Source organism: Canis aureus, chromosome 31 (genome assembly GCF_053574225.1).
Source record: "Canis aureus isolate CA01 chromosome 31, VMU_Caureus_v.1.0, whole genome shotgun sequence".
NCBI lineage: Eukaryota > Metazoa > Chordata > Mammalia > Carnivora > Canidae > Canis > Canis aureus.
In genome coordinates this window covers 33,974,409-34,035,356 of record NC_135641.1, presented here as the reverse complement: position 1 = coordinate 34,035,356, position 60,948 = coordinate 33,974,409, and the positions used below count along the sequence as shown (strand labels likewise).

Here is a 60,948-nt window from a genome sequence, read left to right as displayed (position 1 = left end):
CAGAAATGCCACAAATAAATGTTAACAGAACCATTTAACCCACAGAGGAAAAAAGAGTGAAATTTCTTTCATTAAAATGCTTTTTAAAAAAATATTTTTGATGATTGTTCTGTGCTCATTCTTTTAATTTGCAAATTCCTAATACATATATAATGAAGATCTTTTCACATGTTTATTTGTCACCTATATATTCTAATAGATGAGTTGCACAGGTTTCTTATCCATTTTTAAATATAGTTATTTTCTCATCATTGATTTTTAATAGTTTTTGCATATTTTGGATAACAGTTCTTTATCCAATAACATGTTTTGCAAATATTTTTCCCAATCTGTGGCTTGTGTCTTGACACAGTCTTTTCCGAGCAGAAGTTTTTAATTTAATTTTTATTTATTTTATTATTTTTTAAAGACTTAATTGTTTGTTCATGAGAAGCACACAGAGAGGCAGAGACAGAGATAGAGGGAGAAGCAGGCTCCTTGCAAGAAGCCTGATGCGGGACTTGATCCTAGGAATGTGGGATTACACCCTGAGCTGACACTCAACAGCTGAGCCACCCAGGCATCCCTACATTTTAATTTTAATGAAGTCCAGTTTATCAATTCTTTATTTCACAGATCATGCCTTTGGTATTGCCTCTAAAAAGGCACCACCATGCCCAAGGACATCTAGATTTTATTCTGTGTTGTCTTCTAGGAGTTTTATAGTTTTGTGCTTTTTATTCAGGTTTATGAGCCATTTGGAGAGAATTGTTATAAACGGTGTAAAGCTGTGTCTTGATTTGCTCTTTTGCATGCATGTTTTGTTCTAGCAAAATTTATTGAAAAGAATACCTCTGTTCCTTTGCTCCTTTGTCCAAAGATCATGGACTATATTTATGTAGGTTTATTTCTGGTCTCTATTCTGTTTCATTGATATTTCCCTCTATTCTTTTGACAATTCCACAATGTTTTGATTCCTGTGGCTTTATAGATATTAGGGGACCTTTGGAGGTGATTGATTAGGTCATTATGATGCAGCTCTCATAAATGGGATTAGTGCCCTTAAAAAGAGGCTAGAGTCCTAGTCCTTTCCACCATGTGAGGGCACAGCAAAAAGTTGACCATCTGCAATACAGAAGAGGGCCTTCACTAGAAGAACCTGGTTGTGCTAGCATCCTGACCTCAGACATCAATCCTCTAGAATGGTGAGGAAAAATTTCCATTTATATAAGCCACCCAGTCTGTGGTATTTTGTTACAGCAGCCAAAACTGACTAAGATAGAGATATAATGAATTCTCTCCTTTGTAAGAATGATGTAATAATGAATGTACCTAGTTCAGTTCTGTGCTTCTTAAGGACACACCTGCCTACAAAGAACAAGTTTTCTTCTTAATCTTCTCTGTGTTGTAAAGTGTGCAAAGGTTCTGATTCAACTCTGTATGAGCTGGGCTGGGTATATCTGTCTAAATCTAGAATTCTGTTAGACAATTTGGCTCTTGCACTAAGTAACATCCTCCAACTTAGCTTTAACTGGTAATAAGGGCAGCAATTTTATTCTTTATATTTACTCTGTTTTAAATTAATTTAGGTGGATATCACTGTATGTGTCTAGTGGCTACTGTAATTAGATAGCACATGTGTAAGGCTCTTGTATAAGTTATATAGAAGAGGTAAAAACGAGCCTGCTTTTCTGTTTTATTATCTCAAGGAGGAAAGCTTTCAATAATTCATGATTGAATCTGATGTTTGCTCTAAGTTTTTAATAGGTATCATTTATCTGATTAACATAATTCCCTATAATTAATAATTACTTAGAGCAGGGTCAGTAAACTATGGTCTGTTTTCATAAATAAATTTGTACTGAATATAACAGTGACTATTTGTATGTTTTCTGAGCTACTTTATTCTACAATCTCAGTATTGAGTAGTTGTGACTGAGACTATGTGGCCTACAAAACAAAAATATTTATATTTTGTCCCTCAAGAAAGAATTTGCTGGGGATCCCTGGGTAGCTCAGAGGTTCAGCACCTGCCTTGGCCCAGGGCGTGATCCTGGAGTCCCAGGATCCAGTCCCGCATCAGGCTTCCTGAATGGAGCCTGCTTCTCCCTCTGCCTGTGTCTCTGCTTCTCTCTCTCTCTCTCTCTCTCTCTCACATGAATAAATAATTTTTAAAAAACTTTAAAAAAAGAAAGAATTTGCTGATCTTCAATGTAGAGTTTGTATTATAAATAAATGTTAAATTTTTTCAAACTATTTATACAATAGGAATTTATCTGGGAACTTATTTCCTCTAATTTTTCAAATGAATTGGCAACAAATTTGTTCAAAACATCCTCTTATAACTCTGTTTATTCTTATTAGGAACTGTAAGTGATGTCCTTTGAAAAAACAATAATAATATTGACAGTGTGGATATTCTCTATTTTCTCTCTCTCTCTCTTTTTTTTCTAAATCAGTTCTGCTAGGTCTTTATTAAAAGTATTAATGTTTTCAAAGAACCAGAATTGATTTTCTTCATTCTCTTTATTGTCCTTTCCTTGATTTCATCATTTCTGTTTTTAACATATATTTTTGCTATTTTCTCAGATTTTTTTTTGTCCTGAAATGTCTTTATTATGCCTTCAATTTGAATTATATTCTCACCAGGTATCTGATTTTTCTTCTCTACTTCCTGCATTTGTCTTAATTCTTTGCTCTCTTGGTAGTTCTCTGGTTATCTCCAAGATGTTGTTTTCTTTGTATTTATCCTGCCTGAATTTTGTTTCTTAGCTCTGAGACTTAATGTTTTAATTGACTTGGAAAACTGTTATCCATTATCATTTCATGTATTGCTTTTGTATATTTTTCAATCTTCCTTTCTTTTGGATCTTCAGTGAAATTATGTGAGATGTTTTATAGCTGAGTAATATTTCATTGTATAAAACATCCTATATATAATCTGCTGCTTTCCCCCACTTTCTCTCCCTCTCTGTTTCTATTTAATATATTCTAATGATTTACTGTTACTTTACTAATCCTCTTCTCTACCATGTCTAACCTGTTGTTAAAACCATATTTTGAATTCTTAATTTTAGTAATTTTATTTTTCAGTTTTACCATTTCTATTTGATTTTTTAAAAATACTACATTCTTCTCTTAAAATTCTCTAGATTGTTTTCAATTATTCCTGAATAACACCAACATTTGGATTGCTTATGAGATTATTGTCTTTTTTCCCCATCTCTCAATTTTGGTAATTTGGTCCTGTTTTCTATTTTTTAAGTTATTTTTGGTTAAATGTTAGGCATAGAACCTGAAAAATTATAGAGATAATTTGAGGATTCTGAAAGGAAAATTTACTTTTGCTTCTGGAAAGCAATTAGGACAGTTAGTGGGAATTTAGGAGGGCCTGCTATGGTAGTGAATTTATAGAAAGATTTTGGTCAATATAGCTATGACAGGACATCACAGTGTGATGTCTATTGTTCTCTAACATCTTCCTAGTGAGTGTTACCTAATAGCATTTGTGGTGAAACGGCTGTTATTGGACTGATAAAGGAACAGCACTCTGCAATCCCTTTGAGAAAGATGGGCAAATTTACATAACCACATCTGGAAACTCTTACCTACAAAATCCTCTACTGTGATATCTGAATCAGTATTTACGAAAAGAGGATGAAAATCTGAAATTTACTAAAGAATGGCTTCTATTCACCACCCTGTTTATTGAGAACATATGATACACAGAAAAATAATTTCTGTTGTTATAAAACAGAAAATAATACTACAACTTTTAATTGATGTATAGTGTGTCAGACATTAATATCTATGCTATATCTATGTGGTGTTATAAAGGTCTGTAAGTGTTTTGATAGAATTAAATGAAAGCCAAACATATGTTTTGTTGTTTTCAAATAACTGCCTTGTGTATTTTGTCCAGACTATGTAATTGTCATGAACAGATGGATTAGTATGGAAATAGGTTAATCTGTCTTTACCGGAACTATTTTATCAATATTCTTAAAAGACAATTTCACAAACTATCAAAATTAGGAGGCCAGACTATTGAAAACATGCCAGGCTCTTCCATACCCCCTTTGTTGTTATTGAGAAATTAGTTGTGAATCTATTGGAATTATTTGTAAGTAGTCTGTTTTTCCTTTTGTCTTCCTTTTTAAGAGGTTTTCTTTGGCTTTTGTGTTATTCATTTTCACTATTATATAACTGACTTTTTTTTTTTTTTTCAGATGGGCTTTTCAGAATTGAGTTTTCTCCAGCAATTCTGGGGAAAAAATCTCAATTATTATGGCTTTGACTATTTTAACTTTCGTAATTTAACATGACAGCCCATCTGAAGACTAAAAAAATGAAAGTTATATATTTTTATTCTAATTGCTATATGTCTTAACCTTTTGTATTTCCTATGTCTTTGTTTATCTGAATTAAATTCCGGGTAATTGATTCATATCTGATATATAACCTCTATATACTAGACCTCTTCATTTTGGTCTAATGTGTAGTTTAATTCATTCATTTAAATTTTAATTTCAGTAATTTCTATGTTCTAAAATTTCTAATCTTTAAAAAATTCTTAATTATTTTTATTGACCTCTATTCCTTTCGCATATATTCAATTTTGTTACTTATTTCCTGTAACAAATGATATAACACTTTTGGGTATGAGAGTACCACTACTGGGAGTATTTTTAGCTCTTATTCTGGTCACAATTGTTTCTTTTGGCTCAGTCTCACGATGCTTCTTTCTTTACGGTGTTGTGACTTTTCATTGAATTATTAATTCATGGAAATGTTTACAGCTGAGTTAAATTTTATCACTCCAAAACGTTTGCCTTTGCCTCTGCCAGACAGATGGAAACAGAAACTACTATAGACCATGGTATATTAAAGTTATCTGCTTGGATTTCCTATCTCATCACCTCTGTGGTGAAACTTGTGTGAGGGCCAGTTTATGATCATGGATTCTTAGTGGAGAATCATCTCCCTCAAGCCAATATTAAGGTCAAGGTAAGCAAGTTTCTTGCTGACGCCTTCTTTTCACCTATAAAATTAAGGTATATCATTTTTGGAGTTTTTGCATTTTTGGAGTTTCTGCGGAGTTTCTGGGGTGTCCTATTAGCCCTCTCACATGGGCTAGATACCAGACTTTTTATTATATGTCACCTATAAATCCATTTCTTCAATATACTTAAGATTCATCAATGTTGTCAGGGTGGAACAGGCATTTACATTTCACCAATTCTCAAGCCTTTCACTTTCATCTCATTTGGGCTCTTATTTTCTGAGTGTATAGATGATTTAAAATATTTTAAGACTTTATTTATTTATTCATGAGAGACACACACACACAGAGAGAGGCACAGACACAGGCAGAGGGAGAAGCAGGCTCCATGCAGGGAGCCTGACATGGAACTCGATCTCAGGTCTCCAGGATCAGGCCCTAGGCTGAAGGCAGCGCTAAACCACTGAGCCACCCGGGCTGCCCTGATTTAAATTTTTTTTAAATCCATGCTGCATTTAAATTTCAATTGGCAGGTATGTTCTGAGCATCTAGTATGCCACACAACGGGAGATAAAAATATTCTTTTCAATCCCTCTTCTTTTGTAGCTCAAATGGTTATACAAAGGACATGTAAAACTCATGTATGTTTGAGGATATATGTATGTATATATGTATGTATGTACACACACATATTAAGAACTTATTTTAACTAGGTCACACAGAGGAGTCAATATAAAAATATATTGTTTCTCATTACAATTTACAAATGTATGTCAAAATTAAATACATAAGAATATGAATGATGAATAATACTTCAGAGGGAACAAGTATTTGACTGGTGTTTCAACATTTCAAAGGAGATAGCATGTCCAACATGCTATGAGAAATATAAACATTTTCTACAAACCATCAAGCACAAGCTGTTTTGTACTATGCTGAATATTTATTAAATTTTGAATCAAATAGTCTTCACTCTGTATATCAATAGAATGAAACTCGACCTGCTTTTATAATACCCAAAAGACTTACCTTGTATGAAAAAGTTTATGTCCTCATAACCATATAACTACAAAAGAAAAGTAAATTAGACCCAACAGAAAGCTCATGAAACAAGTGATTATTTTGATAAAAATATGTCCACATGGAATAGAGATGAAAATCTAGACCAATAACTATAGAAACTATTCATTCTATTATGCAAATATTAAATGTGAACAGCTGGTGGAGTGATGAAATTGCCATGCTTGATACTTAATAGTCAAGTTGTTATATAAACACCTTTCTTAATGTGGGAAAGTAATTTTCTTAAACCAAATGCTTCAATCAACCTTCATAAGATTGTGTCATGTTTCTACAAGCAAAGAGACTATTGTTTTCCTCCATTTCCTATTTAGACCAAAAGATAATTAAATCTGCTCCCATAAATATTAAAAAAAAGTTTTCTAGTCATTATGAAAAGCATGATATTATAATGATACTTAGAAAATATATCACTGATAAGAAAATAGTCTTGTAAAAAATATAATATTTTAATTTAGAGGCACGAAAGCAACATTAATGCAATTAACATGACACTTGGAGATTTGTGAAAAGGAGAAAAGGGGGAAATTGTCATTTATTGATTGTCTATAAAGTGCTATACTCTGTGGTAGAGATTTTAGATACATCACCTAGTTGAACTAGCTCAGTAGCACTGGAAGTAGATATTGTTATTTTTGTTATATATGAGGAAAGCTAGCCTCAAAATATAAATGGCCTGCATAGGGATCCCTGGGTGGCGCAGCGGTTTGGCGCCTGCCTTTGGCCCAGGGCGCGATCCTGGAGACCCGGGATCGAATCCCACGTCGGGCTCCCGGTGCATGGAGCCTGCTTCTCCCTCTGCCTGTGTCTCTGCCTCTCTCTCTCTCTCTCTCTCTGTGACTATCATAAATAAATTAAAAAAAAAATAAATGGCCTGCATAAAACTATAGAGCTACACAGTGGCATCCCATGCTGCCAGCTGAAATCTCTCAACAAAGTTTTCAATCCTGATTGTTTCATCAATTGAATGATGAATTTATTTTGCAACATCATGAAAATCAAGTTATTATGAAAGTGTACTTTTAGAGACATATAACACTTTTTTTTTTTAAATTGTTATTTATTTATGATAGTCACAGAGAGAGAGAGAGGCAGAGACACAGGCAGAGGGAGAAGCAGGCTCCATGCACCGGGAGCCCGACGTGGGATTCGATCCCGGGTCTCCAGGATCGCGCCCTGGGCCAAAGGCAGGCGCCAAACCGCTGCGCCACCCAGGGATCCCTAACACTTTTTTTTAAGGTGATTACAGAAGTAATAAAAAAATACTGTTTCTGAATAAAATAGAGGCAGTAAACCATTTAATTTTCCAATAAATAGATCACAATTTGACTCTTGCCATGTTTCAAAATTAACGATTTTTACATAAACTTTAACTTAACAGTTGCAATGCTGGTGTTTGATTAATGATATTCTTGGTGGCATTCCCTAACGTGTAAAAACCAAAATTTGTTTTAATAAATGCATTTTTATTTAAATGCATAAGTGAAAGCCTGAGAATGCAGGTTCAAGGCGGCAAAAAACACACAATTTAGCTTCCATATTTTAGTAAATAACAATGAGGACTTCAAGAAGGCAAAATGAAGAAGAAAAACAGGAAAAAAATGAGGCAAGTGGAGCCAGAGAGAGTGGGAAATGGACAAAGGGAAGGAGAAGAGGTAAGAGAAGTGGCGGAGCCCAGCTAATGTAAATCACTTAGATCGACAGAAAACCTTTCAGTAGCATTCTGAAAAAAAGACAGAAGTCCAAAAGTGGAATTTGATCCAATCAGTGACAAATCCTGTCTACTTTTCAAAGGAACACTCTGAATATTGTATCATGAATAGACTGTGAGCATAAATAGCAGATAAATGGCAGCAAGAGCATTCAGAAAGCTTTTACAATAATTGAGGCTGGAGAGAAATTAATAGATGTGGAGGTGATCTATGTCAGAAATGGATGGACTCTGAACACATTTTGAAAATGGAATTAACAGGATTGGTTGATGGATTCCATGTGTGATATTAAAAAAAGAAAGTATTGAAGATGACTTCAAAGATTTTGATCTGAGCAAATTAGTGATAATCTTGAAAATATAGGGAATACAATCAACAAGAAAATAAAAAGGCAATTAGATCTCTCAAATAGTATATATATTAGGCATATTGATCATATATAGTCATATTTTATATATTTTTCAGGTAGCTATAGTCTAATAAGAAAACACAGTAAAAATTGGCATGATCTTGAATAAAACTTGTAGCAAAAAAAGACATTTTTGACCTAACAAGTATAAAATGTATTTTAAAATAGAAATATATATATTGAAAAATATATTTGAAAAATTGATATGTAGTACCTACACATATATGCATACTAATGAAGTGGTACATGCCAATTATCAAACTATAGATGTAATAATGAATAATAACTTGTGGTTGTAGAAGATAATTTGCATTTTGCTCAATTTATTATGTTTGAAATGTTGCCTCATAATAGGTTACCTTTAACAAAAAATATAAATGTAATTACAGGAGAGTTTAAGAGGCATAAGAGGATTTCATGTGGAAAAAGTCAAAGGTCTAAATCAAAGTTATAACCATAAGAGAGAAAACTGAAAACAAGTAACAATAAAGTAAACAAATTGGACTCAATCAAAATTAAAAACTACTGTGCCTCAACAGAGATGATCAAGAAAGTGAAAAGACTATCCACAAACTGGGAGAAAAGAACTATTACAACTCAACAATGAAAATCTAAATAACACAATTAATGGATGGTTAAATTATCTTATGGTTAAAATATCTTAAAATTATGTATTATTAATACATATTTTTCCAAAAAAGATAGACATATAGCCAATAAGCACATGAAAATATATTCAATACCGTTACTCATTAGGGAAATGCACATCAAAACCACAACGATATACCACTTCTTATTCTTTGGCATGGATTTAGAAAAAGGCAATTTCAAGTGTTAGTGACAATAAGGAGAAATTGGAACACTCATACATTTCTGGTTAGGAATTAAAATGGGGGCAGCCTGGATGGCTCAGCGGTTTAGCGCCTGCTTTCAGTCTAGGGCCTGATCCCGGAGACCCAGGATCGAATCCCATATCGGGCTCCCTGCCTGGAGCCTGCTTCACCCTCCGCCTATGCCTCTGCCTCTCTCTCTCTCTCCCTGGGTCTCTCATGAATAAATAAAAAAAAAAAAAAAAAAAAAAAAAAACACAGCCCTGTATATACTACAACATGATTCAACCATACAAAGCAATGGAGTACCGCTACATGTTACAACATAGATGAAGATTTGAAAGAACTGTGAAAGAAGCCAAACACAAAAGGCCACATATTCATGATTTCATTTATATGAAATGTCAAGAATAGGCCAATGTAGGGAGAAAGAAAGAAAATTAGTGGCTTTCATAGATTGTAGGTGGAGGAAATAAAGAGTGGCTGCTAATGTCTACTGGCTTTGTTTTGTTTTGGATGATGAAAATATTATGAAATTATTTTGTGGGGTTGGTTGTACAATTCTGTGAATACACTGAAAACAACTACATTTTGTACCTTGAAATGATGAATTTTATGGCTTGCGAATTAGATCTCTATAAGGAAGAAAATTAAAATAGAAAATTAAAATCAATTATTTTAAATGTTGAAGTTTATATCTCATTTTACATCTCCAAATTCTAAAACTGAATGAACAGATGATGTATAAACTTGCATAAAAGAATAGAAAAGAGACAATTCTATAATTTAAAAAAGTGGATGTAACCAATAATTTTGTATTGAAAACTCAGGGGCCATTCTTAATGTATGACTCTGAGAAATTCTTTAAATTCTCTGGTTTAATTTGACCACCAAAGACACGAAACAATGCCACCAAAGACACGAAACAATGCCTTACTCACATGATGGTTATCAGCACTGAAAATTCAGGTATGATAAAGCTCTTCAAAAGGTATTTTGTCTGACTTATTATGGTTAATACGGGTTTAAAGTCATTTTAATACATAGCACATAGCATGATCAGACCATGCTAGTTTAGACACTCCTGGAGTCAAACTTTGAGAATCTCTAAATTTTCTTTTCACTTCAAAACTACTATGCTTTTTTACGAGTCCTTCACTTGAGTTCTAAAGATCATAAATAACTGGAGGCGCATCTTCTATCCTTCCTCCTCTGCACACTATTGCATTATGGTGTTTTCACACCACTCTACTATAAACTGCTTCTGGATGTCCATCTCCAAATGGACATCACTCCCTGCATTAACATTTTCCTCCACACTAAAGGGGATACAAGTTACATTCCCCTAGAAATTTCTCACCAGGTTCTTTTTTTTTTTTAAAATCATTTTACTGTTTATACACATTAAAATTGGCAGAACTCTCATGACAAGCAGGACAGAGACATGTCATGCAAGGAAAAATAGTGAGGGTTTCATAAAACTTGAGAGAAGCACCAGGGTTACACAGGGCAGCTGCAACAGGTTCTTCCCTAGTCACTAGAGTACCAGAGTAGGCCTGCAGATTTCTCAGCTTAACAAACATGTAGCTGTAATGCTAGTCTCTCTTTCTGGAACACATTGTCAGTCTCCTGGAGTTTACTTAGAGCCTCATTATTGTTCCAGTCTTGTTCCATTCTTTGCTTAATTTACTTTGATAAATGGAGATATTGGGAAAGCTAGGATGGTGCTCTTTGGTGGCAACATGACTTTTTAATTCCCCAAAAGTCGTGAACAGAGTAGTCCAAACAATTGAATTTCTCTTTTAACCTGGATATTTAGTGCCTCTTTGCTATTAACTATGAGTGATAATCACCAGTTAAAATCCTTTACATTATTATTGCAATTATTAATATATATAATGTGTATATATTATATAAATTAATTTTAATAAATTATAAACCCTCAATATATAATTATTATACAATTAAATTATTGTAATATTATTTCCTACACTGGTATGCATTTTTTTCTTCTCTATGTACCAAGTAGTTTCTTAACTTACCAGTTGGCAAGTCTGTTTTTGATATAAAAGAACAGAATTTATTGATATAAAAGACTTCCTACTTCAGAAAAGAGTGTTATTAATAAGCTTAGCTACTTGAACAAGCAGTCCATGAGAACCCACTTTCTACCACAGAATATGTGTATTCACAATGCACCCAGGAAACATCATACAGAGAACTAAATGTGGGACATATTTTGGTCAGGAAGTATCAAGAATTATTGGTTAGTTTTTTCATACAGGGACTTTATGATAGAAATAAAAGAAAATGACATTGTTAAAAGAAAGCACTTTTTAAAGCAATATCCAGGTTCTTGAGTGTGATTGCTTTTGAAATATGTTTTTGCCCAGATAAAACTTAATAATTTTAAAATTAAATGAAATTTAATAGAAGAAATACACTTACATGCCAAATATCCTTATTTTTTTCAAAGATTTTATTATTCATTCATGAGAGACACAGAGAGAGAGGCAGAGCCACAGAGAGAGAGAGATAAGCAGGCTCTCTGCAGGAAGCCCAATGTGGGACTCAGTCCCAAGACCCTGAGCAAAAGGCAGAGGCTCAACCACTGAGCCACCCAGGTGTCCCTATCCTTAATTTTTTTTTTTTAAAGGCAATTCAAAAATCATTCACCTGAGTATCAAGCATATGGTCACTTTAGAATCTTTTTTTCTGTTGTTGAACCTATATTGTAGCATGGCTTTTTTAGAACTCAGCTAGCAATTACTGATACTATTTCTTAATATAAATAACAGATATTCAATTACTAGGAGTATATATATTTATATAAACCACATATATTTATAATGTATTATTATAGGTAATATGTATATGTATTATATAATATATAATACATATTTTTGTAAATATTTTTGTTATATATGTGTTTCTTTGGTTATTTCTCAAAAACTAGACTGAACACATTCTTTCAGTAACTTTAAAAGTCACCTTGAGCAAGCTAAAAAGTAGAAAATTGAGTTGAAAACAAAACAATCTATATTGTTTTATTTATTAATTTTTTAAAGATTTATTTATTTACTGGGGGAGGGGCGGGCAGAGGGAGAGGGAGAGAGAAACCTAAGCAGGCTCCTCTAAACAGATTCCTCACTGAGCATGAAGCTAGACAGAGGACTCTATCTCACAACACTGAGGTCATGACCTGAACCAAAACGAGAGTCAGAGGCATAACTGTGCCACCAGGTGTCCCGACAATCTATTTTAGAAATGAATTACCTTGAAGTCTTCTGTTGACTGTGGACCTAAAAATTTGAATTCCACTTTTTTGTATTTATAAACATGTGCACACACACAAAAAAACACATGACTTTGGATAGCATATTTTATTTTGAATTCCTGAATAGTTTACATGCCAAATTGATTGGAAAAGATAAATGTACTATGATTTCAGAAAGAGAGAAAACACACTTATCTTGTAAATATTATGAAGTATCTAGAAATTTGCACTGATCACTATCTAAATTACTATCTACTATAATAAGCAGTGGATATATAAATCATAACTCATTTTATGTTAGAATAGCTTTTATATAATTCCACTCATTACAAAATGTTTGAGTTAATCATTAAAATAGATAGTATTCAAATAATAGATGCTATAGATAAATAGCTAACAGGGGTCACACTTTTCAGATAAAGCCTCAAAAATCCTTTTAATAGTGTATGTAAAACTCATGAAGTAACTGATATTTTTAACAATTTAAACACCATTAAGAAACATCAAATGTTAACATCAAATTTTATGCAAAATAAAGTTATTCTATAATATAAATCTGTAGATAATTGCAACTGTAAGTTAATATACTTACTAAAGCATATGTACATATGTCTGAATTAAAGCTAACTCTTTTTAAGAACAACACATAAGGATTTTTCAAATTGAAAAAAATCAAATAAGTACCTCTACAGAAATTATTTTACTTGGGTTCAGAAACATTACACTTAAATTATTTTGAAAAATTTACATCTTGCAAAAGTAAATCCTGAACTGCACTACAGCTACAATTCATATAGGGTAAGGGTTTTGACAATTCTAGGAGAATGAAATAAAGTTAGGTGAAGATTGATTACAGCATGAGCAAGAATTAAGGTACGGGCAGGTCAAGGTAAGAATGATTGCTGATTATGTATAAGCCTAACAGCATCTTAGGAATATAGACAAAATGTATTAAGAAAACAAGTTTTAGCTCAAGAATGACTAATATTTTTAGCCTTGAGAGTAAAGCTAATGTCTGAGTTAGAGACAGATTGTTAGTGCAGTTGTCAGCATAGTCATCCATCTGGAATTGTTTTTTCCCCTCTTGTTTTTCAGTTTTTCTATTAAAATAATTTTCTCTTTGTTGAACAAAATGAAAAGTAACATGCAATTAACATGAATATGCTCCCAGATTATTTTTTGGTATTAGAATTGTGTCTGACATTTAAGCAAATCACCCAATTAGTCCCTGTCTACATTCATCAACATGTGAAGCAGATTTTAAAGACTTTATATTCCTGATTAACAAAATTGGTAAATTTTAACGTGTTTAATGTTAAAATCATTTTTATAGTATATTATCTTTATAAAATGTGAGAATTCTTACTATTTTATTTTTATCAATTTAAAGAATGTTAATTGAAATATTTGAGTCATTCTGTTTGAGATCAACACAAAAAGGGATTTGGAAGTTATGAAGAGGAATACAAAGTGGAAAGCTTAGCCAGTCAAGAAGTTTTTGTAGGTTTGCCTTTGAAGAACAAAAGAAAAATAATGCGAAATAAACCAAAGCCTTAAAACTCCCCACTTCCTCTACCCCTCCTCAACCCCCTACTTGTGATCTCTCTTTCTCTAATAAATAAAACCTTAAAAAAAAAAAAAAAAAAGCCTTCTAGAAGGTCTGTGACTCCCAAGATGGAATGCAGAATGTGACAAAAGAATCTAACTGTAAGGGCACCTGGATGGCTCAGTTGGTTGTGTCGACTCTTGGCTTCAGCTCATGTTGTGATCTCTCAGTTGTGAGATTGAGCCCCATGTTGGGCTCTGTGTTCAGTGCAGTCTGCTTCAGATTCTCTCTACCTCTCCCTTTCCTTTTTGCTCTCGCTCTCTCTCTTTCAAATAAATAAATAAAATCTTTAAAAAATACTAACTGTATTCAAATGTGTAAAGAAGTCTCCCTAAAGGGAGAAGGAAAACAAGATGCCGACCTAAGTAATTTTGGAAATGAGTGAGTACTGTACTGTAGTTGATTAGTATTTCTCATGTGAGTAAAAGTTAAAGATTCTGAAATCACTATACATATGTTTTGGAATTGAGCAACAAAATAAATGGATGGCAGATGGTGGGAGTGCTTTCTCATAATCAAACTGGGGAGTTGTAGATCAGTTAGAGACCAAGGAAAAGAGGCTAGAATGATCCATGTGATTGTGGATTAGAGTTGGAGATACCAGTATATTTAGTATATTATAAATGTAGCTCATAACATACAGGGATATTTATAGGTATACATATATACACTGGCTATATATACACAGGTATTTTCCTTCTCTGTCCCCTAGAAGCAATCGCAGCATCAAAGAGCACACGTAGTGCCCAGATCTTGGTTTCTAATACCATTTTTTCAATAAAAGAAACCAGTGCTCCTTGGAAAGATTACTGATTCCACCTCTGAGTAAGAGGTAGATTCAATGAGTCTGGAGAATCTTGTAGTGAATGAAAGTAAAGTTCTCAAACAAACAGACAAACAGAAAAAAAAAAAAAAAAAAAAAAAGAAAAACCAAAACCTAAAACGAAACAAAACAAAACAAAAAGCTAAAAGCAAACAGATGGAGATATCAAGGACTTGAGAGATAAGTGAAGAGGCTCTCAACAGAGCAACAAAATAAAGTAGTACTGGATTATAATTCAAAATCCAAAATAAATTTCCATTAGCTCATATTGATATTAATATTTAAATAAATGAATAAAAGAAAAGAGTTACTATGTCAAATACTTCAAAAAATTATATAGATATTACACTCCCCAAAAAAAAGGAGCATAACTCCCTGCTCTTCAAATGTGGACTCCACATAATGACATCTCTCCAAAGAGTTGAGTAGGTACAAGGTGAACGGCAGAGTAAACATACAGTACCAAAGCTGAAAACCGCCACCTTAACCAAGTGATCAAGGTTAACAACAGCAGTAATGAGTGTCATTTGGTAATATAAATTATGTGACAAGAGATGCACTTGGTTTCTGTGGTCTTGTCTAAAACATATACTCAGGCTAATCACTGAAAAAGCAGGAGACAAATGTCAACTGAGAGATATTCCACAAAATACCTGAGTATATATTCCTCAAATACATCAAAACTGCCAAGGTCAGGGTCATCAATAACAAGGAATTTCTGAGAAATTATAAAAGCCAGATCCTAAGGAGATATGATAATGTAACGTCTCCTGGATGAAATGCTGCAACAGAAAAAATTAAAACTAAGGAAGTAAGAATAAAATGTGGATTTTGATTAATCATAATGTATCAATATCGGTTAATTAATTGTTAATATTAAATATTAACATAATATAAAATATTGAGAAATATATCTTACCACAGTATTATGTTAATCATATATGAAAATTGGGTGTGGGGTATGAGGGACCTCTCTGTACTATTCTTACAATTTTCCTGTAAACCTCAAATTATTCTAAAAGAAGAAAAATATTTTAAGGTACACTGGATTGAGGTGGAAGTGGAGAAGAATGGCATTGATATTTCCCAACAACATAAATATTATATCAGATAACCATTAATTGGGCAAAATAATTACAGCTCTTTCCTTTCATAGAGCCCGATATTGGACTTTAACATACACGCATGTCAGTTTCTATTTCAAGGATCAGGGTAATTAAAATATTCATGACACTGGTTACTTGAAACTGAATTAAAACTCATCTCCTTACTACCCACGACAAAACAAACAAACAAACAAACAAACAAAAAACCACAATAATACAGAAAGACCAAAAAAATAAAGTACTTTACGAGCCAGGTGGTATCCTATTAAAGAGCTCTCTGTATTAAATTTTTTTTTAATTCTCAATCTGTTCATCTTTTCCTGATAGAATGATGACTATTTTGTGTTTACTTTGGAAATGATTCTAGAAAGAGAGAAAGGAGCATTGCGGGTATGATATTCCATGAACTTAAAGAAATTACACGGCGGTGATGTGTTCTAAAACATATGTAATAACAAAGAAGTAAGAGCTGAGTTTAGGTAAAGATGAGGGCTTGTCATGTAAGCAAGCGATGAGTGTCCCATGGGTTTTTAGTAGGTTCTAAGTTAAGTAGTAGCTAAATTAATATATGGAATAATATAAAAAACCACAGAGATTTCCTGTTAAAGGTATCATGCAGTTTTCTGTTAATAGTGCTTAAATAAATAAGGAGAGTATATTCATTCTGAGGTGCTAGCAAAAGAACGTAGTAAGTGCTTATTTCTACTTGTAGAAGGAAGAGTCTTTGCACCTGGTGATATTCTTCTTTCCATCTGTCTGACTAGCCAATTGTTGAACTGGAGAGATTTACTCGGGGAGATCTAATCCCACAATTTATTTTTAAAGCACGGGGAACCAACTTCCCAGCAACTCATACATTTTGCTGCTGAAAATCTTCCCAAAGATGACCTGGTAGGTCAAACAGCAGAGTATCAAGTCGTATATTCTAGCCAGGTAAATTACTTTCTTTCCCTCAGACGAATATCCCTCTTAATCTTCCCATCACTCTGTATTTCTTTTCCCAAAACCTTAATTTATCTTGTTTAGATTATAATTTATATTTGAAAACCATTGTGAGTCAATGGTAATACAGGGCTAGCTAAAGCCGAACCACCATAGGTAGAAGATTTCTCTCCTTATTTTCAGATTTCAGGTTGAATCTTATCTTTATTTCTGCTAAACAAGTTTACGACCTCACATTAATAACTAGTCACTGTGTGCAGGGCTAACTTTGACATGGGTCTTTTTTTTTAGTTCAATAATTAAAGTCATTTAAAGTTTTAATTAGAAAGTACACTTTATGACCAGTAATAGAGAAAGGAAGATGCTGCTTCGAGAGAGATTCTTTTCTACAGCGCTCCTACTGTGTCAGAAAATTACAGTATGTCCATCTTTTAATTTGGCTCAGTAATGATAGATTTCCACTTACACATATAATGTTTTCCCAATTTTTTCAAAAGCCTGATGCTTCAAAGGAAATATGTGATATGCTGCTGTGATAGTGTTTTGCTATAAAATAGTATTAAGTTGGTATAGAGAAGCCCAAGAAATGTTAGAACAGGAGGAGGCCAGGAAACTGTCCACGAGTCTATTGTAGTTAAGATAGAGTCACAATTGTCTGGTGTCAGGGTTTGTCTTTTAACTGCAGTAGTTGGCTAATTGCTTATTGAGATCTGTTTACTCTAGTTTTTCTGAATGGGTAATTTAGTTTTCTATTAACTACTTAGAGAACTGCACAACTTTATTTTTTTTTAAATTGTGTCCTTCCCGAATTTCAAATTCTTAATGCTTCTTTGTAAGATTTTTTTTTATTTTTTTAAAAATATTTTATTTATTTATTCATGAGAGACACGAAAGAAAGAAAGAAAGAAAGAAAGAAAGAAAGAAAGAAAGAAAGAGAGAGGCAGAGACACAGGCAGAGGGAGAAGCAGGCTCCATGCAGGGAGCCCAACACGGGAGTCAATCCTGGGTCTCTAGGATCAAGCCCTGGGCCGAAGGCAGGTGCTAAACCACTGAGCCACCCAGGGATCCCATCTACTATTTCCACAGTAATCTAAGTCTCCCCCTACCCCCATCTATGCATAACATAGCTCTCAGATTAATCTATTCAAACTAAAACCCAGATGAAAGCTCTGCTTTTCTCAAAATTGTGTGGTGGTTCCCATTTATTCAGAGTGAAAATTGAAGTCCTCACAACTGGCCCCATGTCATTTAGTTCCCAGGTAGGCCCTCTTTATGCACAGGTATCTCCTACTATTTTCCTTATCCATTCCTCTCACCTCACATGGGTCTTCTCATTCTCTTTGTCAGTTCTCCTGAGAGTTTATTCCCTCTGCCTGCATCATTTTCTCCCCAGATATCTAAATCGCTACCTACACTGCCACCTTCAAGTCTCTGCTCAAATCTCTACCCTCTCTGGGTACCTAGGTGGTGCAGGGGGTTAGGCGGCAGACTCTTGGTTTAGGTTCAGGTCAGGATCTCAGGGTCCTGGAATCCAGCCCCCTCCGTCAGGCTCTGCATTGACCTGGGAATCTGCTTCTCTCCTACTCTCTCTACCCCTCCCCCTGCTCTCTCTCATAAAACAAACACAACAAACAAAAACGCCTTGACCTTATTAAAATGATCCTCATTGTTATTTAACACTCCCGCCACTCCTCATCCATCAGACAGCACTGCTAATTCCTCTTTTTCTGCTTCTTTTGCACTTATCTCCTTCTGGTGTATTCTTTTACTTACTTCTTTGCTGTGTTTATCAGCTCTTTGTTTATTATTTGTCACTGTGCCAGTATGTAACTCCACAAAGGAAGGACCCTTGATTTGTTTATCTCAAGGTTTGTCTCTGGTAAACTTATATAGAATTTTATAATTGATTTGTGATGATATTTCCAAAAGCTATATTATAAGTATTTATGCTAATAAGCCAGTAAATATTCAGTTCCTGGAAAGAAAGAAGGAAGCAAAAAGGAAGGAAGAAATGTGTTCAGTTTGCATTTTTTCAATACTGGTACAAACTCAACCTCATTTTTTATAATTTTGATCTTTATTTCCTTCCTAAGATTTGAGTATTTGTAAAACAATAGTAGGCAAAAAATGATTACCCCCCCAAAAGAATGTCCAAACAGGATAATATCAAGAGACCACATGCAATTAAGCTGTTGTTATGAAATTTTAGGAGGTTATCCATAATTTCCCTTTACCCAAATAATTTGCCCAATTGCTTTCTTTTCCTCATTGCGTTTTAATATTATCACAGTGAACTTAGTAATTTGGTTATAAATGATATGCTTTTTTTTTTTTTCCAGATAAAATCTCTCTGGGCCAACCTTTATGATAATTAGAACTATGGTGTTAGAGTTTAACCTTTATCAATATTGTACACATCTTCAATATCCTTAGAAAAATGTTTGGTTTTAAGTGACTGCTTTCATACTATTTTATTATTAGCCTTTCATTTTGTCTAAAACATCAAGAATGTCTGAATATGTATTAAATCTATAGGGGAGGTAACAGTTGAAACTAAGACTACATAATTATGCATACATAAACAACTTCATAACATGCACATTTAACGTATAAGGCAATATTGATTTCAAATGGCTTCAAAATTATAAATATTTTCCGATCCAGTCATGGAACTTTATTGACAAATGTGATTGATGGTGTCTTTACCTCTTCCTACTTAATGACTAGATGTATGGGCCATATATGAAATGAGGAATTGTTAACTGCTGGGATTTGTGAGAGAAGGTGGTTAAAAGCATATGTTATGATCAGAACATCAGTATAGATGAAAAACAAAACAGATATTCATAATATCCCCTGCCCGCTTTTTCTCATTTAACAAGTTACAAAGAAATATAAGAAACAGATGGAGTAAATGTATTAACAACCACTGAACCAAAACTTTCTTTTCTCACTTGCAACAGGCTGTTCGTATTTCTTTTACATAAGATCCTATTTTTAATCTAACTGTGTTTTTTAATAAAATTCTTATGTTTGTTAATATAATTAACATAATCACTTTACAATAAACGTGATCACTCATTTATTCTTAGAATAAATATTTACAAGTAGTATTTCTTTTTTAAAAAATTCAAATATCTTATTCTTTATACATAATATCAACATGCCCTCTAGAAAAAAATATTAATTTATAATTCTACCATTAGTATATCAGATGGCTTGAATCCTTAAATATGGACATTGAGTATTTTTAAATACTTTCTAAAGATAAAAATACCACACTTACTCTGCATTTCTATCTCTGTTAGTAAATGTGACCATCTTTTCATATATTTAACACAAATTTGTATTTATTTTGTCTCACAGCACCTTTCAATTTTTATCATGTGAGTAATCCGACTTTAGTGACATCATCAGTAAGTCATATCTATTGACATACGTGTGGGGGGACAGCCAGGAACCCTTGAAAAAACTACAGGTTTTATCTGTAAAAAACTACAGATATAGAACATTTCTAGGACCTCAGAATATTCTTTTTTAATATCTCCTCATGAATACATCCCTGAGGTTACCACTATTCTGATTTCTCTCACCATTAACTATTTTAACTCATTCTTGAATGTGGTAAAATGAGACTATACCTTTTACTACATATTAATTTGCATATGACTTCTTTTGTTCAACACAATGTTTCTTTTACTTGCTTTACAGTTGTGGAAGTTTCTATTTTCATATCCTCAAGTTTAGAGATTCTTAGCCATGTCTAGTCAACTAAGGAGTCCATCAAAGGCATTTATTTCTAGGTTAGAGTTTTTTGTTTTTTTTTAATCTCTAGCATTTCTTTTTTATTCCTTTTTAGAATTTCCATTTCTCTGCTTACATTTTCTATCTGTACTTGCATGTTAGTTGATTTAAATTCATGATCTGATAATTCTAACATCTCTGCCATATCTGAGTCTGGTTCGATGCTTGGCTACGTCTCTTTAAGCTGTGTTTTACTTTTTATTTTGCCTTCTAATATCCTGTTGAAACATTGATATGATACAGGTTAAAGGGAACTGTAGTAAATAGGCCTTTAATAATATAATGGTAGGGTTCGGGGGAGGGAATTGTTCTAAGGGGCTATGATTAGGTCTCAGTCTTGATGAACCTGTGCCTGAGACTGTGAACTTCGCTGGCACTTCTCAGCCTTCCTTCCCCCCACCCCGCCCCCTTCTCATTTTCTTCATCCCTTTAGGTGGGACAAGATGGTAGAGGATAGCCTGGAGTTGGCTATTTCCCTTCGCCCTGGCTGATTATGCTCTAATAAAACCTTAATAGAGTAGGCCATGATAAAATAGTTTTGCCTGGAGGGTAGGCCTTTTTAAGAATGGAATGCTCAAGCATATTTCATATTGGCTACTTTTCCCCAATCCTGGACAAAAGCTGGAGGCTTTTTTCCTTAATCTTCTCTGTGAAAACTCAGGACAGGTCCTGGAGATAAAACCCACAAAAGTGTGACAGCTCCTCTCTGGGTCCCACTAGAGTTTTGAACTCTCAGACTTGACTGCTGAGCTCCTAGAAAGTCTCAATTATAGGTCAGGTTTTCCTGCTTTGATGCTGATTCCTGTGGTGGTTTCTGCATGGAGATATGCCCTATGATTCTTTGCATCTGCCTGTCTCACTCCAGATCAGGGAGCAGTGTTTTGCTCTGTGACCTTAACTTTTCCAACAGATAGAAGAAGAGTTGTTGATTTTTCAGTTTGATTTTTTAGTTTAGCTCTATACTTGTCATGAAGACAGAGTGATGACTTCTAGGCCCCTGACATGACCATGGAAGAAACTGGAAAGCATCTGCAATACATTGTGGATCATCATAAAGAGCCCTGAGCAGTCCAAAAGACACATGGTTGCTACAACAATTCTAAAGCTCTAGTGTGGTAAGAGTTGGCCTTAAGCACGGTGCCACCAACAGCCAAAGATCGTTCTGTTGGCTCTAGTTTATGCTTGCAGTGTACATTCAGCTAAGTAAAAAGCTGAAAAGATACATTTTAACTGCACTTCAGCGCCTTCAACTAAAAAACATCAGAATAGTAATTGATCTGAAGATATTACTTATAGCTCCAAATAATCCACCATTTTCTAAATCTATTAAATACTTGAGTGGCTAGATTGAGTGGCTAGACCTATATGGAAGGGAAGGAATTATTTTACTGAAACGGCAATAGACACATATGTCTTTTGCATCAGCTTTCTGGCAATTTTATGCCAATCACCTGCTTTTCTTTGAAACACAGCCGAGATTTTCAGAGGTGGCTTCCTGTGATTCTGGTCTTTCATGATTTCCTGAAGGATCAGTTTCTCTTTGACACATTCTAATGGTGTTGTAAGCAACTAATTTGTGATACTGAATCATTTCCTGCTGAAATATGTGATTTATACGTATGTGATGAAGCAGTAACTGATACTCTTTTAGCATGCTACAGAACAGGAGATGCCCACAGAAATGCTAATCTGAGCAGTATGAAAGATCCAATCATCGTGCAGTTATCACATACTGAGGGAAGAAAATTCTGAAAGCCACTTTCTCTCTTTTCCATTTTGCATTCCAGAACCTAATAAATCAGAGAGCTGAAAGACTAACAACATGACAAGAAAAGGTTGAGAGTGAGAAATTGAGAGAAAAAGATTTTTCAAAGGCCAAGGAGAGAGGAGGACACACGGCGTCCAGGAGACTGCAGAACAGGAGTGAACAGCCACTTAGAGATCACTGGGGTGGGGAATTGAGTCCTTGTCATCATAAGATTTTGAGGGAAGAAAATGTTGTTGAATAAGAAAGAAGACACATGTTCAAACCGTTCAACTTTCCTCTGCCGAATAGGCGAGAAAACCCAAATTAAAGCATTTTTATTTTTTATTTTTATTTTTTTTTAATTTCATTCTTTTTTTTTAAGATTTTATTTATTTATTCATGAGAGACACAGAGAGAGACACAGAGACATAGGCAGAGGGAGAAGTAGGCTCCTCTAGGGGAGCCTGATATGGGACTCGATCCTGGGACTCCGGGATCATGCCCTGAGCTGAAGACAGATGCTCAACCTCTGAGCCACCCAGGCATCCCCAAATTAAAGCTTTAGTAATATGTTTAATAAATTCTTTTCTCAACAGTGGTGCTCTAGATACATAGGTAACTCTTCCTAAATAGGGCATTAGTTCAAGATTTTGTTAGTTGTTAGAGTTAATAATCCCTTAGTGTAGTTTAACCTTCTAGAGTTCTGTATGGAGTTTTAGGGGGATGCATACTTGCCTTGCATCATTTACTTCTCACTGAAACATGTTAACTTCCAGTCCTTTTATTTATAGAAACAATATTAGTCTGCAATTGACAATAAAACTGAAAAAAAATGTGTGTAAAGTTTATTTGTGAACTTTAAAGCATCCTATGCATGTTTTGCTACCTATGAATTCTTTATGGGCAAGCCTGCTTTAGTGTCCATAGCATTTTTTTATATACATACAGTGAGTGCTGTTAAAGATGTGATAAATAAATAAATAAATAAATAAATAAATAAATAAATAAATAAATAAAAAATGCATGCTCTAAACACAACTCTCTTGTGAAAAAGCCTGTGAAGGCAGATCTACACACTTCTTCACACTTTCAGTTTTAGGCTGAAAACATGTTTCTTCTAACACCATAGATAATACTCATTTCTTTATGATTCATAGAAATTTTTCAAATTAAAAACCATGATATTTCAGTACTCCTTGCGCCTTAATGATCATTAAAAGAACAGCACAGAAATATATGATATGACAGGTGCTACATTTCAAATAGCGTGGCTTGAGATGAATTTTTGAGATCAGAAAATATAGTCTTCTGGTGGATTTTATGTTGGTTAATCTAGAGCAATTTATCCATATAACTATGTCTACTTCCATACATAAATATATGCAAAGACTCATGTATTTAATATATTTGTTCTTAAGAGTACATCCACTCTTATGTTCAAATACATTTTATGCAAAAGAAGGAATTGTTCTGTACTATATATTCAATCACTTCAAGACTTTTTATAGATAAAAGCTGCACAACCTTTAAAGAAAACAAACTTGCAGACTTAATTTTTCACAGTGATAGGGCATGAAAATAAACCTAATGAAGATAATGGAAATGATTATAATAATACATGAGCATGAAGAAAATAAACATCTAATGCCAGCTACTTTAAATTGAAATATAATTGTCAGGCAATGACACATGGACACAATCCTAAATATTTCATGCTTATCAACAAAGATACAAATACCTCATCCAATACATATCCCCAACACATTTAAAAGAGCCATTGTGAAACTGCATCATGCTGAAGCTCAGGAAAAAGAGTGATTTTGTAGCAAATAATACATTATGGCTCTTTTTGAGCTCCCATCATACATTGCATTATGACATTTTACACAAGTTCTTTTAAATATGTGGCTGGAGACTCAAAAGAATTCCAGAGCTGCTGGTTCCCCTGAGCTTTGAAAGTCTAGGGAAAGGTGCCTCTGGAGGTTTTAGGTAAACACAACTAAAACAAATAAGGCAAAAGAAATTCTCATGATACAAGTACATATTCTCAAATGGGGGCATTTACTTGTTCAGGTTCGAGGAAATATTATTAAGCATCTATCCTGAACAAGGCACAGTCCTAGGCACTGGAGCAAGGCAAGAATGGTTTTATTAATAGAAAATATTATTCTCTACATTCAAAAAAGTATATCTTGCTCTCTAAAATGGGATTAAAGTCGGGTAAATATTATATAGTAACACAAGAAAGAGATTAACAACCCAATAAAATAATACAGGTAACCATTATGATCACCAAAAAAAATAATTATTTAAATCCTTATAAGAGTTAGGTAAGACGATACAGATGTGGGATTTGGCCTGACTGCTGAAGAATACTGAAATAATTCTAAAAAAGCAGAAGAGTAAAAGTAAAAATTGTAGTTACCCAGTAAAATTGAGATAGTTCATCAAATAATTCTCCTTTACAAATGTTTTCTCATGAAAGTAATTCAATATTGTGAAAAAAGTACTTTATCATGCTAAAGTATAATGTATCTTCCACTCAATTCTTCATTATTTCTTCAACAAGAAGATCCAAAACATGAGGTGTTGGTTCATTATGAGTATACAAACACTCAACAATGAGGATGAGAGGGGCACCTGGGTGGCTTAGTTGGTTAAGCATATACCTTCACCATCTGCCTTCAACTCAGGTCCTGATCCTAGGGTCCTGGGATTGAGCCCCATGTCCTCTGGCTCCTTACTCAGCCAGCAGCCTGCTTCTCCTTCCCTGCTCATGCTCTCTCTTACTATCTCTACCTCTCTCTCTCTCAAATAAATAAATAAAATCTAAAAAAAAAAAAAAAAGAATGAGGATGAGAATCTGTAATATTAATTTTCTTTTCTTCAACATAGAGATTCATATATCTTTGAATCACTCTGTGCATATTAATTTGGAAGTATTTCCCTATTGCCATACTTCACAGAAAAAAACTCATCCAAATAATTTTCACATATTTTTTAGTATATTCATCAGTATTAGAGCTATTTTACAGGTATTTCATAGCTTTTGCTTCACCTAATTTCTTGAGATTCACTATAACACAAACTCACATAGGATATTTTACTGTAAATTTTATTTTATTCAAATATAAATATTTACATAATATAAGGATCCTGGGTCTTTTTCTCATCCCATTTCCCATATATATTTCTATATATAAATCTTATGTACATAAATATATAATTCTTTGAATATATTGCTTTGGAAAATAATTTTTTAAAGCTCTCTTTAAAATGACACATAAGATAGGTATCAAAATTAGCATGGATTGAGTATTTCCAGTACATAGACATATGTATTATATATAAATACAGACTTTATTAACAGTTTTCTCTGAGACTACTTTGAAAAATAAATCTTGCCTACACTCAGTTATTTGCAGTAAAGTATAACTGATTCTTAGAGTAGACATGTAAGACCTGTTTTGAAGTAGAGAAGGTGCAGTTAAACTGATGACTGATGAAACCACTTGTTCGGGGTTGCACAAGTAAGTAAAGGCTGCTGAAGTGAAAATTTAGGTTGGTTTGCTTCAAACATCTGGGCTTTCCATCACATAATGCTTTGCTAAAACTCACATCTTAGTCCAATGCAGTAACAAAATACCGTAGACAGTATTTTGTTGGCTTATATAGCAGACATTTATTTCTCACAGTTCAGGAAGATCAAAAGATATCTGATTACTGGTGAGGGACTGCAGATGACCTCCATCTCTCTGGGTCCTCACTTGATGGAGAGAGAGCACTCTGGCCTCTCCTTCTCTTCTTCTGAGGGTACTAATCCCATAATGGAGCCCTAACCTCATTACCTCAACTGCCTCCTCACTTCCCAAAGATCCATCTCCAAATACCATACCATCATGTGTTGGTGGTTAGGCCTTCATATATGAGTTTCAGGAGAACATAACATTCAGTCCACAAGAACTAATTTGCTTCATTTGTAAACAGCAAACCTTAAAGTTTGTCTTGCTTAAATTATATGGCTGTGGCAAAGTCAAATTACACATATTCATACACATACACACATACACATATCCACGGAAAGCTGCTATAATTTATACACTGGTATACTATGAAAAGATATATTTTATTTTTATAAAGCTGTTATAAAGCATTTTAGAATATAATTTTAAACACAATAGATTGTTTTAGGAGTGTGTTTTGAAAACATATCTGCTGTGTTGAGCTATAAAATACACAGATAAGAAATTTAAGTGGAAATCTGTATAATTTGTCAGTTGTTATAGACACCTGGAATTGTCTATCCAGTACCACTTCCCTTAGTACAGCCAACCCACCTCCCCCCATTCAAATATAATGCTGGGGCAGCCCTGGTGGCTCGGCAGTTTAGCACCACCTTTGGCCCAGGGCGTGATCCTGGAGACCTGGGATGGAGTCCCACTTCAGGCTCCCTGCATGGAGCCTGCTTCTCCTTCTGCCTGTGTTCTGCCTCTCTCTCTCTTTCTGTGTTTCTCATGAATAAATAAAATCTTTAAACAAAAACAAATATTAATGCTGGATCCATTATATAACTACAATATGATTTTTACCTTCTGGTTCAACTTATTATGCCTCTAGGTTGTCCAACTCAAGCTAGGGAACTCCCAGAATTTTATTCCTCTAGATTGTGGACATAATGATATTGTTCAAAGAAAATTTTCTGAGAAATACTTTAGGAAGTCAGATTGACTCAACTAGGAACTAGTTTTGCTGTCATGGAAGAGTCAAACATCCAATAAAACACATGGTACTCAAAATTACCCAACAATTCATGACCAATAGTATATGTAATGATTCATGGATAAGTGAATAAGATTCCCCCCTTTTCTCTTGTCAGGTAAGGATTACACTTTGGATATCTTGGCTTCTCTTTTGTTTGTTTATTTTTTTTTAAAGATTTGATTTATTTATTTGAGAGAGAATGAAGTGGGGAGGGACTGAGGGCAGAGGGAGCAGAAGAAGCAGACTCCCTACTGATCAGGGAGCCCAATGTGGGCTGAGCTGAAGGCGAACCATTAATTGACTGAACTTAATTTTTTAAATGTTTTAGAGCTTTATTGAGAAAGTATAATTGACATATAAATAAAGTGCACACAAAACACAAAATTTGACAAGTTTTGATAAATGTATATATTTGTGAGACAGATGATCCATACCCCTTTGTAATCCAACTCTTATCGCCACATTCTAGCCACCACTTACTATCGTACACATCTAAAAACTAGTTAGTGATGTTTCTGTCACTATAAATTAGTTTGCATTTGTTAATATTTCATATATCTAGAGTCATCCTTTTTATCTGGCTTCTTTTATTCAGCATAATTATTTTGAGACCTACCCACATTATTTCATGTATAAATAGTTCATTCTTACTTATTGCTGAGTATGTGTACACTACAATTTGTTCATCTATTAACCAGTTTGTTTTTCTTTCCAATTTGGGGAATCTCACAAGTTAAACTTCTGGGAAGATTTGTTTTCAAGTAATCTCTACACCCAAAGTGAGGCTCTAACTCAAAACCCAAGATGAAAAACCATGGGTGAATTTGTTTTAAAATTGTTGTATGAGTATATGCTGTGCTAGGCAGAACAGTGCTCCCACAAGACATCCATGTCCTAATTCCTGAGATCTGGAATATGTTACCTTACTTGGCAATGGGAAGTGACGACTGCAGATGCGATTAAGGTAGCTAATAAACCTATCTACCTTGACATGGGGAGATTATAGAGAGTTATCTGACAAGTTCCAATCTAATTATATGCATCCTTATAAGTAGAAACAGAAAAAAGAATCAGACAGATGTGATATGAAAACGACTTGACTGCTATTGCCTGATTTGAAGATCAAAGAAGGAGACTAAAAGTCAAAGAATGTGAAAAGAATTTAGAAGCTATAAAGACAAGGAAACAGATTCTCTCTGAAGCTTCCAGAAAGACAGATAGTCTTACCAACGCTCTATTTTTTGTGTCCAGTGTTGAATTTCTGAATTAAGAACTTTAAGATAATGCATTCATACTGTTTTTTTTTTTATTTTTTACTTTTTATTTCAATCTCAGCTAGTTAGCACACAGTGTTATATACTAGGTTTCAGGTGTATGATATACTGAGTCAACAGTTCCACACATTACCCAGTGCTCATCATGACAAGTGCACTCCTTAATTCCCATCACATATTTCACCCATCCTCCTAGCCCTCCTCCCCTCTGATTACTTAATTTTTTAATAGCAATAGAAAAACCAATACAGGGGCACCTAAGTGGCTCTGCTGGTTGAGCATCCTAATCTTGATTTTGGCTCAGGTCATAATTTCAGGTCGTGAGATTGAGCTCCAAGTTAGGGTCAATCCTGAGTGGGGTGTCTGCTTGAGCTTTTCTCTCTCTCCCTCTCCCTCTGACTGTGCCCCTATCCCTGCTCTCTCTTTCATAAAATAAATCAATTAATCTTTTTTTAAAAAAGGAAAACCAATACAAACGACTTCATGTATGTTGCATAAATATCTAGGTGTGGAATGTCTGAACTATATAGTAGATATATGGTTAAATTTCTTTTTTTTTTTTAAGATTGTATTTATTTATTCATGAGAGTGTGTACACAGAGAGAAAGAGAGGCAGAGACACAGGCAGAGGGAGTGAGCAGGCTCCTTGCAGGGAGCCCAATGTGGGACTCGATTCCAGGTCTCCAGGGTCACGCCCTGGGCTGCACTAAACCGCTGAGCCACCCAGGCTGCCTTATGGTTAAATTTCTAAGAAACTGCCAGAATGTTAAAAAAAGTGGTAGTACCATTTTACATTTCCATCAAAAATTAATGAGAGTTTCAGTTGCTCTACATTCTCATCAACAATTGAAATTTTTAGTCTTTTAAATTTTAAACATTCTAATAGGTGGAGAGTAGTCTCTCATTTTGTCTTTAATTTACTTTTGCCAAACAACTGATACTGAGCATTGATAAATGTGCTACATTTCTATCCATATGACTTCTTTTTAAAAATGTCTGTTCAAATCTTTGCCTATGTATTTACTAGATTGTTTCCTTACTGTTAACTTTTGAGAATTCTTATATATTCTGGATATTAATCCTTTTATCAGATACATGATTTGTGAATATGTTCTTCCAGTATGTGCTTATATTTCATTCTCTTAAGCATGTTTTACAGAGAATAAAAGTTTTAAATTTTGACAAAGTCCAATTTATCCACTTCTTCTTTCATGAATCATGCTTTTTATGGTGTATCTATTAAAAAGGTTTGCCTAAAAAGAAAAAAAAAGGCTTTGCCTACTCCAACATCTCAATGATTTTTCTATGTTCCTATTAAAGTTTCATTGTTTTTGGTTTAACACATAAGCTTATGATTAATTTTATATATGATATGAGGTATAGGTTAAAGTTAACATCTTCCTTACATATAATTATCCATTACTTTAAAAACCACTTATTGAAAGGTTGTCCTTTTTCCAATGAAATGCATTTGTATCTCTGTCAAAAAAAAGTTGCACATTCACTGATACATTGGAGTTTATTCTGTTCTATTGAAATATTTGTCATTTTTATGCTAATAACATACTGTCTGAATTACATTAATGAGTATCTCCAAATTAAATCCTGATATTTTGTAACTTTCAGCTCTCTTCCATCTTTGTGTACCTTTAATATGTTGCTGACTATTCTAGAATATGTTTGAATATGAAATCTATGGATTTCAGAAACAGCTTGCATTAGCCACCTCCCCCCCCAAAAAGGCTTGTTTATTATTGATTGCAATTGTGTTGAATCTATAGATCAATTAGGGGAGAATTGGCATTTAAAAGATATTAAGGGGGATCCCTGGGTGGCGCAGCGGTTTGGCGCCTGCCTTTGGCCCAGGGCGCGATCCTGGAGACCCGGGATCGAGTCCCACGTCGGGCTCCCGGTGCATGGAGCCTGCTTCTCCCTCTGCCTGTGTCTCTGCCTCTCTCTCTCTCTCTCTCTGTGTGACTATCATAAATAAATAAAAATTAAAAAAAAAATATTTAATGTATTGTCTCTAAAAAAAATAAAAAAATAAAAATAAATAAATAAAAGATATTAAGTCTTCTAACTCATGAACATCTATCTATTTATTTAGATTTTTTTTAATTTCTCTCAGAAATCTTTTTCTTTTTTAGTGTATATTATGGTACATTTCAGTCAGATTTATTACTAATTATTTCATTCATTCTGATGCTGTTATATTTGATATTTTTTATTTAAGAAAAAATGTCTGAGGGCAGTACATAGAAATACAATGGAGTTTTTGTAGTTCTTATTCCATGCAGTCATGCTAAATTCATTAACCATAAATTTTTAAAAATTTTTTTAATTCGTATTTTTATTTCAATGTTTTATAAATTCTCTGTATATTATCATATTACTAGTGAATACAAATATTTGTATTCCTTCGTTTTTGCTGGATTCCTTTTATTTACTTCCCTTGCTTTTTATTTGCTAGAACTGTCCAGTACAATGTTGAATAAAAAGGATAAGAATGGACATTCTTGCCTATTCTAGCTTTGGAGGGAAAAGCATTCAATCTTTCACCATTAGGTATGATGTTAGACATATATTTTTCACTGATGGTCCTTATCCAGTTGAGGGAGGTCCTTTCTACTCCTGGTTCACTGAGAGGTTATTATTATTATTTTTCTAGGCATGGATATTGGATTTTGCCCAAAGATTCTTCTGCAGGTATGGACATAGTATATATTTTTTCTAATTATTAGCATGGTTAACTACAGTGTTTTAATACAATTTAATATAAAATAAAATGTTATTTTAATATAATTTTAGATTTAGAATAATTATGAAGATAACAGAGTTCTCATATATCCCACAATCAATTTATTCTGCATTATTAGCAACTTAAATTGCTATGGTACATTTGTTACAATTAATGAATCAATATGGACATTTTGTTATTAACTGAAGTTCATACTTTAAATTTTTTTTCTTCATTTTTAACCTAATGTCTTTTTCTGTTCATGGATCCCATCCAGGATACCATATTATATTTATCTGTCATGTCTCCATAGGCTCCTGTTGGCTGTAACAATTTTTTAGACTTTCCTTATTTTTTAGACCTTGACAATTTTGAAGAGTACTGGTCAGGGATATTATAGAATGTCCATCAACTGGGATTTGTCTGATGTTTTTCTCACTATTAGACTGGGTATATGGATTTTGGAAAACCACAGAAATAAAGTGCCATTTTTATCACATCATATCAAAGGTACATACTATCAACAAGATTTATCACTGTGGATATTGACCTTGATTCCACAGATGAGGTAATGTTTGTTAGGTTTCTCTACCAGAAAGTTACTCTTTTTCACCCTTTCCATGCTGTAATCTTTGGAAGGAAGTGACTGCAGATCCTACCTTTGAGGAGTGGAAAGTTACATTCTACCTTTTTGGGAGTAATGTATCTAAATAAATTGTTCAGAATTCTGAATAGGAGATTTTTCTACCCTCTAAATAAATATAAAAATAAATACATATTTGTTTAGTTAATAATTTATTCTTTTATGTAAGACTCAAATATTTATTTTCTCCTTTGGGTGATAATCCAATTACTACTTTATTTATTTTGTTGCCCAAATTGCTCAGCTTTGACTGTTAGAAGCTGTTTCAATTGGTTTCTCTGTCCCTTTGACATATTCAAATTATTGGAGTGTTCTTTAACTAATCCCTTTCTTACTTTATGGCTCTGTAAGATAAAGCAGGCACCTACTGCCTTAATCCTAAAAGTGGCCACTTCTCCAAGAAGCCCTAATTCCTGTTATTGGAGATAAATATCAGAAACCAAGATGTGGGCGCCAGTTGTACACATTACTACTAGAGTGTCATTACTTCTTGGTCTTCTCAGCTGACAGATCAAGGATATCTCTCTGTGTACACTAACCCATGTGTACACAGATCTCTACATTTTTTTCAATACATTTGCATTTATGGTAGGTTAAACATGCCTTCGTTGCTGATGTCTCCAACTCTAATCCTCCCCACATAGATCATTCTGCCTCCTTCCTTTCAAATCTGTAACCAGTCCCTTCAGTATGGAATCTGGCTCCCACTTGCCACCATCCATTATTTGATTTTAGTGTACAGGTATAGCAGCTTTAGAATTGTTAGCCTAGGAATAGGAAACAATTAAACAACTTTATCAACCAAAGTACAGTTCATTTTACTTTTAATCTTCTAGACTGCATTCATTTCCAAAGTTACTTTGGTCATAGTGTTTATATCAATCCTTTTCTTGAGGAGATTTCACACATTTGTAATACAATTAGTTTCTTTTGTTATGGTTTTCATTGTGTGCCGGGATCTCTTTACTTTCTAAATGCTTTAGATAATTTGCATATATTAAAGTTTGTTTGTTTATTTATTTATTTATTCATTTATTTATTTATTTTTGCTGTAAAGATCTATGAAGATATCCAAATGAATAGTGCCATGCAACCACTATCAGAGTATCATACCGAATTAGAATGCTTTCACATCCCTGTCACCATTCAACCCTCCCCTATCAATAAACCCCTGCCAAACACTGATATGTTTACTATCTCTACATTTTTGCTTTTCCCAGAATATCATGTAATTCAAATCACAGAGTATATGGCATTTTCAGACTGGATTCTTTTATTTTTTTTAAGATTTTTAAAAAATTTATTTATGAGAAATACAGAGAGAGAGGCAGAGACACAGGCAGAGGGAGAAGCAAGTGCCAGGCTGTAAGCAGTTTTGAGTTGGGCTTGTTTGTTTGTTTTTTGAAGTCCTGTATATGTATGTAGTAGTTTGGGTGTGTATATATAGTAGCATTTCAAAATGGATGTACTGGTTTAACCTCCTATCTTTGGAAAACAGATGGCTCTCCATCTTGTTACACGTATGTTAGAGAAGTAGCGAGCTGCTCTGCTATATGCCTTAAGCCAATATTTACTCAATAGGTCATTATTTTTTCAATGGCAGTGGAATAAACCACTTTTACAAAAATAAAAATAAAAAAAGTGAGGTGTTTTGGTATAATACCTTTTCAGGTGTGTGTATACATGGATGCATGATGGGGGGTGGGGGGCGCATCTCAGGGTCTTCTGTGACCTCACAGAACTGTCAAACTGTACAGTTTTCCAATTTGCCATATAAATGATGGGTTTGCATTTTAGTTGCAACTAAATGTTAGTTCCAAAGTATGTATCCATTTTAATGTGTTCCTCTAACTATTGCAAGGTAAGATGTGAATTTTAAAGTTGGGGTTGGGGGCTTAGGCACGATGGCACATCCACAGTCATATCACTAGGACACTGTAAAGGGACAGGCCTGAAATCACAGCCCCCACCACCATATATTACAGTCTACAGGACAGGGTGTGCTAGGAGAAGTAAGGCTCACTGTGACCAGTGAGAAGCCTTTGTGAGAAGATTACCTGAGATGTTCCCCATCAGGTAAGCACACCCCTGATCCTGTACTCTTTGTCGATTCAGAGTAGGTGGGAAATGGTCAGGTGGGGGTTTTTCTCTTCCATAGCTGTGAGCAACATCTGAATCTCCTTGTCAAAAACAGATTTGTCCAGCCCAAGCTGCTGCAGGGCACAGTCCAGGTGGTTCAGGGCTTCGCACAGCACCACCTCCCCATCACGGTCCAAGCTAATCCAGTGCAGATTCAAGGTCTTCAGTGATGTGCAGACAGTGAGAGCCGAGGCCAGCGCCTCACAACAGGCAGTGGTGAGCTGCCACATATCCAGCCCAAGATGCTCTACTTTACAGTCTGGATGCTTCAGAGCTTCACATAACTGCTTGACACCAGCATCTTGAATGTCATTGCTCCCTAGTTTCAGGATCTTTAGTTTTTCATTGCAAACAAGAACAGCAGAGAGGTTCTTACAACAAAGAGAAGTGAGGCAACAATCTGCCAACCACAACTGCTCGATGTGGCAATTCGGGTGCTTCAGTGCCTCACAAAGAGATGCCACTCCATCATCTTCCAGGAAATTTGACTCCAGATCGAGAAGGGACAGGGATTTGCTGCACAAAAGGGCTTGGGAGATGTAGTTACAGGCCACAGAGGTGATGCAGCAGCACATCAGCAGCACACAGTCTGGGTGCTTCAGGGCATCACACACCATCAGCAGCATGCCTTCGTTCCTCAGGGGGGTTTCTTCCAGAGAGAGCAGCTTCAGCTTCTTGTTGCAGACAAGGACAGAGGCAATTTCTTCACAAGCTTCTGCTGTGATGTCACACATTCCCAACATCAGCTCTTCTATGCTGCATGCCCGGTGCTTCAGCATCTCCCACAGCTGTCTGACATCCGCGTGGGAGAGGCTAGAGCCCTGTAGGTTCAGGTGGTGTTTTAGATGAGGGGTATGAGGAATGGCCTTATGCAAGGCTGGGCTACTTCCAAAGTCAGAAGCAAAATTATACACTTAGTAATGAACACTGATGAGGTTGCAGCCGGCCAGGTGGGTCAGCAGCCCGTCCAGGCTCCCCCGTCTACCTTGACCTGGCCTCTCTGCCCAGCGGGAGCAGTGCCCAGCTAGTGGATGAGGAATCCTTCCCGCGGGTGCGTGCACTCTGCTATGTCATCAGTGGCCAGGACCAGCGCAAGGAAGAGGGCATGCGGGCCATCCTGGGTGCACTGCTGGCGGGCAAGCACAGGTGACCCTGATCCCCAGCTTTGATTCAGGGGTAATGCCCGAGGGGTACGAGGAGATGCACGCTGGGCACCAGGCGCTGGGCATCACCCTGCTGGGCAGCAATAGCACCGTCTCCATGCAGGGTGAGGCCTTCCCCGCCTGCAAGGTGGAGTTCTAGCTCCGTCCCAGACACCCACCCCCTCAGCCCGGAATCTGCTACTGTCCCGAGATTCCCCTGCATCAGAAATAAACCAGGTACTCAAACAAAAAAAAAAAAAAAAAAAAGTGAGAGAGAGAGAGAGCTCCCTGCAGGAGCCCGACGTGGGACTCGATTCCAGGTCTCCAGGATCACGCCCCAGACTGAAGGTGACGCTAAACCGCTGGGCCACCTGAGATGCCCTGGATTCTTTTAAATAGCCTTATGCATTTAGGATTCATCCATGTTTTTGCAGGGGTCACTAGTTTGTTCCCTCTTGCTGTGTAGTATTATATTTTAAGAATTTATTACAGTTTGTTTAAGCATTACTCCATTGAGGGGCATCTTCCAATTCATGGTGATTGAGAACAGAGCTATTATAAGCATTCATGTGAATATTTTTGCTTGGGTATGTTTTCAAACCATCTGGGCTTGTACATAGAAATGTGATTTCTTGGTCATATGGAATCTGCCCACATGGCTTGACCATGTTGCATTCCTACTAGTACTGACTTAGAGTTCTTGTTGTTTGGACTTTGATTGAGTTCTAAATGTTAGCCAAACTTTCATTCTTGGAATAAAGTCCACTTCGTCATGAAGTATGATTCCTTTTATACAATTTTGCATTTTATTTACTAAAATAACTTTAGAAAATCGTGTACCTATATTCATGAAGGATTTTAGATTCTAGCTTTCTTTTCTTTTAATCTCTTTGTCCGAATTTGGTTTTAGAATAATGATTCATAAAATGTCCTCACAGGATGAGTTGAGAAGCATATTATCACCTTTAATTTTCTAGAAAAAATATCTAGCATTGGTATTATTTCTTCATAAATGTTTTGAAGAATTCATCAGTGAAGCCATGTGGACCTGGAGTCTTCTTTGTGAAATGATTTTTGACTGAGAATTTAATTTCTTTCACAATGTCCACTGCCCGTTTGTTACTCTCTGCTTAATCTTAACCACACTTTAATCAACTTTTCTCCTTCTCACAGGCTCCTGAACTCTTGTCCCCAAGTCTAAGAAAACTATAAAAAGTAAGACATTCCTCATTATTCTGAGATCAGCTGACCACAGACAGACACTTTTTCTGTAGGATCCCACTAGCTCTTTCCTCTTTTTGCTCAACTTTCCTTTAAAAGATCTGGTTTGGCTTTGCTTATCCCTCCTTACCCTATTACAGAAGAATCTTTTCCTGTTCAATTCTGTGTTGCTTCCAGTTTTCTGAAATCACAGTATTCTCCCTATTGCAATAACCTTTCTTTTGAGGAAAAAGAAAAATCTCTCCCTAAGTTCAGACCTGTTTGACAATGTATTTATTCACAATATATTTTTAGTGAGTTTAATAGTTTGTATCCTTCAACTGTTATATCCATTTCATTAAAGTTCTGGAATTTTTTTTTTTAAAGTTCTGGAATTTATTTGCATAATATTCATATTATACAAAATGATAGCTTCCTGTGTAATATTTCCATATTTTCAAGATCAGTAGTATCTGTAATGATTTCACCTCTCTCATTTCTTATATTTCTTATAATTTTTCTAATCTTTCTTATTACTCTGGTCAGAGGTTTATCCTTTACATCAATCTCCTCAAAAATCCAGCTTTTGATTGTGATTTTTTTCTATTCTTTTTCTATTTTCTAGTTCATCTATTGCCGTGATGTTTTCCTTCCTTCTTTCTTTCCTTCCTTCCTTCCTTCCTTCCTTCCTTCCTTCCTTCCTTCCTTCCTTCCTTTCTTCCTTCCTTCCTTCCTTTCTTTCCTCCCTTCCTTCTTTCCTTCCTTCCTTTCTTCCCTCTTTTCTTGTCCTATTTTGAGTTTATTTTCCCTATTTTGAAAAAAATTATTTAAAGGGAATCTGACTTTGTTGATATGAAGCCATTCTTCTCTTTCTTCCTTTTTAATAAAGGTTAAATGCTGCAAAATTTCCCTCTAAGTACTGCTTCACTGCCTCCCATGACTTTTGATGCACTGTGTTTTCATTCATATTTTCCTACTTGTGCATCAATCACAGTGCTGCCTCACTTATATTTAGTTCTACTGTATCTTAAAAAGAACAGTAATAGAGCAACTAAAATAATAATAATGCAACCAACACAAATTTGGACAAAGTAGTAGAAAAGGGTAGATAGGCTACTTTAAAGTAATTGAACATAATTGAAAATAATGCCTATAGCCAATAAATATATAATATTTGTTTAATTATGGTATTTGTAATTGATAAGTTAGTGAAAGACCTAGAAAGTGGCTTCCTCGGTTAGCAGAATTGGAAGTTTTCTGTATTTCAAGTTAGATCGAGAACAATGTATTTTTTCATGAAAGAAAAGTTTCAAGAAAACATGTGGAATACTTAAAATCACTGATGAAAAAATGCTCAGTTGTATGTGATCCCTAATATATAAAAACATCTATTTACTTTTTCAAATTGAAACCAAGATTGCAAAAATTGACCCTTAACTCATTTATAATATTTTTCTCTCCTAATCCATTTGAATATGCTGATTTAAGTATACATGTTCTAAATAACAAGTAATTCAAAGCCTATTATCTATAAGATACTAAATTGTATGTCTTTTTAACCTAAAACTTAACTCTCTAAGGCATTCAATTTACGGATAATATCTGCTCTATTTGATGAATGGCTGAAAGTGCCAAGAAATAACAGAGCAATGGTTAAAAAGTATTAGCATTTCAACTTTAAGGAGCTAAGGAAATGAGATACTCACAGGAATTAGAAATCATTAAATTTTTTATAATAAAGAAAATAAATGAAATATCAGATTGTCTAAGATACTGCACTACATTATAAGCTTTTACTATTATTGTTTCCTTGTATATCACTTTTTGCTACTTAACATTTGAAAAAAGTTTGACTGAAAATAACATTTGTTGGGTGAATGGTCTAATTAGTGAATACATATAGCTAAATTGGATTACACATTTCACCTTAAACTGTAGTTGTGATACAGATAAATTTATGGCGTTTTAAAAAATTTCAGTAAAATCAACTTCTACTTAAGACAGCTTCTGAAGTCAACACAATTAAACATTACTAATAGTGTCCAACACAGTAGAAAATACAAATATTATACAATAGAAATGTAATTCTTTTTTGATATTTCAAAACACAAATCATTATCATTTACTAATAATTGCTGTTGGCATTTAGATTACATGCTATATTCCTTACTAAATAGGATATATTAGGAACTGCTGAACAGAACACTAGGAGAACAGGAACTCCTAGACAGTAAGAAAAGAGAAGTGATTTGATTTTACATTACACCTTAGGATAGAAATGTGGGTACCAAGCAAAACATAAAGACAAAATTCAGTTTAGACATAAATGCATATATTTAACCTTAATGTCTTCATAAAGACATACATTCAAAAAAGTAATTGTACTGGAATTCCTAACAAAGAGAGGTCTTATGCAAAGGCCCTTATGTAATTTACTGTTAGAAATTATGCTTCTTCTTGGTATTATTTCTTCAAAAACAATGTTTATCTGTGTGGCATAGCTTCTAAAGGAAAATGTGATGACAATAGTAGTGTTAATTATTGGGATTCTTTTTTTCCATAATGTAAATGTTTAGGTCCACAGCAATACCCCAGGAAACCGGATGGAGGAATCAATTCTGAGAGGCTGAGCAACTTACACTTTAAGTAACATAAGTAAACATGTAACAGACCTGAAATTTGGATAAAGGCCTCAGACATCAAAGCTCAAACACTTTCCACACAACTGCCTTTCTTGTTCAAAGTTCCTTTTTGTTTGTAAAAAAATAAAATAAAATAAAATAAAAATTCTCAGAGAGAGGAAAGTTGATTTGTTCCAAATCACATCAAAAAGTATTCAGCTATCTCAGCTGTCACTAATAATGAGATCTATGAAGTCAGTTGAAATTATGGATTGTAATTTTCTTTCCTCTCATTTCTGCTCTCCACCATCTGGTGGAAATATAAAGAGAAATCCTCACAAATGTTGGGTGTTTTTATAGGAGTATGAGATTTTTTTCAAGTTTGCCTTTCACCAACCTTGATTTATACCCGATTTTAAAACATATTAAGTCTTATTCTCCCTCACTAGCAGGAGGGAGTAGCTGCCATAAATCCTTGATACTGCTGCTTACACAAAGGAAAGGATTGTCCTGGATTGCATGACATATATAATACCAGCTGAGGGACGAGGAAAATGTGACAGGAGAAGCATTCTCTAATGTCCTCTAGGCACAGAAAGGTATGAAGCAGGCCTTTCATTATCAGGGAAAAATTTAGCTAAATTCATTTGTAGTACTAACACTTCATAAAAGAAAAATTGTTTTCTTTCAAAGATCCAGTCATAAACAAAACAAATGGCATCTTCTTACCAATAAAATCCAAGTACCATCAATTATAACTGCTGGAGACAATTATTCTAACAATTAAGTAATACACTATGATGATGGGTATCAGTTTTTCTCATCCATATCAAAGAAATAAGTAGTCTACTTTTTCCAAAGCATGCAAAAAAATTGAATTTGAAAATGAAAACCAAGACTGAAATTTAAGTTAAAAACTGAAGGTCTGATAAGTATGATTTAGAACACATTTGAAATATCAATATGTTTTATGAGAAAACACAGAATATAGAGCTTTATTATGAAATGCTATAAAGTTTTCTAAACACATCTGATGATTTTTATTCCTTCAGAAGTAGCAAGAATCATATGCAGACCAACGCTTACCAATGTTAATTTTGGATCCTAAATAATTTGATTTAGAGGATTATGTAGCCATCATTATTTTAGATAGAAAAAGATATTAAAATTATGTTATATGAAAATGTGTAGATTGTTTCAGACATACTCAAAGACCCTAGAAAATACAATTACATTAATAATCCATGATATTCAGTGGTTTAACTTATAGAACTTATTTTTTAAATAGAGCCACCGAAGGACAGACAATGAGAAAAATCAAAATTTGAAAATATATTAAGCTGTGCTCTAGTCTCATTTAAATTCTGAGAAATAATCAGTAATGAGTAAAGGAAAAAAGAGAATTCAGTCACTCATTCTTTCATATTTTCTATTCTCCTTTAGTTTTAGTTGTGAATTTTAATTTTATCAGGTTTTTAGGCTAATTCTCTAATAACTGACTTAGCTGGAAATCCTCTCAGGCAGAAGATACATGATTAGAAAACAAATTTGTAACATAACTGAAAAAAGTTGATTTCCAAGTGGTTTTTACCAGGCATCTTGTGATACCTAGGATGCCCATTATACTGATAGAGTAGGCAGTTAGCTAGTTAGGAGCAGGGAACGGGACTGCCCGGCTGCTGGAAAAAGAAACCACCAACCACCTCCAGAGCAAAAACAGCTCAGCTCGGAGATACATTGGGGTCGCAAGGATGCCCTTTCCTATAACCGCTGCCCTCCAGTAACCTGTAGCTTCATTATAATACATTCACATTCCAATTTTGACTCCCCTTGCAGGGGATGGGTGCCATGACCATTCCAACAAGGACCAAGAAAGGGCCAAAACCTTTCTCTCCCTACTGGTAGGAGGAGTTCCTTAGATGATGGGAGGCAACCTCAATCAGAGACCACCCTAGCTATGGCCCATAATCCAGGCAAGTATAAAAAAGGCAGCCCCCACCCTCAGCACAGCTGCCACTTCTGGGCCCACCTGCTCTCCCACCTAGTGGGTGTAATTTCACTTTGATCACTATTAACCACTCAGTGTGACTCTGAATTCTTTCTTGACTGAACTAAAGAACCGAGGCTGGGAAACAGGACTCGCCTCTAACAGTGTCATTACTATTTTTTCTAGCAAACCTGAATTCGACATTATAAAAATGTGAATAAAGCAAGTAAAAAATATACCAATTTTAAAGATACTCTAATGGTTCTGTATTGACTGCTCATGTCCGCTTTAATCCATTCAGGATGAGCCTTGATGGCAATGATTGAAAGTAAAACGTAATGACAAAAAAAAGACATCACGTATACAAAAGATTGAACTACTTTAAGTATTACAGTTTCAACACAGAGAAATACATTACATAATCATATCAAATGAAGTAGACAGGTTCTTTTCCTTCATTTTTTAAAAAAGATGTATTTATTTGAGAGAGAAAGAGAGCAAGCAAGCATGCAAGGAGGAAGGGGCATAGAGAGAGAATCTCAAACCTACCCCGAGCTGAGCACAGAGCCCACCCAGGCCTCTCAGGATTCTGAGATCATGACCTGAGATGAAACCAGGAGTCCCATGCTTAACTGACCTAGCCATCCAGGAGCCCATTTTCCTTCATTTTTTATAGCTACTGTGCTATAACTGTTTTTGTGTTGTTTTGTTTTTGATGGTAATGCAGGAATATGTAATCTTACAAGATTGGAGAAATAAACAGCAAGGATCTAAACAGTCACAAACTTGCTCTTAAAATCATGTAGTTGAATGTGTGATTGTGTTGGAGGCTAACCCTAAGAGAGTTCTCCAAATTAACTTTCAAGTAAAACATAATATTTATGAAAAGAAAAGTGAGAAAATATACTAATTTGAAGCTAACATATATAATCAATGTCACCTGTAATCATAACAATTGTTAAGAACCTAGACTAGAAAAAGTTTGGGGAGAACTATATTTGAAACTCTGATTTTCTTGAAAATTGCTGGTATAGAGGTAAATAAATAAAAAAAAAACTCTTGAGTCTTTTTTGTATTATAATTTAAAGGTCATGAATAGACAATGCACATACTTATTGCCTGCATGTAAGTCAAACATCCCTGACACTTCACTCTTGCTACGCCACTGTTAATACTTGAACTGTGTTTTGAAATGTGCTTATGTGATGAAATTTCAATACGGGGATTTTATTATCTCATGCATTCTGTCTCATTTTATAAGATAGGTATTTATTGACACAACACTTCTAATTAAGATCCTACTTATTGTGAGAACATATGTGAAATAAAATGGTTTCTGTCTTTATATATCACTTAAATACACACTTACTCACTATAAGTAGATGTACGCATCTGATTACTCTATTCTGTCTTCTAGTTTAGTTGTGTCCAAACATTTACATATCGTTCTGCATATTATCATCTGTCTCTCTCTCTTTTTTTTTTTTTTTTCATTTTAGGTGAGGAGTTGGGAATTTAAAGGCAACATCTCACAGATAACCTCATACTGGTTCCCTTTTGTCTTTATCTAGTGACAAGTGCAGTTGTGCAAATGAGAGAGTTCTCTGCAAAAACACTACAATTCCTATATTCTAATGCCCTAATGATAAAAAGTATTTTGGTGTTGATGGTGGTGTTTTCTTTTTTGTTGTTTGTTTTTTTCCCAATATGGCTTCTCAACCCGGGTAAGAGATAGGGGCGTCCATTCTCCAGATTGTGGAGTAACTAGAAGTTGTAGCCTTAGTACTGGCATGGTTGCGTTTCAGTGTGATTTCATCAGTGGCTAACGAGAGAAACTGACCTTAGTTCAGTTCTGCATTGTCCTACTGTCTTTTCTGGAGTCCAAGTCTAGACTTTCTCCTTCAACTTTTCAATATTTTTATAGATGTCAATATTTACATTACATCACTGATGCTTAAGATACCTTAGGTGGTTTCTGATTCTTAACTATAACTGATGTGTGGCTATTTAAGTGTTCTGCTATAATTACTATATATGCTTTTTCTGAAACAGCTCATTTTGTATAAAATCATGCACCAGGAACAGAGCTTTGGGGAAGATTAGATTAGGGAAAAAACTACCAAAAACACTTTATACAACTTTGTGACAAGAATACTAGTGAAAGCAGGACCAAGACTAATAAAGCACCAATATTATTTAAAAGAAGGTATATCACATTCCTAATAAACACAGAAGTGCCATAAAAAGTAGAAGTCTTTATCTTTTTTCTTTAAATTTTATTTATTTATTCATGAGACACAGAGAGAGACAGAGACACAGGCAGAAGGAGAAGCAGCCTCCCTGCGGGGAGCCCGACGTGGGACTCAATCCCATGACCCCAGGATCACTCCCTGAGCTAAAGGTAGGTGCTCAATCACGGAGCCACCCAGGTCCCTCAAAGTCTTTACCTTCTATTGCAAACAGTAAACTTAGCTCGTAGGAAACTCTGAAAAGGTGGATGGCATTTTGTTGCAGAAATGAGGACAGAGGCAATTTTGTCACATACTATAATGATTTTTTTCATTTTTCTGCTCTTTTTTTCATTTCTCCTTAATGATAGATTCTGATTATACTCTACGTTTTTATCACAGGAACAGTTTTTCCTTTCTTTACATTTCTTACTATAGGGTTTTGCTATTAGATTAGGTTATTGTGCCCTTGGTCATTCAAGTAGGTTCTTGCGATTCCTGGGAATACAATATGGAAAACAAAATGCCCATCTGTTTTCCTTTACTTCTTGCTAGATGCACTGCATTTGGCATTCCAGATGGCTATACAACATCTATTATCCTTTAGGCTGTCAAGAGTTTTTTGCCATGTTTATTATCCCACAGGGAAATATGCAATTCCTGTGTTTTATTTTTCCTTGTATTATTTACTACCACTTTTCTTCAACTAAGTTTGTCAACCAGCATTCAGCATCATATATCACAAGAACAGAGACATTAAATAGAAGCTTTCATTCTATGAAAGAAATTTGATTTCTGGAATCACAGTCAGTTTGCTTTTTTTGTTGTTGTTCTCCAAATTCTTGTTTTTATTAAAATTCCTTATTAAATTTCAGGGTATAGTGGCCTAAAAAAAAATCAGTGGACCTGTATCAAAACTATAATTTTATCACTTAGCTTGGTACATAATGTTGGATAAAGTCACTAAAGTCTAAATTTCTAGTTTCTCATCCATAAAATTAAAGAGTTGATAAAGGAGAGGTAAAGCACATATATTTGGTTTGTTTGTTTTGGTTTAGACAATCTTTTTACTGAAAGGAATGTTTTTTAAATTGCAAATACCTTTGCCTGAATACAGAGATAACTATCAATCGACCAAAAATATATTTAACAAATATTCCACACCCGATATTGTATTAATGAAGTGACAGGAGCAGTGCAAGACATACCTTGAATAGTTCAAACTACATAAAGTCTCATAGACAAGAGAAATCAACCTAATTGTCATAACAGATTGTGCATATTAATTGCCAAACATAGTGGACTTAAATTGAAAATAATAGGTGTTCAGGGAAAAGAGTGAATGATGTGGCTGGAATAATCTGAGGAATAACTTGTAGAGAACATAATACTTTAAGGTAGACTCAAAGGACATGAAAGAATTTAATAAGGGACCTAGATCTAGGTTACAATTATTTTATATTTATACATATGTCCAATTATTGTACATATGTGTGTGGTTTGTGCGTTAGTATTGGAATCTTAAATAGGTAGTTGCTATTGTCTGGATCAAAGTCTATTTATTTTTTCCTATTTTAATTTCGTTTTAAATTAGCCATTGTTGGGCAGCCTGGGTGGCTCAGCGGTTTAGCGTCGCCTTCAGCCCAGGGCGCATCCTGGAGACCCAGGATCGAGTCCCACGTCGGGTTCCCTGCATGGAGCCTGCTTCTCCCTCTACCTGTGTTTCTGCCTCCCTCTATCCCTCTCTCCCTCTCTCTCTCTTTCTTTCTCTATGTCTCTCATTAATAAATAAAATCTTAAAAAATAATAAAAAAAAAATTAGCCATTGTTGGGATGCCTGGATGGCTCAGTGGTTGAACATCTGCCTTCGGCTCAGGGCATGTTCCTGGAGTCCCAGGATGGATCGAGTCCCACATTGGGCTCCCCTCGAGGAGCCTGTTTCTCCCTCTGCCTATGTCTTTGCCTCTCTCTCTGTCTCTCATGAATAAATAAATAAAAATCTTTAAAAAATTAAAATAAATAAGCTATTGTTACTCATTTACATTTTCCTGATTAATGAGATTAATTAAATTTAATTGTTTATAGTCACTTTTACATTTTATTTTGTGGCATGGCTATTCAACTCTTGCTTATTTTTCTACTGAGTGATTTCTCTATAATCAGATAATCTTTCCTTTGACTTTTGAGATAATCCTTCTAGATTTGCTGTAAGAATTGTAGAAGTAATTAGTGAACTGTTTAGAATAACAAGAACTTTAAATTTATCAAGATCCCATAGAAGTGATGAATAGTTATCATTTTATTTCCCTTTCATTCATCCTGTCAACTATTACATCCAAAGTTTTTGAAACAGTAGCACCTCATTTATCAAAATCAGTATGCTTTAAATATTTACTTGGGAGAATATGTTAACTTAAAAATGAAATATATTTTTATTTTTTTAAGATTTATTTATTTATTTTAGAGAGAGAGAGGAAGAGAATGTGGGGGGGAAAGGGCAGAAACAGAAGGAGAGAATCTCAAGCAGATTTCTTTTTTTTTTTTTATTGGAGTTCAATTTGCCAACATATAGCATAACATACAGTGTTCATCCCGTCAAGTGTGTCCCTCAGTGCCCATCACCCAGTCACCCCCATCCCCCCCACCTTGCTTTCCACCACCCCTTGTTTGTTTCCCAGAGTTAGGAGTTGCTCATGTTCTGTCTCCCTCTCTGATATTTCCCACTCATTTTTTCTCCTTTCCCCTTTATTCCCTTTCACTATTTTTTTATATTCCCCATACGAATGAGACCATATAATGCTTGTCCTTCTCCGATTGACTTACTTCACTCAGCATATTACCCTCCAGTTCCATCCACATCGAAGTAAATGGTGGGTATTTGTCGTTTCTAATGGCTGAGGAATATTCCATTGTATACATAAACCACATCTTTATCCATTCATCTGTCAATGGACACCGAGGCTCCTTCCACACTTGGGCTACTGTGGACATTGCTGCATGAACATCGGGGTGCAGGTGTCCCACTGTTTCATTGCATCTGTATCTTTGGGGTAAATCCCCAGCAGGGCAATTGCTGGATCGTAGGGCAGGTCTATTTTTAACTCTTTGAGGAACCTCCACACAGTTTTCCAGAGTGGCTGCACCAGTTCACATTCCCACCAACAGTGCAAGAGGGTTCCCTTTTCTCCACATCTTCTCCAACATTTTTTGTTTCTGTCTTGTTACTTTTCCCCATTCTCACTGGTGTGAGGTGGTATCTCATTGTGGTTTTGATTTGTATTTCCCTGATGGCAAGTGATGTGGAGCATTTTCTCATGTGCTTGTTGGCCATGTCTATGTCTTCCTGTTCATGTCTTTTGCCCATTTTATGATTGGATTGTTTGTTTCATTGCTGTAGAGTTTAATAAGCTCTTTATAGATTTTGGATACTAGCCCTTTATCTGATACGTCATTTGCAAATATCTTCTCCCATTCTGTAGGTTGTCTTTTAGTTTGGTTGACTATTTCTTTTGTTGTGCAAAAGCTTCTTATCTTGATGAAGTCCCAATAGTTCATTTTGCTTTGGTTTCTCTTGCCTTCATGGATGAATCTTGTAAGAAGCTGCTGTGGCCAAGTTCAAAAAGGATGTTGCCTGTGTTCTCCTCTAGGATTTTGATGGAGTCTTGTCTCACATTAAGATCTTTCAACCATTTTGAGTTTATCTTTGTGTATGGTGTAAGAGAATGGTCCAGTTTCATTCTTCTGCATGTGGATGTCCAATTTTCCCAGCACCACTTATTGAAGAGACTGTCTTTTTTCCAGTGGATAGTCTTTCCTCCTTTGTCGAATATTTGTTGACCATAAAGTTGAGGGTCCACTTCTGGATTTTCTATTCTGTTCCATTGATCTATGTGTGTTTTTGTGCCAGTACCACACTGTCTTGATGACCACAGCTTTGTAGTACAACCTGAAATCTGGCATTGTGATGCCCCCAGATATGGTTTTCTTTTTTAAAATTCCCCTGGCTATTCGGGGTCTTTTCTGATTCCACACAAATCTTAAAATAATTTGTTCTAACTCTCTGAAGAAAGTCCATGGTATTTTGATCAGGATTGCATTAAACGTGTAAATTGCCCTGGGTAACATTGACATTTTCACAATATTAATTCTGCCAATCCATGAGCATGGAATATTTTTCCATCTCTTTGTGTCTTCCTCAATTTTTTTCAGAAGCGTTCTATAGTTTTTAGGGTACAGATCCTTTACCTCTTTGGTTAAGTTTATTCCTAGGTATCTTATGCTTTTGGGTGCAATTGTAAATGGGATTGACTCCTTAATTTCCTTTCTTCAGTCTCATTGTCAGGGTATAGAAATGCCACTGACTTCTGGGCATTGATTTCGTATCCTGCCACACTGCCCAATTGCTGTATGAGTTCTAGCAATCTTGGGGTGGAGTCTTTTGGGTTTTCCATGTACAGTATCATGCCATCTGTGAAGAGGGAGAGTTTGACTTCTTCTTTGCCAATTTGAATGCATTTTATTTCTTTTTGTTGCCTGATTGCTGAAGCTAGGACTTCTAGTACTATGTTGAATAGCAGTGGAGAGAGTGGACATCCTGTCATATTCCTGATCGTAGGAGAAAGGCTCCCAGTGCTTCCCCATTGAGAATGATATTTGCTGTGGGCTTTCATAGATGTCTTTTAAGATGCTGAGGAATGTTTCCTCTATCCCTTCTCTTAGGTGTAGGAGCTATTTGCTGTTTTTTCTCTAGCTCCTTTATGTGTAAGGTTAGCTTTTGTATTTGAGTTCTTTCCAGTTTTTGGATGGATGCTTGTATTGGGATGAATTTCCCCCTCAGGACTGCTTTTGCTGCATCCCAAAGATTTTGAACGGTTGTACTTTCATTCTCTTTAGTTTCCATGAATCATTTTAATTCTTCTCTAATTTCCTGGTTGACCCTTTCATCTTTCAGCAGGATGGTCCTTATCCTCCACGTGTTTGAAATCTTTCCATACTTCTTGTGATTTAGTTCTAATTTCAAAGCATTATGGTCTGAAAATATGCAAGGGGCGATCCCAATCTTTTGGTATTGGTTAAGACCTGATTTGTGACCCAGTATGTGGTCTATTCTGGAGAAAGTTCCATGTGCACTTGAGAAGAATGTGTATTCATTTGCATTTGGATGTAAAGTTCTGTAAATATCTGTGAAATCTATCTAGTCCAATGTATCATTTAAAGCTCTTGTTTCTTTGGAGATGTTGTGCTTAGAATACCTGTCGATTGAGGAAAGCGTTACATTCAAGTCACCAAGATAAGTATATTATCATCTAAGTATGTCTTAACTTTGGTTATTACTTGATTGATATACTTGGCAGCTCCCACATTCGGGGCATAAATACTGATGATTGTTAAGTCCTCTTGTTGGATATATCCTTTAAGTATGATATAGTGTTCCTCTTCATCTCTCACTACAGTCTTCAGGTAAACTTTAGTTTATCTGATATAAGGATGGCTACCCCTGCTTTCTTTTGAGGACCATTTGAATGGTACATGGTTCTCCAACCTTTTATTTCCAGGCTGTAGGCATCCTTATGTCTAATATGAGTCTCTTGTAGACAACAAATAGATTAGTCTTGCTTTTTTATCAGTCAGAAAACCTACGCCTTTTAATGGGGTCATTAAGCCCATTCACATTCAGAGCTACTATTGAAAGATATGAATTTAGTGTCATCATGATACCTATTCAGTCCCTGTTTTTGTGGATTGTCCCTTGGACTTGCTCTTTCTTTTACAGAGTCCCCCTTAATATTTCTTGGAGAACTGGTTTAGTGGCCACATATTCTTTCAGTTTCTGCCTACCTTGGAAGCTATTTATCTCTCCTATTCTGAATGAGAGCCTTGCTGGATAAAGGATTCTTGGCTGCATGTTCTTCTCATTTAGGACCCTGAATATATCCTGCCAGCCCTTTCTGGCCTGCCAGGTCTCTATGGTCTTCTGTTAATCTAATATTTCTCCCCATAAAAGTCAGGGATTTCTTGTCTCTTGCTGCTTTAAGGATCTTCTCTTCATCTTTGGAATTTGCAAGCTTCACTATTAAATGTCGAGGTGTTAAGCGGTTTTTATTGATTTTAGGGGGGGGGGTCTCTCTATTTCCTGGATATGAATGCCTGTTTCCCTTCCCAGATTAGGAAAGTTTTCAGCTATGATTTGTTCAAATACACTTTCTGGACCTCTGTCCCTTTCGGCGCCCTTGGGAACCCCAATTAAACGTAGATTTTTCTTTCTGAGGCTGTCGTTTGTTTCCCTTAATCTATCCTCATGATCTTTTAATTGTTTTTCTCTTTTTTCCTCAGTTTCCCTCTTTGCCATCAACTTGTCTTCTATGTCACTCACTCATTTTTCTACCTCGTTAACCCTCGTCCTTAGGACCTCTAGTTGGATTGCATCTCATTTAATTGATTTTTAATTTCTGCCTGATTATATCTAAATTCTGCAGTCATGAAGTCTCTTGAGACCTTTATGCTTTTTTCTAGAGTCACCAGTAACTTTATAATTTTGCTTCTGAATTGGCTTTCTGACATTGAATCGTAATCCAAATTTTGTAACTCTGTGGAAGAGAGGACTGTTTCTGAGTCTTTTGTTTGAGGTGAGTTTTTCCTTCTAGTCATTTTGCTCAGTGCAGAGTGACCAAAAACAAGTTGTACTTGATAGAAGCACGAACTCTTCTCACTGTAGCATTCTAGCTATCTCTCTTTAAATCTCAGGCTGAATTCGTAGGTTTTCAGGATGATTTGAAAGTTATTGTGGTAATTTGGTGGGGACAGGTGACTTGGGACCCTACTGTTTTGCCATCTTGCCTCTCTCCTCCTCAAGCAGATTTCCACTGAGGGAGAAGTCTGAACGCAGGGCTTGATCCCATGACCCTGAGCTGAGCTGAAATCAAGAGTTGCATCCTCAACCAATTAAGCCACCAAGGTGCCCCAAAAATGAAAGATATTAAATTGAATGAATAGAGAAAGCAAATGAGAGAAGACATGTTTTTTAGTCATCCTATAATTATTAATATAATAATAATAATAATAATAATGATAATAAGGTGAATCATGTCATGAGAAAACTATGTTATAAAAAGTCAACCTGGATTTTAGGCTACATTTTGTCTCATAGTAAATGTGTGAAACTGGGAAAATAAGTACTTTGAGGCTGTTTGCTCCCTTATAAAATGAGAATTATTAATTGTCAAGATTAAATTAGGTAGTAGAGGTGATAGCTTTGTCCTTAAAACTGTTAGTAATATTCAAGTACCACAGCTTCATAGTTTAGTCAATAACTAATGGGAATATAGACAGGATAAAATATAAATGATATTTTTTTTCTCAAGGAATAGTGACTAGAATTAGAATTGTATACGTTAAGATGTAGAGAAATAAAATAATCTTGGCGCAAACTCGATTTCCTACTAATACAAGGGAATCACTCAAAAGGTAAGTATTTAGTGCAAAAAATAGCCTAACCTCAAATTCCAAACCTCAAATTTTTATATTACATTAATATATAGAGTTTTGTTTAAGTAAAAATTAGTGATACAACTAAATTCTATATGTGAGAAGAGGGGCAAGTTTTGTTTCTCAGCTGAAACTAGGTATATATTCATGGAAGAGATAGTATTTGATTTGTAATCTTAAAAATGGATGAAATTAGGATATACTTCACTTAGAAGAGGCTGAAACACACTTCGTTCTATGGAAAATACTCAGGTTAAACTGGTAAGACAGAAAAAATGTAGTAGTGTATGTTCAGGTAGACTGAATGGACAGAAATAAATAAAAGTATGATTCAAAGATTTAGCTAGAGACAGTAGGCAACTAGGGCATTAAAGTTCATGGAAGTTGGGGTGCCTAGGTGACTCAATCAGCTGAGTAATAGACTCTTGATTTCAGCTCAGGTCATGATCTCAGGGTCCTGAGACCAAGCCCCATGTGGGGTTCTGTGCTCAGCTGGGAATTCTTCTCAGATTCTCTCTCTCTCTGCCCCTCCCCCCTTTCATGCACACACATGCTTGTTCTCTCTCCCTCTAAACAAAATAAATCTTTTAATTAAAAAGTTAAAAAAAATTCATGTAAGAGTTTAAAGATAAATGTCCAACCACAAATTATAGTATTTTTGTTTTGTTTTGTTTTGTTTTTTATTCATGAGAGACACACAGAGAGAGAGAGAATGAGAGAGGCAGAGACACAGGCAGAGGGAGAAGTAGGGAGCCTGATGTGGGACTCGATCCCAGGACTCCAGGATTACACCCCTGGCACCCCTGGGCCAAAGGCGGTGTTAAACCACTGAGCCACCCGGGCTGCCCTAAATAATAGTATTGTATATGAATTTCTAGAAAAACAAAATATTGGTACCTAAAATTTAATATAAATACTAAGTTATATATCATAATGCTTAATTATGACTTTGAAAGGACATAATTGAAAACTTCTGAATGATTGAAAGTTAAAAAAGATAAGGTAGTTGGCAACTAATAATTAAAACATATGGGGATCCCTGGGTGGCGCAGCGGTTTGGCGCCTGCCTTTGGCCCAGGGCGCGATCCTGGAGACCCGGGATCGAATCCCACGTCGGGCTCCCGATGCATAGAGCCTGCTTCTCCCTCTGCCTATGTCTCTGCCTCTCTCTCTCTCTCTCTCTCTCTCTGTGTGATATCATAAATAAATAAAAAAATTAAAAAATAAATAAAAAAAAAAATAAAACATATGCTCAGGGATCCCTGGGTGGCTCAGCAGTTGAGCATCTGCCTTTGGCTCAGGGCATGATCCTGGAGTCCCGGGATCGAGTCCCATGTCGGGCTCCTGGCATGGAGCCTGCTTCTCCCTCTGCCTGTGTCTCTGCCTCTCTCTCTCTCTGTATCTCTCATGAATAAATGAATAAAATCTTTAAAAAAATAAAACATATGCTCAGGGTATGTTAACAGGATCTGAAAGAGTATAGTAATTTCAGAAATAATATTTGAAAATGCTTAAATATGTATACACTTATAAGTACTGCAATATATAGTCTGTTTACATCTTAACCATAATGCTATCCATTGGGCTACCACTTGGGAAAGAATATGATCTTTGGTTTGAAATGATACAGACCACCCTTTTATCTATTCATCAGACTATTCATATTTTAAGGAAAAATGCCAAATTGATTAGTCATTTGGAATGTATGGGCTTTCTTAAATATAATAGTTCTAACCTGTCATTGTGGTAGTTGTAATTATAAATCAGTGGGCAAATATAACAATCAGCAGAGATTATTTTTCATATGCAATTTGATATAGAATAACATGTAACACTTCAGTTTAATTATACAATAAAAAATTTCATAATCTAATAAATAATATAATAAGAAATTCACTGATTTAAGAAATGCTTTAAAATCTGTCACTGTATGTGGGAATCTGAAATGTTTAATAGGATATTTTAAGGCTGAAGGATATCAGTCACCTGCTAGGCATTATATAAATGGATTTGGTACTTGGCCCAGTTGGAGTATCAATTACAAAATAGTAGGTATTATTGGCTATTCTAAGATTAATTACTTTTAGACTCATAAAAGGGTGAGCATGGTAGCCAGGAGATTAGATGTTTGTTTCAAGTTTTTCTGATGTACACAGATGTTGAGAATATCTGGAAAGTTACATGTGTGCTTGGCCAGGGGCTAGATTCAAAGTCTGATCTCAATTAAGAATGTTGACTTATATTCAGCTTGATTTATTTTCACTTTCTTTACTACTTAACCAGAAAATGAAGAAAAGAAAGGTTACACCAACTAAAGATATTAGCAAGTACACGGAAAGGGATTTTGAGTTCTTCTAAGTTCTCACAAGTAAAATCACAAATGTTGGGAGCCACATGAAGAGATGTGATCATAGTTAAGAGTAACAAATTAATCCCTATTGTCTTGGATAACATGAGGTTTGAGAAAGATCTCAAACATTTCAGATCTGATACAGTATCTGCTTTACAATAAATAGACAGATGATAGATAGTAGAAATAAGCTTTGAAATAAAATGTATTTGTAAAATACCCTCATTTACACACATATATCTAATAATCAGTATTTTTAAACTATAATGTAAAGGGAGAAATAAAACCGATTGAAATAAAACTATATGCATCATCTGCTCTGCAGTAACAAAAATTAACTCAGGTGTAATTAATAATATAACACTCAATATAACAAATATTCTAGGCAAATTAAAGGTTTGTACCTTCAAATAATAAAATAAATAAATAAAGATAAAATATATGTACTCTCTGCAAGCCATAGAGTAGTGTACACAATAATCATTTACTCCATAGTCAAGTACTTGGCTCAGTTTTGCCACAAGCTCTATCTTGGGAAAACTTTATCAATAAAAATAATACAATGTGAACCTGAGCTTTCTATCTGGTGCATCTCATCATTTTGTGAAAAGCCTCCAGCTGCTTTTCTACCTAAATCTTCTGATGATGGTAATAGAAGTAATAAACGTAAACAAACATTTATTTTGCAGCATGTTATAAAATAGTGAAATTGGTCCTTTAAATCAGTGGGCTCCTCTTTTCAAACCAATTCATTCATATACAAGGTGATGATGGAGATTATGGGTAAGCTCTCTATACCATGTCTGTGTTTTTCTTTTTTCGGGGGCTAGGATAAAGCATCCTTATTTTTCTCACAGGCTCAAATAAAGCTATCGGCTACAATTTGAATCAAAGTTATGGTTGTCCCAGGGATGCCTGGAATGTGGAAAAGAGGCAACCCATACTTAACCCCTCACTGAAGGATAGAAATGCTTCTTGACTCTTATTTAAACATTGTCTCTGATAAACTCTTAAGAAAATCAAGCTCTTAATTTTATTAAATCAACAAGGAACCATCTGGAGAAAAACAACAAAATACCGTAGCTTGTGTAGCCTTGATTGTGTTCCATGACTTAGTGTGATTTGATTAGCACGCTTCGTTTTAATGAGACCTCATGCCAAATTCATTGACTCTAGAGAACTGTGCCACATACTAGCATCGATAGAATACTGTAAATTCTTTTGCTAATATTTACAGAATACTTCCAGGCTTTGCTTTGAATTACAGAATGATCTCCCTAACCTCAAAATCTCATTGAAGTTATAAAGCTACATCATTTTTCAGTATCTAAGCTTCTGCAAATTAGTCTCAGGATTAGTCTCAGGAATGTAGTTTCTTCTGCATTTTGTCATTGCCAAGGCAAGCCTACCCTTTTTGGTATTTGTAACGATATATATAATACTGCTCCTTTTTTTTCCATTTCCACTATCTCTAAGTACTAATGACATTTATTTTCAAGTCTGAAGTTATAATTGATATTTGGACATATATTGGAAAACCCGTTTTTCATAACAAATGTTAGCAAGATTTAATTCTTATTGTTGTTGTCTTATTGGATGATAGGTCAGGAAAACAAAAACAAAAAACAAAATTATATCCTCATCACCATTCCTCTCTAAGCACATCTTCAGCATTTGCATTCGAGGAAACAACTGTTTGCATTACCAGAGTTTCAACAGAATTGTAAGACTTAAAAAAAAAAAAAAAGAAAAAAGGAGGGAAGGAGGGAGGGATATTGAAAACTATCATCAACACACTAACTAAACCAAAAGATGTAAGCAATTTACAAACTGCTAGATTTTGAATATCACGTAGAAAGCTTTAAATCATTATACATTAATTAAACAAACATGCACTTGGTGTGTAGTATGTATCAGGCTGGCCCCGCCTTTTTTCCAAAGTTAGGGAAACTTAGAATCATAATATTTTTTAAGCGCCTAGCCCAAGACACCCTTTTATTTTTGCAAACCGGAGACATTTTTAGGTGTTTTTATTTGATTTAAACTTTGTTGCATATAAACCAACTTTAACTTTTTATTCCTTTTTAATTCAAGGCAACATGTTAGCCTTCTCTAAATACAGTTTGATAAGATTCTTTCTAAGCCTTAACTCCCTCAAACTCCACAATCTTAACATTTGCTCTTTTGAACTATCCAGAAGTCTACTCATTTTTTCCTTTGTTTTTGTCTTAGTAAGATGGCATTTTTAACCAAGAAAATACTTGGATCCTATCTAAGATATATTAAAAAGGTTTCACAGCAGAAATAAGTTCAGTGATGCTATCTAAGTCTCCTTGTTCATATGATAACATAACATCATATGTTGATTCCTATTACCTTGCAAAATCAGCAAGCACTCCAATACATCTTTAATCTCAAATCCAGCTGACAAACAAATATATATATATTTTTGCTAGAAACTGGAGGAACACTGCTATAATTCTCTCAGACTGGATAATTATGAAGCCACTAAGGAAAAGTGACAGCTTTCCAGCTATGGTCCGTCTATCAAGCTAAAGCACACAGTGGGAAGCCTGAATCAGAGTCTACAGTTTCATATGTCACCAGTAGACCAGTACTTTCTGGTTTTCCTTCTTGGATGTATTCAGTCAAATTTTTGGACCTATACTCAAATGAAAACTGATAGAAGAGGATTCCTAGGGAAGAAAAAAGCTATGACCTTACCTATGACTGACACTTTATTTCTGGTTTTAATTAATTCATTTTGTTAAAAAAGAACTGAAGGAAATGACAATGTGTTACTCCAAGATATGCCTCCTCAACATGCTATTTTGAGCTGAAGGCAAGGAAAGCTCTCTCTACTCCTCCCTCTTCTACCGAAAGGCAGGATTTGAATTCTTCTTTACTGGGACAACTCTAGACTCTTCTTCCAGAAACAGCACCAAAGGAATCTACAAACAAAACTTACTTTGCCACTTTCCCCCTATACAATTACCTTCCCTTAGTTTGCTGCCCTTGGCAACCTAACACAGCTTTTCTTTATCCCTTCATTCCTTTATAAATTTATTGTGCTTTGTTGAAGATGTCATAAGCTGGAATTCTATGCCATCTTTTTGAGTAACTCGTTCTCTAAGTCTCTCCCAAGTTAAAAAAAAAAAAAAAATCACCAAAAAAAAAAAAAACAAAAAACAAACCAAAAACAACAAAAACAACTTGTGTTTGTTTTTCTCTTATTAATTAATTATTAATTAATTGTCTTTTGTTACAGAGATCCAGGCTGGGAAGTTAGAAGGGTAGAAGAAAATATATTTTTCCTTTTCCTTCAAGGCGCTGCATCTCCTTTTATTGAGGCTTTTATTTTTGAAATCTAAGAAATTGGAAAGGACACAAGCTAAAAACAACAACAACAACAAAAACACCACAAAAACAAAAGCAAAGACTCTTGAGTCTTTATAATCCAATTACCTGATTGGTGCGAAATAATTTTGTTTTAAAGATTTTATTTATTTATTCATGAGAGACACAGAGAAAGAGAGAGGCAGAGACACAGGCAGAGGGAGAAGCAGGCTCCATGCAGGGAGCCCGATGTGGGCTCGATCCCGGGTCTCCAAGATCAGTCCCTGGGCTGAAGGCGCCGCTAAACCGCTGAGCCACCCGGGCTGCCCAAAATAATATTTTTAAATAAGAATCTATCATCAAACAAATTAATTCCATATTCACTTCAAGACTCAAGAGAAAATTCTGTATTTCCAAAAGGTAAAGCTAATTACAATTCCTTCTTTTTTTCTAATTAGAAAAAATGTTTTAAAGTTGATAAATCAAGAGATGACATTTAAGGATACTTAAAAAATGCATGAATCCTTAACTTATTCAACCCCATTTCCTGTTTGCCCTTTGAGTGTTTCCCTTGTGTGTAAAATACCTCCTCTTGCTGGATTTTCTTGTTCCCTTTTCTTTTTTTTTTTTTTAAGGTTTTATTTATTTATTCATGAGAGACACACACACACACACACACAGAGATTGAGAGAGAGAGAGAGGCAGAGACACAGGCAGAGGGAGAAGCAGGCTCCATGCAGGGAGCCCGATGCGGGACTCAATCCTGGGTCTCCAGGATCATGCCCTGGGCTGAAGGCGGGCTCTAAACCGCTGAGCCACCCGGGGATCCCTTGTTCCTTTTTCATAATGTGGAGCATGTTCAAATGTTTGCTGATTTTGGACTGTGCCCTCATTTTTAAGTTAAAATCCTCTTACATCAAATGCTCATCTTTTTGTCCAGCCTGCCACAGGGAGAGTGAGTGTGAGGTATTGATTGGACCTACCACATAGATACTGGAACACAAGCTTATTTCATGGCTCCAATAGAATAATGGAAGGGTGAAGGGGCAGGACAAGCCATTTGACAGAGTTCTTTTAGGGGTACTCTTCCTTCCTAATGAGCAATACCAGCTAACTGAGACATTGGTTTATCACACCAATCTAAACTGTATTGCTGCTGGCCAGAATCAAATACCTTTTATTTATTGCTTTATGCTGAATTTTTGGAGTTGTGTTGGAGATAGGCTCTTTTAGCTTATACCACTCCAATTAATCACACAAGATGTCCATATTTTGCTTTCAGCTTTTCTCACCTCTCCATGTAGCTCTTATAATTCTTTTGCTCTCATCCATTCTGGCCAATAGATCCAGCTTCAGCAAGAATTTCATTATGTGCGTTTGTTACAAAGTTCTCCATTGTCTAAGATACTGAAAATATTCATCTTCCTATATTTGACTAGAATTTTTATGTGTTCATGTCTAGAACAAAACTTGTATCTCAGTTCTCCACCCACTAATTGTCCCACTACCATGAATTTTGTCTTTTGTATCCCTTTACTTTTTAAAGATATAAAATTTGCCTATATATTTGATACATATTTTTTTAGTTGTTTGTACTTTCTCTGTTGTTCATTTAATTGTTTTAAAAATGAACATTTGGTTTTCAGGATGAAGATCTGAGAGATGTGTGGATCTGGCTATGGCAAAAGGGGAAGGGGAAAATAATCATTGTGAAATACACCCAAGTTCTTGGTAACAAAAGTTTACTCCCCAGGGGATAAAAATTGCCATAGCCTTATCTCTGCTGGAAGAATGACTTCCTCCCAATACAGTCCTCTGCAGTCTTCTTATTTCACCTCAGGATAAAAACACAGCTAACAAGCCGGAGAGCTTCAAGGAAATGGATAGAGAATACTGTAGCCAGGGATAGGAGTAGGAGAAAAGAGGACGTGCTGGAGACTGTACCACTGAGGAAACACTATGGACTCCACGGTTTCATCAAAAATAATGAGATACACAAGAGCCTCCCTCTCCCTTCAGATATCACCACTACACCAAGAAGGCTCCAGTGACAGTGAATTGAACCTAAAACAGCTGGAAATTGGAACCTTCAGACATTCTTGGTGGAAATATCAAATGGGGTAGCCAGAGTAGAAAACAGTCTGGTGGTTCCCCAAAATACCAAATACAAAGTTACCACATGACCTTGCAATTCTCTTCCTAAGTATATCCCTAAAAGCATTTAAAACATTCGGTCACAGAAAAACTTGTACATGAATGTCCATATTGGCATTGGTCAGAATAGCCAAAACAATAACTAAAATGTCCATTAACTGATGAATGGGTAAGTAAAATGTGTTATGTTTTAGAAATGCAATACCATGCAGTCATAAAAAGGAATGCAGTACTGATACGTGCTACAACATAGATGAACCTTGAAGACATTAAACTGAACAAAGCCAGATACAAGGGGCCTCATATTTTAAAATTCCATTTATATAAAATTTCTAGAATAGCTAAATGGGAAGACACAAAATGTATATCAGTGATTGCTAGGGGATGTGGGGTAGAGCAAATTGGTTGTAACCACTAATGAATACGGGTTTCGTCTCAGTGTAATGGAAATGTCCTGAAATTAAATAGTGGTGATGGTGTCACAATATTGTGAATATACTAAAAAACCACTGAATCATACATTTTGAATTGATGAAATTTAGTAATAATGTACATTTTTCCTCAATAAAATGTTTTAAAATCTCTAAGAATTGAGATTTCTCAGCCAGGTGATAAAAGTTGATATTAACAGTGATGTCATGTTGGTAGAATGCATACTTGATATAAGAATAACATTTTACCTCTATGGTCTTTGTCCCTAAAACCCATATTCGTTATAATGATGAGAAAAACATTAAAATGCATTTCAATTGAGAAAAATACCCTAAAACTCCTGGCCAGCACTCCTCAAAACCTTCACAGCCAAAATATAAGTCTAAAAATAAGGAATACCTGAATAACTGCCACAGCCAAGAGGATCCTCAGGATATATGATGACTAACTGTTAATGTATTGTCCTGATGGAATTCTGGAAAAGGAAAAGGACATTAGGTAAAAACTAAGGAAATCTGAATAACATGCAGAGTTTTGCTAAAATAATGCACCACTCCCAAGTTTATTAGTGGTGACAAATACACCATGCTAATGTAAGAGGTTAACAATAGGGAGGAGTGGGTTTTGGGTATATAGGAACTCTCTGTACAATCTTCGTAATTTTCCTGCAAATATAGAACTAGTCTAGAAGTTTATAAAAATATGTATTACACTATTTACTATGCTCTTAAATGCCTTATTTGTATTCCTTTTGTATTTAGAAACCCATTGGCAGCATTAGCAACCTAATTGTAAACTTGTACTTAATATGGACGGATCTAGAGCTGCTTGTTAGAACAGCTTATACAAGAATCTCATTTGATTCACAACTCTGAAACCCAAACTTGCTGAGGTAAACATGAAAGGCAGGCCAATCATCAGGATAGCCCATAGGGTAAATACATATATATGAACACATAGATAACATATAGACATTCCATAATTAAAGGAGTATTTGGAAGATTGATCTGGATACTAATGGTGGATTTAGGCCCCAAAGCTTCATTTCTCTGTTTGCTGTCAAAGCTAATTTTGACAGTATGTAAGTTATATAGCTTTATGTAAATGATTTCCAGCAGCTACCATCAGCAATTTAAGTACTTGCTTATTCAGCAAGTGGTTTTGTTATATAGATATCTAGTACCAAAAGATAGTTTATATAATTTTAAATTAGATTTTAATGTTTAATTTCTCTTGACATCTTAAGGAATTTGTATTTTCCTTGCATTCACTATGATAGCTCGTGGAAAAGAAAATTCTTACTTAAAAAGATTTTAAAAAGTTTAATTTTTTGAAAATATATTGTCATGTAACTATTAACTTTTGCAGCAATGCTGCAGATATTCTCTTACACATTTAATTGAAACCCATGAGTTTTTAGTTCGGTTCCCCAAAAGCAAACCCTGAAAAAAGGAATTATGAACTAGTAGTGCATGGGGTAATCCTACAAAGAACCAGGAGAGGAGTGGGGAATTGAGATTAGAGAGAAGGGAAGAATTAAAGATACGTTATTAAATAGGGAGCCATTTCACACAACTAGAACTCAGGGAGACTGTGTAGAACACATTTTAAAAGTTTCCTAAGCAAAAGGATAAAAAAAAAAAGCAAGATAGTCAGTTGGCAGTGAGATTAGGGTGAGTATTGGAAATCTGAGGAAACTTGATAAGATATTTCAAAAGTACATACATTTCTTGTAGAGTAGGAGCACAGATCTATTACACATGGATAGTGTATAGGATAGTTAAGCTGAAGCCATTAATAATGATTAAGTGGAGTTATATAATATTAAAGCTAACTTTTTTAGTATATGATATACAATTTAATTTTTCTGGATGTCTTTGAATCATCTTTAAGGGCATCAGTTATGGCATATGGGCATATGACTCACAATTAATGTTCTATGGATTCTCAAAGTAAGAGTTATATATGAACAATAAGTTTATTTTAATATTAATCTCATCATACACTCAGTATATTTTAGTTTGAGAATCTTCTATCCCTGAAATAGGAAATTAATTTATTTTATCTGTCATGAATTTAACTAAAGTTTATTTCTCCTGATGAATAGTCGTACTTTTGTAGCAATGAACCATTGTGCATTAT

At 35.0% G+C, this 60,948-nt stretch overlaps 1 long non-coding RNA gene across 1 annotated transcript; it reads left to right on the top strand.

The window, feature by feature from the left end:
* The first annotated feature begins 1,327 nt into the window (after positions 1-1,327).
* LOC144302648 (uncharacterized) lies at positions 1,328-38,955 on the top strand. The gene is made up of 5 exons (XR_013369610.1): positions 1,328-1,393; positions 9,909-9,981; positions 31,021-31,058; positions 36,187-36,228; positions 38,790-38,955. It is a non-coding gene; the product is annotated as an uncharacterized LOC144302648 (long non-coding RNA).
* The last annotated feature ends 21,993 nt before the right edge of the window (positions 38,956-60,948 follow it).